This window comes from Centruroides vittatus, unplaced genomic scaffold (genome assembly GCF_030686945.1).
Source record: "Centruroides vittatus isolate TY-2023 unplaced genomic scaffold, ASM3068694v2 contig_688, whole genome shotgun sequence".
Classification (NCBI taxonomy): domain Eukaryota; kingdom Metazoa; phylum Arthropoda; class Arachnida; order Scorpiones; family Buthidae; genus Centruroides; species Centruroides vittatus.
The window spans coordinates 1-72,089 of NW_027122433.1; the positions used below are offsets into that span (position 1 = coordinate 1).

Below are 72,089 nucleotides of genomic sequence, written 5' to 3' on the forward strand. Positions count from 1 at the left end.
ATGAAAGTGGAAGATATGATGTATGTATATATTCACTAATGAATATGTTCATACACTGCACCTTCCATTTTCACTGTAACATATATAACAAGAGCACAAATTTTTTAAGACAATGAACAGACAATTTATTAATAGAGGTTTGAAATCTTCAAAAATTTTTGTGGGATAACTATTGTACAAAATGGCTTATATAAAAACTGTGTTCATAAATTCAAAAAAATGTGCTGGAAATTAATGATAGCCAAATGTATTCCTTCAGAAATGCATCAAAGGTGTTGGATGTTTTTAATTTTTTTACATTTTCTATTTGTTAAGTTTAAATCTCCGTTTATAAATTTCAAACTATAAAAGATACGTGTACGCAAAAACAGAGGAACAAGATATTTGCAAAACTTACTCGTATCACATGATCCTGGCATCAAAACTGAGTGTTTTATTTTCTCTCTAATTTTCTGAAGTAGGCCTGGCATGTATATGGTTGTTTCAAATTCTTCTATAAAAATATTTTTACATTTTTGAACAAAATCACAAAAAATCTCATATTTTATAACTTCAATGTTTAATTCATTTCATAGTTTATGAAAACTGTAATGTGCAGTTTGAAAATGTTTCTAAATTGTTCTGCCAATTCTAGTGTCTAAATTTCCCTTGCTAGCATCTGCTACAAAGTTGCACGTGTACAGATTAGGAGACAGACCATTAAATCACATAAAACTTTTTGTCACTTATACTATGGTATTGCACAGGTTCAGCAGCCTCCTTATTCCCCAGACATGGCTCTGACTGAATTTTTGTTTTTCCCAAACTTGACAAGTGACTAATGAAGATCCTGATAAATGACTGAAAAATGCTTCCAACAGTGGAAGCTTCACTGGGAGAAGTGTGTGAACTCAGAAAGGACCTTTTTTTAAAGAGACTAGTGTTTGAACCAAATAGATACATAGGTGCATTTTATCCAGATTTCAAGTCATATACTTTTTGATCAGATCTTGAACTGTACACAGGTTTTACTGCATTAAAAAACTAGAATCAGAATAAAAAATCAAATAATTAAGTGCAGAACTGAATGTTATACATAGTAAATATAATAAAAGTTTTTTTTAATTGTTTTTATATATTATAAAATAGAATTTTTATTTTTTTAACTTTTTTAATAGGACATATATAAAGAAATAGACAATTTTATTTGTCTATCTGTTACACCAGTAAAAAATTATGAATTTGAGAAACAAGAAAAAGTTAATATTGGATCAGTTACGAAAACTGCATCAAAGAAATTCAAAGTAGAAAAACCAGCTGAGAGTAGTAAAAATTTTGTAGATTCTGATGCAATCTTTAAATATGCACAAATTGAACAATCTCTTATTGATTATGAATTGGAAAGGAAAACTATGTTAAGGTATGTGAAATTATTTTTTTTAATAATATGTTAAATATATGTTAAACGATCTTTAACAAATGACATATAACATTATTCAAGATTAAACAGAAACACCTGACTATTTTGAAATAGAAATTTATGGCACTAAATGTTTGCAAAACTTGGTTCTGCATGGTACCTTATGCAGGGGTCATGCTGCGTAGTGTCAAAATCACCACTTGGCAATTCGCATTTCTCGTATACTCAAACTATAGAGGTGCTGAATTTTTACAAAATGGCTACTTTATCTGGGTCACTTGTAACTAGTAATGTAAAATTAATCATATATTACTGTCCGATATAATGATATATGCTGCTTGTAGCTGTTTATCGAGAAATTTTATAGTAGCAGAATAATTATTGCTAGCGAAATACGTCATTATGTGGTATTGAAACAAGTGAACGAGATCATTCTATACATATTTGTGCCCTTTGTGTTAAAAACATCAGCTTTGACATTGTCCTATCAGGGTTAGTGTGAGGACCGGGTTAAACCGGCCAGTCCGATTTTAAAATTTTATTGTTCAAATCCCCTCGGGAGATAGCGATCAAGATTCAAAGGATGTGCAGCCTTCCGCCGTCAAACACGCTTCCCTCCTCTCCGGATCCGACCTCTGAGTCACAGAGATCGACTCATCACCCTCCGTCGCGATTGGTGATCGCAGCGGACGAGACCTGGAGTATATAAAGGGGGGAGATATCTGAGAACGGGGTGGCTGAACGTCCGAAGACGACGAACGTCCCGGCGAATCCGAATCCGAATCGAAGGCCAAACCCGAAGACGCCGGAGCCGCCGACTACGAGCCGCCAAGCCCGATCCTTCTGCCCACCGCCAGAGCCGAAGAACGACCGACTCTCCTTTCATTGACTGATCAGTCCTACGATTGTTGTCAATACATCAGAAGACGAGGTATGATTCCCCCAACATTTGTGAACTCTCTCTCCCGCGCAATTAGGGACAGGATGCGTAGATTCTCTGTATTAGGTTCTCTATTCAAATAAATCATTATCTGTGTTATCCTGGCTCCATTATTTCAGATATTGCCTTGACTTACCGACGAACCCACACACTTCCTCCACTCGACCTGACAATTAATTACTCCATCCTGACAAGTCGGGATATCACAAAAATTTAGTTATCCTTGACAGTGGGGTGGGTCTTGCCGACCTGTTCGCCAAAAAAAAAAAGGAGGTAGGACGGAGTCGTACCTCCCGGCGTTCCCACAGTTAGATTTACAAGTAAAAAGCTATGTAAATTGTTCCTTAGGCTTCGACTTTCAAGGAGCCTCAAACATTTGTACGAAAAAAAGAAAAGAAAAAAATAATAATAATAAAATAAAGTTGAATTTTGTAATAAACATTTTTTTTACAAACCAACAAAATATACTTTACTTTTTATTTTGTGTAGTATTTCATTAATTGCTTTCTAAGAATTAACATAAGGTCTTTTTTTAAAAAAGAAATGATAAAACCAATTTTAAAAAAGATTTTTAATGGAGTGGGTATAAAAATTTAATTAAATTCAGTTATAAAACAGAAGACTAGTGAAACCTCACATCTTTTTCTTCCAATAACCGTATTGAATCAGAGAGATAGTCTGATTTAATTCTTTTCTTTTTATGATTGACTTCTAAAATTGTGAAGGGTTGGTAAGGGGGACTTGAGTTCAGCTTAGGGCTTCGAAATGCTTAAATCTGACCCTGTGTTCCACACAAAATAACTCGCATTTTAAACTTTAAGAAAATATCTTTTAAAATTGACAGCATAACTTGTTCGTGTAAAGTTTGACAATCGAGAAACCGCAATTCTTAAGTCTAATCCATCCTTTCACAATTCGGAGAAGCTCATAAATATAACGGACTGATTTCTGAATAATCGTGTGTTTTTCATTTTTCAATTACAATTTAAAATGCAACAAAAAGCTTTGCTTCTTCTATTGTTATTCATCTTTACTGCTGATAATACACAAGAATTAATCAAATGACCCAGATAGAATAGTTTTGTTTTTAAACACCAGAGGGCAAACATCCGGTGAAAAATGCGAATAGTTTTCTGCTTGCTTGTACTAACCCCATCTAGATTTTTGCTATTACTACAACTGCTATTATTGCTATTAAACAAAATAAAATTTGAAATATAGTACTTTTAATTAGATGTAGAACAAAAATAAATATAATAAACAATGACAACTTAGAAAACTCAGCAACTAATAGTTAGTCTTCATATACAAAAACAAGCTAGCAAGTCATATAGAATCAGTGTTTTAAAGGAATTTTTTAAACTTGTAAAGAGAGATGATGAATAAATAGAATACCTTTTGCCTTAAACAACATAAAATACAGAAATTGCAGAGTACCTGTATATTTGAATAAAATATTTGCAATAAAAGTATTTGTATGTAATTGGCTTTGTAATGTTACCGTTTGATCATTCCATAAAACTTCAAAATATTCAATTTTGTAATCTCCAATCTTTTTGACAAAACACAAATTCTCATACTATTTCAATTTGTGCAAGCAGATTTAAGGTGTTTATGAAATTTGATGAATTACTGCTATATTTTTATTGATTCATTACCAGCCTAAATTTACTTTTATTTTTGAGTTGTGCAAAACAAAAAAAATCAACAATAAAGACAGATGTTTATGTTAATTTTGCTTTAATAATGATCTGATTATAAGCTAATTATATAATTTTCCAGGAAACTAGTTCTCTTTCCTTTCTACTTTTTTTTTAATAATGGTGGTACATTTTATAATTTTAAAAATGTTTATAATAATCACAAAAAGAATTTGATTTTAATCATTATTTATTATTGCTAGTTTTTGCTTTGAAAATTAATTATCTTTGTTTTTCAAAACAAGGACAAATAATTTTTAAAGTGCAAAAAATAGTAACATTCTTTTCTCATAGATTGCTCTTATGTCTGGTTAGATAACAGATGAAATGTATTTAATTACTGATTCTGCATTTTCATTTTTTCTTTTTTCCATTATCAGCAAATAATTTAAAATTAATAATTTCATAATTTAGTATTGATAGTTTTTATATTTTATTTACAGGAAATCCTCATTAGTTTGAAAAATAAGGGACAAAATAATCATGACTTCAAATTATTGCATTTTGAATTATCTGAGATATCTGTACAGTACGTGAAATGCCATATAACTGATGTACTTTATTAAGTAAATAGAATATGGCTACAGAACACTATTTTTATTAAATAATAATAATATAAATAATCTGCAGGTAAACAGCACAGATAAGGTTGCCAGATAGGTTTTATAAAATGTAAAGCAGAATTCCTTAAAATGTAGCTCAAATTATTTTTAAAGTGACCCAAAATGTAATAAGACGCTTAAATGTAGTAGCCTAGAGCCCTACAAATACCTTAATCTGCTACTTGTAGCCCAATCTTGCAATCCTAAAAACCAGCCATATTTTATGAGATGAGAGAAAAAAGGGTACCCATAGACTGCCCTTTCTCTTTTATAGGTGACATCCAAAAATGAGTTACTTTAAAAGCAAAGCTGTGTTAACCAGATTAGAGTTGTTCTTAGTCTATTATATTCTTATAGGATGGAGGCACTTCTATCAAAACAAATCAGTTGACATATGCATATCACAGTTCAGACAGAATTTTCACTTCAAATTTCAATGTAGCTGTATTTCAAACTATCCAAGTTTGAATTAATGAGGATTTCCTGTAATTTGATTTTTAAAATGTACTATATTGCAATAAGATGTGTTATTACAGTTTTTTATTTATTTGTGAATGATGATTCTAATTATTTACATTAGAAACAAATAGCAGAAAGATTAGCAAGCTGGGAGAAATGCTCATTAGAGTACAGGAAAAAATTGGAAACTTGTTCTGAAGAAGTTTCAAAAGAATCAGAAAAGCATGAAAATGCAAATACAACTCAGTAAGTTGAAAAATTTAAATTTCTGTAGCATACAGTAATGAAATTTAGATCTATTAGAAATAAATCAAGTATTCAGTTAGTTATATATAGCAAAATTAAATACATTAATATAGAGGCAAATATACCAAATTGTATAATAATTTGGATATAATTATATAATGAGTTTATTAAAAATTAAAGGAATCAATTCTAGCTTTACCGTTAGGCATCGTAGGCAATTGCCTAGAGCTATGGTCGGCAAACTGCGGCTTGCAAGCCGCACGAGGCTCTTTGGCCACTTGAGTGTGGCTCTGCCACAAATATTTACTCCCTGCTAAATATTTAATGACTTATATTTAAATCATCTTACCTTATAAACAACTTACAAGGGGACCTTACGGTCTCGGAAATTCAGTTCGGGATGAGACTTCGCAGGTTTGTAGTATACCTCAAGGATGTCCACCTAAAAAAATTTTAAAGCGCACTAGCCAGAAGATTCCGAAAAAAAGGGCTCTAAAGTTTTAAGCGCAGCTCATATACCGATCGATTTTAAGTTTTCGCAGCACGGCGAAATGGCTGAGTCTGTAGCGAACCTTCTTGCCACGCGGGTGAGCTGGGATCGCGCCTACCTTTGGCTAATTTTTTTTTTTTTTTTTTTTGTTTTAAAAATTATAACAACTTTTAAATAAAGTTAATGACCTAAAAGTATTATTAATTAAATCATAAATCATTTTATTTTATTTATGAAATGACTGTTACAGATAATTAAAATGTGAATTAAAGATATTTTATTTTTAAAAAGTTTAATAATTTCAAATGCATTTTTAATGGAGGTAAATTAAACCTTTAATTACCACTATAACAAATTTTCGGGTAGGGTTTTATTTATATAAAAATTTTTACAATATCGTCTTTATTTGTCAATTTTTTTATTTTACATACAATCACCAGAATGATAATTATCATAAAAACATTGAAAACAAAAACTATTTCGACATCTTGCACAATTTATGAAGGACGATTGTTTACACGAACAACCTTTCTTTAAAAGATCTATTGGAAAACATACTTCGTTGACATTCATAAAAATTTCTCTGTCATCAGAAAGCCTGGAAGCATACCAGGCATACCGGATCATTTCATTAAAAATTGGCGATGACAGTTGATGATGCACTATTGATTGTATTTTTACACAGTCTTCACGGGAGTTTATTTCTCTATTATTCTCAATCAGATACGTGCAATTTTGTATACGTTTTATTAAATTTTTTACCTGTCTATAAAAATATACGTCGCAAGGTTGAGCAAGAGGAGTACATTTTGGTGGAATTACTTTAATTGTACAAGTCGGTGATTTTTCGTCATCCTGAAAGATTTCGTCATATAATTCAGGCTTTGTTTGGCCACCCCAAGAGTCAATAATTAATAAAAACTGTTCTTTTCCCACATAAGACTTTAAACAACGGTTGAGAAAGTCAATATAAAGTCGTGTCGTTAGTTTCCCAGATTTCGAGGACGTTATTACGACATTTTTATATTTTTGTGCATATTCATCTACTGTTTTTTGAACTCTGGGACCAAAATTACCGGTTGCTTCTTGCAAACAAACAAATACTTGAGGTAGGACTTTTCCAGACAGAGTAACAGCATATTGAGCGGTATATGTATGAGTCAGTTTATTCATGTCGTGCCTTTTAACGAAAATAGTTTTGCTTCCTTTTTCACCCAGAGTCCTGTTGTACACCGACTGATACTGACATCCTGGAAAGAGAAAACAACCGAAATTGAAGTATTTTGTCAGAGAGTCGTAAAAATAGAGAGCAAAATAAGTTAGTAAATACTCTGCAAAAATTTACCTGTCTGGTCAGTGTTGATAACAAAATCTTTGTTGAAATTCGGTATCAATTTCAACGTCTGGGTTCGAAAAATGTCTGCAGAAGCCAAGGTTTCTTCGATCGTCGCTGTTTCTTTTTTTGAAAGAAATTTTGTCACTTTTCGTTGACGAATTCCATGCTTTTTTTTGAATTTATGAACCCAGCTGTCAGAAGCTTTAAATTGAAAATCTGTAAATTGTCGTGCTGCTGCTAAAGCCCACTGTTGTAAATTCCGAGTTGTCACTTGTTGATAATTCTCTCGGGCTTCAACAAAACGATCATGTGTCCAGGAATCGATTGTTGCGTACTTATCAAATTGATTTCCTCCTTTTTTTATTTCTTTTTCCCATTGGGATAAATATTCCATCTTTTTTAACCGGCTGCATCCTTTTTTTTGCAATGTTCGTAAATTCCACGTGGGGTGAGCCTTTGCAATATTAACAACTTTAATTTTGTAATCCAAAGAAAGATGGTCTACCTCTCTTCTTTTTTTTTCTTCTGGTTCATATTCATCTGATGAGCTATGGTCTTCGACTTGTTCAAAAAGTTCCTCATCACAGTTTTCATTTTCATGAACAAGTTCTTCATCAGTCACAAGTATTTTTTCAGCCAGCATGTCCATAGTACGTTCGTAAATTTCTTCACCCATCAACATTGCTTCACGAGAAATTGAAGTTGAAGATTCTGATGTTGTCAAATTATTTTCAGCAAGCAAGCTTTCGTAATAAACGACCGCATCTTTTAACCTCAACTTTGACTTTTCACTGTATAATGAATCTTGACTGATATCATTTCCATCTTCTGATACTTTTGCGATTTCTCCATTAACAGACATTTTCAATTCACAATATTTTAAAAATTTTGATAATATTTCACAGTACAGAACGCTCCAATCCTGCGAAAGTCAAGAATGAACTGGCACGTTAGATCGAGTTTCTAGAGGAATAAGGGTGGGTAAACCTGTATATATTGTTCTGTAGCAGATAAGGACCATTGTTCGATTAGTTCCGTTAGAGTCTTGAAAATTCCTGACTATCTGCCTCTCTTTCAACGAATATTTTTAACCTCTCCACAGCTTATAATATCTTAAAATTTGTAATAACTTTTTAATGACAATAGTAATTAAAGGTTTGATTTACCTCCATTAAAAATGCATTTGAAATTATTAAACTTTTTAAAAATAAAATATCTTTAATTCACATTTTAATTATCTGTAACAGTCATTTCATAAATAAAATAAAATGATTTATGATTTAATTAATAATACTTTTAGGTCATTAACTTTATTTAAAAGTTGTTATAATTTTTAAAACCAAAAAAAAAAAAAAAAAAATTAGCCAAAGGTAGGCGCGATCCCAGCTCACCCGCGTGGCAAGAAGGTTCGCTACAGACTCAGCCATTTCGCCGTGCTGCGAAAACTTAAAATCGATCGGTATATGAGCTGCGCTTAAAACTTTAGAGCCCTTTTTTTCGGAATCTTCTGGCTAGTGCGCTTTAAAATTTTTTTAGGTGGACATCCTTGAGGTATACTACAAACCTGCGAAGTCTCATCCCGAACTGAATTTCCGAGACCGTAAGGTTCCCCTTGTTAGTTTCGTCAAATAAACAATTACAGAAATATTAAAATAAATCACTTCATTAATCACAAAACTGGATGAATATTAAAGCGAAAACTAAACACGTGCACACGCTGCTATACGTTAACAAAGAGTTGAGGTTTTGTGCTAATGTCACTAACTTCACATTCCTGGCTAACATTGTAGAATAGGGTTGAAGTCCATCAGCAGTCTCATTGTCTACAGTGGTTAGTGCTTGTCTGTTTTACTGAAAATCCTACAGATATTTTTGTCATCAATTTAAAAATTGTAATTATTTTGTGTGTGTTGCTTTATTATTATAAAACAAAACATTTTTTAGGTGCTCTATTTGATATGACTACAATGAAGAAGCAAGGAAAAACGGAAGACGAAAACCATGAATTTAAAGTTGAATGGACCAAGACTTTCGCGTTTATTTAAAACTTAAATGGTCTTTTGACCTGTCTTATTTGTCAGGAAAAATTGGTGCATAACAAGAAGTCAAATTTGGAGAGACACTTTACAACTAAACGTGTCATTTAATACTAAATATCCTGTCGGTAATGCAAGGAAGAAAGCAGTTGAGGAACTTCAGAAGAATCAAGAAAAATCAAGTTCTGTATTTAATTACTGGATGCAATCTTCCAAAACTGTTAATATTGCAAGTTTTGTGGTTAGTCAAGAGATTGCTAGGAGAGGAAAACCATATACAGATGGCAAATACATAAAAAGTTGTTTTATAAATGCATCCGAAGAGCTATTTCGGGATTTTAAGAACAAAAAGCAGATATTCTAAAAAGAATAAGAGTTACCATTGTCTGCTAAAACAGTGAAAGATAGAACAGTCAAAATGTCTTCAAATATAACTAACCAGCAAGTCACGAATCTTAAATTGGTTTCAGCTTTATCAAGAGCAGTTGACGAGTCTTGTGACATAAATGATACAGCACAAGTTTCACTTTTTGTACGATTTATTTCATCTACAGGTCCTAAAGAAGAACTTTTAGGATTATTGCCACTGAAAGGTCAAGCACGAGAGGATTTAGCAAATGCTGTAATTGAGTGCATTGAAAAACATCATATTCCACTTGATAAAATTGTCTCAATTTCAACATACGGGGCAAAAAGTATGACCAGCATAAGAAACGGGTTTGTTGCTATTTTGAAAAAAATAATAATCACGAGATACTTGCTTACCATTGCATCATTCATCAAGAAACGCTTTGTGTGCAGACATTTCCGGAAGAAATTTGCAAAGTTATGGAATTGGTGATTAAGATTATCAACTCAATTATAGCTAAAGCTCTTAATCATTGCCAATTTAAAGAATTTTTAGTTGAAATGGGGAGTGAGTACACAGATCTTCTGCTGCATAACAAGGTACATTGGTTATCAAGAGGAAACATTTTGAAACATTTTGCTTCCTTATTAACAGAAATTAAAGCATTTCTTCTTGAGAAGGGTGTTTACTATCCGAACTAACGGACGATCAGTGGATCCAAAAATTTTATTTCATAGTAGACGTTACATCTCATCTAAAATCAGCTTAATTTTAAACTACAGGGGAAAGGAAACACAATTTTTTTGATGTTAGAAAAAGTTATTTCATTTGAAAACAAATTAGCCCTTTTTGCTCAAGATTTTGAAAGAGAAATTTTGATTAACTTTCCAAGCCTCTTGAAACATCACCAAGAAAATAATTCTGATATTGACATTTGCTATTTCAAAACAACAATTTTAAATATGAGGGAAACTTTTCTCAACAGGTTTCAGGAATTCAGAAACAGCAAAGCGATGTTAGCCTTTGTTAGAAAACTTCTTAATGCTACTGGAACAGAATTAAATTTTTCTACCTTTAATATTGACATTAGCAACTTTGAAATGCAATTGCTGGATTTAAAAAACAAAGAATTATGGAGCTCTAAATTTTAACGTCTTTGTGCTGACATGGAAATATTGGAGACAAACAAATGTGAACTTAGTTCATAGCACAAGTGGTCTGCTTTGAAAGACCTAGAGAAGGAAGACATAATGATTTTTAACACCTGGAATAGTATTCCTGACTCATATGATTGGTTGAAAAAACTAGCATTTGCTGTTTTTTCCTTTTTTGGTTCTACATATTCATGCAAACAATCTTTTTCAAGCATGAACCTTATCAAGAGTAAATTGAAAGTCGTCTTATTGATGAGAACCTGGAATCGTGCCTAAAATTAAAAACAACATACAACCCTTGTAAAGTACTATTTTAGTTTAGAACGATTATCGACCCTACCATGTGCCGGAAATAACCGTTAACCTACCGGGTACTTTACACGGATTTGCGTTAGCGTGCCAGGCCTGGACTTTAAGCGTGCACCGAATAAAATAAATGAGAAGATTTGTCAACAACAAAAGCAAAAGATTTAATTAGTTGTCTAGTAATGACTATATACAATATTTAGTAAAAACCAAACAATAATTTATTCAATGAAATTCAACAAAGTCAACCCGACAATACTCAATTCAAATCTATGTCTAACTTAACTCTATTCCCCTTGGGAATTCGACAAAACCAAAAGTTTAACTTATAACAATAAGTCTTATGAACTAGAGATCCTAATTGTCACCTCAATATACTCAGAACCTATTTCCTCAAACTCTCAAGACTTTCTCTGACTGTCGATCCACAATTCGAATCACTTCAAATCACCTTGGAACTATTATCGATCCTATCGGACACTCTCTCGCTTACTGCTACGAAGCTCACCAAGCTCGTTGCTATTCGGAATTCACCTCTCCATCTTCACTTGAGACTCGGGATTTATAGTGTGAGGTGACGTCACAATTCTGAATGCGATCACTCCCCTCATTTACATACTTAATGCTAACAATAACTTGTTTCGTCGTCTGGCAGCCTCTTTTTCCGACAATTACTCACTAACCTTTTACATGATTTGTTTTTACAATTTTTCGGGACGGTTTTATTATTTAAGGTTTAGCGAGTGCCTATCTCATTCTTGTGGGGTCTCCCCCCTCTTTCTCGGTGCGGACTTATTCATTGCCGCTCGGGAAGAGCAAATGCGCGCGAGTTTCTACGGCGCTTTTTTTTTCGTTCGTGAGTTGGGTATTTTTCTTCTCTTTTTAAATGCTTAAGGTGAATGGTGAGGAAACCTTCGTCTTAACAAAACATAAGCCCCAAACAAAAATAGAATAATAAGCAAAATAAAAATAAAATAAAAATAACGCTCGGACTTGGTTCCTTACAACCTGACTTACCCAAACTTTCCAAGGAGATGCAAGGCCATTGTTCACATTAGTGTTTGTCAGTCATTATCATGATTTAATTTTATAAATATCTTACTTACAATTTAACTTTATCAATAAATAATAATATTATTAAGTATGATATCAAGTTTTCTTCAATGTACAGTACCTATCGTTTAACTAAGACTTAAAATTTTAAAGTTTATTGATTAATTAAAGATTGATTAAAGATTGTATGTATGTATTAAGTTAATAACAATGTATCTACCTATATAGTTTAAGTTTAAGAAATTTGGCTCTCAAAAGGAATCTCACTCGTAATGTTGATATTTGGCTCTTTGACTAATGAGTTTGCCGACCATGGGCCTGGAGCAATATAAAAAATAGGGCATCTGCTCATTACTACAAAATTAAAATGAACCAAGGGGTAACAAAATAAGTTTTTCTTCCTAATGGCTGCTTACAATGAACCACTATCACTATTGTTTATTTATCAAGATTACAAGATGATTTTCACTTATTTGATATCTATCCATGTTAAATTAAAACCTGCAGAGAATTTACTAAAAGTTTGCCTACATGCAAACTGATTCTAAAACTGGCATTGAAAGGAATTAATTTTAAAAAATAATCATATTGGCATTTATTGACTAATTAAATGATTAAAAGAAATAGAAAATAATTTATTTTAATGTGTGCCATTTAAATATTTTGAGAAAAAACAAAACATGTCATTTACAGATTCTTGATGTTAAATTGCTGATGTTTTAATAGGGCATTTGTATTAGACAAGTAAGATGAAAAAAGCTATAAGAATCTTATTTCAACTGAATAAAAATAGGCAAGATCCAAATAATGGAATAATGTTTTATTTACCAAGAGTAGTTACAACATTCTTTCATTAAGAGCAATAAGGCATTTTTACAATTTCATGATTATAAAAATGCAAGGGTTATAGAGGCCTACATGATACCATATGCCAAATTTAATGTAGTAACAACATTATTTAATCAAAATCTCAGTATTGACTTGTTTGATATTTACAACATTATTTGAGACTGGTTGGTTGGTTTCTTTGTTTCCTGGTACAAAAGCCATACAAACTATGCTGTACCATATTATTTGAGGTAAGGACTCAGTTATTAACTCAATACAAAGTGCAATAGATATATTTTTAGTTTTATAATTACTGTAATATGAATTGTGATTGCTAATTGGGACCGTCAATCAGATGTCATAAAAAATTGGACCAAATATTCAAATTCAGAATTTCAATTTTCAAATGTATAATTACATATTTAATGCTTAGTTATATGCTGTTGAATAATTATCTTATTTAAATTTTCAAATGTGCTGAGCAGATAGGATTCTTTGTATACATGGTGACAAAAAGGATGAAGTTTAATCACCCGAAAGTAGTCATTGACCACCTCATGGATGAGAGGATGGTCCTAAAAAGTTTTATTGCATTTGCCCAAATTATGTCAAAATGTATACAGAACAAACAAACAATGATCATCATTGTATATTAGATGTAATACAGTAGAGAGTCGTTAATCGGAACCTTGGTAATCGGAATCGCCGGTAATTGGAACGATTTTCAGTCGACTGTGTCGTGCTGAATCAAACGTTTTTGATACTAGATTTACTTCTAAAGTATAATTTTCATGTTTTTATATTCTTCAATACATTTATTTTGTTTGTACAAAATGAAGAAATAATTTTTAACGATACGATAGCCTCGATTATTATTATAAAAATTTTCATTAGGCTTAAAATTGGCGAAAATTCAACACGAAGCAACACGCAACGGACAAAAATTTGAACATCGGACAGGTTAATGTATTTTTTCGTGCATAATCGGTAATCGGAACAAATCACTAATCTGAACAACCCCAGTCCCCAATTGATTCCGATTAACGACTCTCTACTGTATTTTAAAATGATGAATTGATATACAGAATTGAACTTGTTTCAGATTGAACAAATAAAATTATTTGTTCAAATTTATATATTACTATTTCAGAAATACTTCTGAATCACAAGAAGTAACCAATAATTCATTAAATACTCAATGGATTACGAAAGAGGTAAGAAATAATTTTTTAAAATAAAATTAGTGAATAAAATAAAATATTTATTAATTTGGTAGAACAAGAGATTTGGTAATATTTTTTAAATAAAAATATCAGTAAGTTTTATCAGTTAAATTTTTTCAGTAAGTTCAGATCTCAATTTTTTACATTTATTTGATTTATCTATTGATTAGACAGTAAATTTCATGAAGAAATGCCATAGAAAAATTTTAAATACTATAGTATAATCTACTTATTGTAATCACTTTGGGACTGCCTGTACTGATGATGATAAATGACTAATAACATTAAGCAAGATAAGTAAATAAAGCTATGATTATTGGAAATTTTGGCTTTATTAACTTTGACATCAAAAGGACATTTTCAATTGTAGAATTCTGTCAGATGGCAATGATGTTTAAAGTTAAATTTGAAGATAAAGTCTGTTTAGAAAGGTCGGTCATCAAAAGTTTGTATTTCAGAACATTAAAAGTGAATAAATGGTGGTTCCTTTCTAAACAGATTTTATCTTCAAATTTAACTTTTATCAAAAGGACATGTTAAAACAAAACATCTATAACTTGAAGATTTATTAATTATAATTACTGTACTTGCTCTGTCAGAATTCCAGTAAGTTTTAACATTTTTCAAAGCATGTGTTTTTATTAAGACTGCCATTTACCAGACATTATTTATTTAACAATCTTGAAACCGTGTCGGTATTTTTTCCTTTGTTCAAACACGATGTAGTGCAATCACTCGACCACTTGGCATTTTTAATCTTAACCTTTATTCAGTTGACACTATTGCTAGAGTGTCAACTGAATAAAGGTTAAGATGAAAAATGCCAAGTGGTCGAGTGATTGCACTACATCGTGTTTGAACAAAGGCAGATTATTTATGATAAAACTGAAAATAAATATTATGAAATTCAGTATAATTTTTAAAAACTTACTTTTTATTACTGATACTTTTAATCATGTGTACAAATATAGTAGTAGTGGTAGAAATCATAAATTCATTAAATATAATATAACGTAAGCCAGTACAAAATTTTCAAAAGCAGTTTGGAAGCAATTACTGATATTTAAAAATCAAAATTTGTTAGGATGTACTATTTACTGCACAACTCTTAAAATAAGTATAATTTTAATTTGAAATTGTAATCTTTACAGAAACTACAATGAAATATACATAATTATAAATTACTACATAAAGTAAATGAATGAAAATAATTCTTACACAAATGACGTAATCTTCTCTACATGTGACCCTAGCTATCAAAATTCTTTTCAGAATTAAAAAGTAAAAATGCTTATATATAAAGCCAATGGCAACCAGCCTGAAGTTTTGTCTTTATCTTGTGTTTCTTAGTACTAAATGATCAGTTTACTTAATCACACTATTTATTTTTATGAACAAATAGCTCATTAATAATTTTCAACTGAACTTACCTTAAATTTTATTAAAATAAATATATGATCAGATGATCATTTTTCTTATATTTGTGACACAAATGTATCATGTTCAGTTTCATTAATAATTTATTAATTTGAGCTGATATGTCCAAGAGCTTTTACTAAAATAACATAAAATGTCCATCTCAATTTTTTTTTTTTTTTGATACAGTATTAGAAGTTCATATTTCACTTTCTCAAAAATGTTGTTTTACTTTTTTAAAAGGTGGGAAATTTTATGATTTCACCATTGTAAAATTAAATAAATATTGTAATTTTGCTTATGTTGTTTACATGACTGTTTTTAATTAGATTGAATACAATTTTGGTGAAAGAAAAAAAGCTATATGCATTTGCTAATTAGTAAATGATGATCAAATTATGTATAATTAACTAAATGTTTAATTATTATTTAATTCTTTTAAGGAAACTCAGCTATCAAAAGACAAAGCAAAACAACCAGAAGAAGAATTATTAATTAAAAAAGAAAGGTAAAATTTTTATTTTTATTTAGTGTTGTTTTTATAAATTCATTTTTTTTATATTTAAAAATACCCAGATAATCTTTTTAGGGAGATTAGAACAGATTTATTAATTGGATTTAATTACTTAAAACAAGGAACAAATCTCTGTATTGTTTTATCATTATATGGAACTAAAGAAAACAAAATCCATTTCTTTAAAGTAATCATTAGGCACACATTTTCAAAACTGATTTAAATATTAATTAGTACTGAACTGAAAAGGGTCACTAGTATAGTCCATTCACGAGAAGCTTTATTGAAAAGCATTAGAAAGGTAATTTACATGAAGTACATTCTACCGTCAGCGTTAACAATAGAGTAAGCGTTAGTATCGGACCATTGTGCCTTTTCGCTGTGTACAAGGTTCTTCTTAAGGATTTCGTTGAGGAATTCGCGGTTGTTTTTTCATGGAAAGTCCATGTTCATGCTGTAGTCATACCAGATAGGTTTGTAGGCGATATCGTACATTTCAACTTCAATTTTCATGTGGTATGTGATCATGACTTGGAAATAAACTTTTTCGTATCCTCCTGAGCTGGTGTGAAATTGAGTTGGTCTTACGAATATGGAGGGAGGTACTGTTGAGAATGTTGTTGGTAGACCGGTATTCATTTCTTTGTTGCCGGAGTAACTTGGTGCCCATGCTTGTTTATATTAGTTGTCTAATTCAGTGTGATCGAACTGTACTGTGTCGATGAATGATTGGTGATATTGTAAACCTGAGCCAAGAGAGTAAAGGTTAGGAAATTTTTTATTTTTTTATCATTTTCGTTATTAGTTGCGGCATTTGACATGGCGGGCATGAGAGCTGTTCTCCACATTCCTGAGTCATGAGGTTTGCTGTGCCAAGTGTAACCGTATTCTGTATTAGGTTGTATAGTACCAAAGTGTTCAGAGTTGTAAACGTTAAACCATGCGTGGTAGTCACCTGTGTAGGCGTTTTCGTCTTCTGGTTCGGTTCTGTTATGGGACATGTAATATCTGTCAAATAGGATATCCATTTCTACGGATGGTGTACGTAATGCCATTTCATGTAGTGATATGTTTCCTTCTGGTATGGCCATTATTCTGTTAGGGAGGAAAACTTCTGCTTCTTCTTTGTTTGTTATTCTGAAGCCTTGTATGGGTATTTGTCTGGCGTGGTCTTTGAAGCATTCCAAGTAGGGTAATAGATTAAATGTTGTAGCAGGCATAACGGCGATGCCTGTTGTTTTAAGTTCGTCAGTTAGGGGAATAATGTGGTTCATTTTAAATCCGCATTCTAGGATGCGCCATCTCGCTCCGAGTGTGTTAATGACCTGCCAGTCACGTGGTTTTAGCGCGGCTGAAAAGTGTGTGTAAGGAATGTAGGCCCAATTATCACTCCAGACTAGTTTATCACTTCCTGCAGGTTTTATTACACCAGCTTGATTTCCATGGTATACATAATGTTTAAATGTTCAACTAAAAACCAACTTTAAATTACTGGAAATTAGACTTAATATGAAAATTATCACCTTTAATTGTCCAGCACAAATGTTTTAACAAAAATAAAAACGTTCGATCGTTTTCAACGGTCATCTTCAGTTACAACTCAAATTAAAAAAAGAACGATAAAATAGAATTAAATACGAAAATAATATAAATGCGCATGCGCAACTATAAATATATCGCGCATGATGCCTAATATACAGAATAAATGAATAAAATTATGTAAACAAAAATACGTGGCCGCATCTCTTGTATGTTGTTATTGTTTATCTTTATAAAACGATTTCCATGTGGTTGATAAAGAATCCGCGTCTCTATGATTGATACATCCCGTTTTTCCTTGGTTCCCGTTCAACTAAAGTCGAATGTTAGTTTTTGGATCGCGTGGGAGGTTTAATTGTTTGGTGATGATTTATCCTTTGGAAGATTCATCGTCGGGAACAACTCTTTCGGAGGCAGCAGACCTCGCGGACGTTGATGCCATTTCGCGTTTGGAGCATTTGGACAGGTCAATTTTTTTTTAGATCGGGAGTTGGCGTTAGAAAATCGTCTCTTTCCAGGTCGTGGTTTGGAGGGGTTATAATAACTATCAGGTTTGGTCTTGGAATCGGGGGTTGTCTCTCTGTAAGTAAGAGTAACACATATTTAGTTGTTCACGAAGTTAATTTTCTAATTAAGTTCGAGACCATAAAATGTGAAACTTACTTACCCGGGGTGTTTGGCCGTGGTGGTGGTGGCTCTATATTGTCGAGTAAGCGTGGAGAAGGTGGTTGATGTTCTTCTGGTTGTGGTGGTGATAATGGTTCAGAGGCAGATATTCGTGGTCTTTTAGCTGGTGGTGACATGTCTAGTTCGTCAAGTGGTTCTAGGAGTTCAGGTTCCAGTTGGTTTTCTGTGTTAAAGAGTAAATTTATTAGAGGTATAGGTTATATAAATCTCTTAAAATACAGGATACAAACTTTCATAAAATAAGTTGCAAGTGGTCAAGGCAATATAATAATATAAGAAGTTGTTTAATGCAATATAATAACTTGTCTTATTACTGAGTTTTAAGTTAGAGAAATTTTTAAATACAAAACTAAAATGAAAATTTTTAGTTGATCTAAAAATATGTTCGATTTTGTGTAAAAACGCATCTAAAATGGCACAGTGGAACAATAAATTTAAATTAAATTGGAAAATAATTTAATACATATATAAATATTACAAAAATAAACAGACTACAAAAAAATTTTAACTCGAAATATCCTAAAAACCGGACTATATTTTCGAAGGAAATAAGTACAATACTCAGTTCTGTTCAAGATGGCTACTAATCGAAAGCGAGGGTAGCCATTATTTAGAACCAGTATAAACTTATCTATGGGCGCGCGTTGGACTAATACTATAAATCCTTGAAAGAATATTTTTGTTAAATATAATTTTTGGTAGACTATCGAGGACTTACCAAAGAATTCGTTACCGGAATTAAACTTTCGGGTAGACTATTGAAGACTTAACAAAGGAACACTCGTTACCGGAATTTCACTTTCGGGTAGACTATCCACTTCTTAACAAAGGGACACCCTCGTTACCGGAATTACCACCAAAGAAACAAAGAAATGCACTTTTTTGGCATCGTATTTAATATCTAACAAATTAATTTACGATCTTTTTAAAACTAATTTAAAATTACAAATAAATTATATGCATTGCTTCCGAAGTGTATCCATCTAGCATTCAATACCTAATAACCGCAACATTTTTATTGTTTCTATGCTGATAAAAATTATCGTATATGCCGTATATATCAAATGTAAAAGAAATATCATTACACTAATTACATATTTAAATTCTAAAAGCTACATATTATCGGATAAGCACTAAAACAAAATGTGAAATACTCACGAAATCTGTCAGCAAAAAAGGAAGCACTCAAAAAATAACTGAAGTAGACTGAATTCTTCTAGAAAAATGGCGATAGGACAAATATTAATCTGAACCTGACCACTTATTGTTTGAAATAGGACCTAAGTGTTGCCGACTCGACTTTAAGCAATTCCATTTTAATAAAATTTTTATCAAATTCCAGAAATAAATTTAAACTATTCTCTTACGTCTAAGTTTTGACGTAAATATAATAGTCACATATTTAAAGCACTAATTAAAAAAAAATCTTTTAATAATCCCTAAAGGATAAGAAAGATTCCTGATAAGTAAACCTTAAAAATATATTTTTTTTAATATAAACTGTACAGTACTTTGTATGAAATTATATATTACAAATTTTACGAACAAGACAAAAAATATCTATCGAAATTGAATAAATAATAGTATCTATTGAATATTTTAATTTAGATCCATAAAATAAAATGCGAAATAACTTTAATCGTTAATCTATTTTGAAGTTTTTACATCTCGTTAGTATTATCTACCTTACAATATAACAAATATGTATATAATTAAAATATTTTATCACGTAAACTCTCTTTTTAGTTTTATATTACACATCATTAAAAATATTCTCCAATTCACACTGAAATGCGACAAAGCAGACATGCACATCGCATGGCTGTTTTGTCATTTGTTTGTGCAAGTAAGTTTAATAAAAATATTTTTATAATAGATCTACCCAAATATTCGTAAATATATTTAAATTAATGTATTCGAGTTTAATATAGTTTCATATTGTTGGATTGGCATAGAAATATTTAATTGATGTCTATATCGGGACTACCCGACGGCGTCCATAAAACTATAAAAAATTTATTTAAAAATATCAAAATCTATTGTTTTTTTAAAAATTATATCCTTTTTTGAATGAATTGTATTTAGTATTTTATTTTTCTAATTATTAATTATTTTTATTAACCAACTTTTAGCTATTTTTTATTTTATGCTAAAAATGCGTACAGATGGCGCTACATCTGAAGGCAGGAAATCAGATATAAGCAAAAATTAATTGATATTTAGAAATTAAATGAATATTCTGGGCTGATATATACGACATTATGTAAGTAGAAGCGTGTTAACGTAACTATCGAGTCTCAGAGCAATTGGTCAAAGGCCTAGGAATTCATAGCAAACTAACAAACAAGCATTCTCATTTATATCACTATATAGATTTTATATATTTTTTGCTCTTAAATAAATGTAGGAAGATGACTTTTAAAAATTATAAAAGGCTATAGCATATATAATTATATGTAATATAACAATGTGTAATATATGTAGTATATAACATTGAAGGGATAAGACAGAAAAAAATTTTCTTAAAAAGGATCATATATGAAAAAGGTGTGAACCCCTGGTCTACATTAATATATTTTAGCTATAATATTGTCCTGTTTAAAATGAATTTAACCTAATACAATTCCAAACAAGCTTAAGTTGTATATCCTTGATGCAAATATGTATTAAAATCCTTAACTGACCCAAAATTTAGAAAAAGTGTTTCATTAAAAATTTTTAGACCTTGCAATTTTTATCCATTTTCAATTAGATTATTAGATTATGTGAGGCAATGATTATCAATCACATTTAATTTTGACAAATTTAAATTATTTGGAAATGTTTGTTTTCACATTTTGTTTTAGTGCTTATCCGATAATATGTAGCTTTTAGAATTTTAAATATGTAATTAGTGTAATGATATTTCTTTTACATTTGATATATACGGCATATACGATAATTTTTATCAGCATAGAAACAATAAAAATGTTGCGGTTATTAGGTATTGAATGCTAGATAGATACACTTCGGAAGCAATGCATATACTTTATTTGTAATTTTAAATTAGTTTTAAAAAGATCGTAAATTAATTTGTTAGATATTAAATACGATGCCAAAAAAGTGCATTTCTTTGTTTCTTTGGTGGTAATTCCGGTAACGAGATTGCCCCTTTGTTAAGACGTGGGTAGTCTACCCGAAAGTGAAATTTCGGTAACGAATTCTTTGGTAAGTCCTCGATAGTCTAGCAAAAATTATATTTAACAAAGATATTCTTTCAAGGATTTATAATATTAGTTCAACGCGCGCCCATAGATAAGTTTATACTGGTTCTAAATAATGGCTACCCTCGCTTTCGATTAGTAGCCATCTTGAACAGAACTGAGTATTGTACTTATTTCCTTCGAAAATATAGTCCGGTTTTTAGGATATTTCGAGTTAAAAATTTTTTGTAGTCTGTTTATTTTTGTAATATTTATAAATGTATTAAATTATTTTTTAATTTAATTTGAATTTATTGGTCCACTGTGCCATTTTAGATGCGTGTTTGCACAAAATCGAACATATTTTTAGATCAACTAAAAATTCTCTATACTTTTCCGTTAACTGGGAACCAAGCATTTTTACTATTATTTTTAGTGAAATCGATAATTTATACATCATTGTTTATATATGTTTAATGTTACAACATTTCGCTAAAAATAGCAGTAAAAATGACTGGCTTCTAGTTAACAGAAAAGACCCAAATTCTCTAATTAGTCTAGAACAGCGGTTCCGAACCAGTGGTTCGCAAGAGCTAAAATATGGTTTGCGAAAGATTTAAAACTTTTATTTATTTTAAATTATTATACCTACTTTGATACAAACTGAATTTAATTTTTACTAAAAATGTATGTTTTCTATTATAATGGTACTGTTAAAGCAAAAGTCTTGAGTTTAACGATTACTTATATTAAAAGTTTTGATTAAAGTTTATTTTTCTTAAACCTTGTGGTCTCTGCTAACAACAATGAAATCAAAGTGGTCCCTGGTCAAAAGAAGGTTGGGAACCACTGGTCTAGAAAGAGGGAGACCTAATTTTTGCACCCGGTGAAAACGTGTAAGATCGGCTATAATCTAATAATCTTAATCTTCGCTATCGTTACTTTTTGCCCGAGCGACTCCGGGCTCTTCTCCTAGCACCTCATAAGTCTTAACCATATTTATATTTTACGAATATTTATAATAAATAAATAATATCTGCTAATTCATATGCTTGCTAAGTGAGCAAATATTTTTAAGTTTCTGTCGCCTAGTTATCGTGTATCCGATTTTTCGATGACAGATTTTTGACTAGATGTTGGCTACGTTCAACAGACTTAACAGCTCGGAGCCGTTGAGTATTTTTCTGCCGAACGTTTTATACAGTAGCAGCGCCGGATTAAGCCTTTAGCGGGCTTTAGACAAAATTTAAATTGGGGCCCCATTTAAATAAGTTGCTTCTAAACAAATCTTATATAATGTGACATTAGCGTAGCTAGCATGGGTGACACCCGGTGCGGATATCGTGGTGTCACCCCAAGTTACACCGTAGTGTTACCCTTTTTAACTTTTTTATAAAACACTAGTGAATTGTAATATCTTCGCACTCGAGCAACTTGAACGCTACATCGAATATGCGATGTCGCGACGTATAAGTTTAGAAAATAAATCATAACCATACATCAGTACTACCACGAGAGGCGGCCATAGGAATATTTCTAGATGGTGCGAGAGATCTCGTGGCGCACATTACTTCTGACGCACGGATGGCTGTTGACTTTTTTTTTTGTTTTTTTTTTTTTTTGTTTAGATAATGGCTAGTCGAGCGGACCTTAGTAGGAATTGTTAAATGCAGCCTTTTCTGACCTATCTAATTTCTTAAATAATTTTTCACTCCTTTTGAAACAGAGAAATCTTAATCTTCTGCACTGAAGCCGGGCCTTTCCGAATTACGGGCCCTAGACATTTCTCTACTTTGCTTATTCGATAATCCGGCCCTGTACAGTAGTGCTGTTTCCGAACATGGGAGCGATCGTTCTGCGTCTCTCCTACCAAGGGAGTGCGCTGCTGTTTGTAGGCATTTAGGAACAATGTGAATGAAAGATGGTGGTGCCTGTACTATCGATAGTATTGTGATATTAGCGAGGTTGAGGCCGAAGTTTTAAACGCGAAAACGTGTACGTCGGACATTCAGTGCCGCTTTCCTGTAATCCTAGAAGTTTGACAATGGTGTTTGGAAAGTCAGTGGAATCGTGCTCGACATTCCAAACGCCATTGTCAAACTTCTAGGCTTACAGGAAAACAGCACTGAATGTCCGACGTACACGTTTTCGCGTTTAAAACTTCGGCCTCAACCTCGCTATTATTAGGCGCGATTATTAGAGTACTTTAGCGATACTGCTCTGTCAGCGCCATCTAGGAGCACCCAAAGGAACTAATGTCTCAATCATATCTTTAACGTATAACGGTGAATTGTAAAAACAATTGAAAGGTTTAAGTTTACAAAAACGATATTTAGCGTAACTTATCAACATTGGAAGTAAATACAGATCGTAAAATACGTATCTTAAAATATTTCTGTTGATGTTGCTTATCCTAAAACAAAAGAATAAAAAATAAATTCGAGACTCGATTATAATGATTTAGCTGGAAAATTCCAAAATGTAAATTGTGCTATTATAATTCACTAAAGGAATTACATAAAGCACTAGTGTTTTCACCTGGACAAGCTGGTTTTTACATTCATAGTCCGGATTAATTATTAATTTGTCCGGTTTTCGTAGAAATTGTGAAATTATGATGAAACAAAATAAATTTATAAAAATATTTACGAATATTTTATTTTAACGGTTAAAGACTTTAACTTCACACTCTCACCCAATCTTATCCCTAAGCTAAAAGTGACATAAAATGTACTTTTAAAATTCTAACTTGCAAATATCTCTGGCAAATATTAGGTTTGTTCAAACACAAGTCCCTAACTGGTTTAAAACTGGTATGCATATTGTTCAGTTCTTGGCTGTACAGTCACATTATGCATGCCTTGTACGGTTTCAAATTCAAACCAGTCAGGGACTTGTGTTAGAACAAACCTATTGTCTGGGTCAGCAATTTTGAAACGGTGGTAACACTGTAAAGCACATACATTCTCAGCTGCAAAAAATATGAAACACTTAAAGCCAACATGTAATAGTAATCAAATTTTACACAGGAGTGGCAGTAGAGATCTTTCTTTGCTGTTTATTAGTCTGAAATAAGGGAAATGTGTATTCTAGATGCTTGATTGATCACCCACTGGATAGTTGTTGATACTTACTGTAAAAAAATCTCTAAAGTAGAAAGTATTGGAAAGCAAACATCAGATGAAAAAGATTAATTTCTGAGAAAATATGTTGAATATCATAATGCTAAATGTTTAAAACTTCACTATTCCAGGAAAATAATGTTTTATGCCCAGACAGGAAGCTCACTTCTACATTTATTGCTCATGCCTTGTGTATTCATTATAACAACATCTGTAATTAGTGGAAAAGCATTTTTATTTAAGGTTTTAATTTTTTAAGGTTGAACTTTGATAGGTGATAAATAAAGTATGAAAATTACACATGATAAAACAAGTCTAAAGTATTCACAAACTACAAAATAAAAATGGAGTTACATTTAACTGTATATGGCAGCCATTTCTAGCATTTTCTGTCCATTGCATCAATGTCATATCTGTTAATTGAATATCATAACTGTATTGAATATTTGTTCTGAGACATCTTGCATAAATGGCAATTTATGTCTGAATTCTTGTTGGGTTTTATCTTATGCATTTTTCAATTTCTGATGATAAACTTTTGCATAATATATTGAAACAATCTACATCAAGGAATATTTTGACAGTAAAAGTCGTTCCATTATCCTAGTAATTTTTTTAGTTCTTTATCAGATTTATATTCTTTATCACCTGCTGATGTTTCTGCTTCTATCTATACTTTGAAATCTGTAGTTTTATAGTAGATGATCACAATGATTTTAATAGGTTCACAACTTCTCGTAGGTTACAGATTTTGCCAATTTTTTATTAGTTGTATTTATTTGTGTAGAAGCATATCCACAAAATTAGCTAAAGTAGCTATTTTGTAATCTTGAAAATTATTGTAGAGAATAGCTTCTTTCGTCAATATTGACCAGGATGCAAAGAGAACAGATTGTGTGATAAATCTAAGTCTAGATCACTCTGCATTACTAAAACAGGGCTCTTGAACTTTATAAATCTATCTTAACCAAGTACTGCACATTGCCCAGCCAAGATATAAGAAATGATCTATATTTTTGTTTCTAATTTTATTACAAGTTTTTTATTTGGACTATTATAAAATTCGTATAATTTATTTAAACTACAAAAATTATGCTTGGCAACCAATACATTTGCCGTTGTAAACTATCTGGTATTGCTAATAAATTTCTAAAATATGACAATATTTTTAAATGTCCAGAAAATCAATTTCACTGTCACTAATGTTTTCAGTCTTGTTTAAAAACTATCTTTAGGTGCTTAGAATCAGATTTGAAATCTTATCATATTTCTCCTTACTTACTTTGTTCTTCTCCTACTTGGTGCTAGGATGGTTACTGTTATACAGAGTCATTTAACTGCCAATCAAACATGCAAACATGATCTCTTCACACAAATTTGTTTGTAAGTTGAAAAACATACTATAATTTTGAATTTGGTTCTTAGCATCTGAAGGTGTTTAATTAGGAAAGACTGAAAACATTAGTGAGAGTGAAAGTTGATTTTCTAGACTTATCAAGGTGTATTATAGGATAATATCTAGTTTGTCACATATTGTTTGTATGGACACATTTTAATATAAATTTTGATTAGTTAGAAATTTCCACTTGTTTGTCTTATTTTAATCATTAACAAAAAGATGGAATTTTATTTAAAATCAAAGAAATGAATTGTTTTGATACTTAAGTGTTATTAGCTAATTGTTTCTCATATCTGGAGATCTTACACTAAGCTTCAACATGCTATTTTCCAGTTGCAACATTATTTAATTTTAATGCAGAGACTGTGTTGAATGTATTACCAGATGCTTAAGGTAAGGGCAGAAAAACAATTGATATTTTTTTGGGACTCTTAGAGTCGGGGCTATAGGCAAATATTTTTTCTGCCAATGGAATAATGCATTGCTAGTACTTGCATTTTAGATTTTGCATATAACTGAGAATGGAAAAAATGAATATGAAGTAATTACATTCATTAATAATTTTTATATATATATTATAATTAAAGATTTCAGTGAAAAAGTAGTATAAGTAACAAAAAGTATAACTTGAATATATTTGTGAGAAAATGTAATATTGGTTAAAAATAATGTTTTAAATAGATATGCAGTGAAACCTTGGTTTTTGAACATAATTTATTCCTAAAAGTTGTTTAAAAACAAATTGTTTTACAACCAAAACAAAGATCTACAAATGCAATATTATAATGTCTATATATACTGTATACGTTAAAAGCAAAATGTTCGGTCACCACCAACTGAAACGGAAACTCACACTTTACAAAGAAGTGTTATAAATAGTGACTCAACTTTGCCTGCATGAAATATAACCAGATTAATCAAGACAGACAAGTACTTTATTCATACTTTCTTAAATATCATGTTTCAATTGATTTTATTTCAATTTTAGTTTCAGTTTGAATGTAAAGGTCAGAATTTTAATTATTTTATTATTAATTGTAAATGTAATTATTTTTAGTTTTAATTAACTAGATATGTAGTAGTAATAAATATTAATATTATAATATATGATATTAATAAATTTATGTTATTTAACTTAAGTATATTTAAACACAAATTCTTGATTGCCATTTATATTATTTGAATGTCAATTAATGCAGTTTTTATTAATTAATTTGATATAGATTCAGTTTTGGCACATACCAAAAAAAATGGAAATAGTCTTTTTGGCATTGAAATCTAATTTAAATAGCAATGTCATCATGTGACGTCTAATGACAGAAGTCAATCTCAATGCCACTAACTTCTTAATTGATAGTCCTCTTGGTAATTGGTCAGGCCATCATCTTTCTTTAACATGGGAAGAATAGGGAGTTGACTATCTGTCTCTCTCTAATCTATGGCTGGCTCTTGCCAAGCAGCCTGTTTGGCAATCAAGTTCTCATACGGCATTTGGGGCAAATATGAGTTTGAAATTTGTTTGTGACCTGAATTGTTTGAAAACTGAGTTTTGGCTGTGTTTATTTGCATATTACTGACATTTATAATCACTGTTTCAAATGATTTTCATCTCTTAACAATAACAAAACATATGAGACTGTAACAGGAAATAACTTTTATTAAAAATATCTAAGCCAAACGCTTGCCATAATGTATCAGGCTATTTTTTCACTCCTGTTAATAATTAGATTTTATGGCAATCATTTGGCTTTGATTAATGACATCAGGTTTAGAGATGTTTGTATCTATCAAAAATATCTGGAATCTAGAATTTATAATTCATCAGTCTTGATAATTAGTGTGTCCCTGATTATAATAAATTTTTGTTCATAACAATGTATTAAAAGCACTTGATATACATTACTTGAATTAATTTTTATTAATATAAATATATATGAATGAATTAATGAAAATTTACTTATATTAATTATGAAATATTAATTTTTTGAATTATGATTTCTTGTAGGAAACTCAAAATGTTGGAGAATTTAAATATGATTTATCTCAAGTTAAAGTTTATTGCAAGTGAAATACTTGAAAAATATAATAAATTGAATTGCAAGAATCAACCAAACGATGCGATAAATTTAATATATCATTTGAAAGCTATAGTTACTCAAATGGACTCTTACTTGATTAGTGATGACCCAGACATGTATCTGGAAGCTGCTGCGTGCCATTTAGAAGAATGTAGAAGAATGCTTAAATATTTTACTGATTTAGGTAAGATTATACTAATAAATGTTTCAAAATGATTCTACTTTATTGAGAGTGTTGAAATTGTATACAGTCGATTCTGGTTATTAGCCTGGTTGGTTACTAGAATATGCTGCATATTGGGACAAAACATTCGAGAACAGAATCAAATCCTATAACGTAAGCACCCCGCCATTTTGTAGCTCCTAAAAGCTCCAATGCCGTGCTATTAAGCAGAATCGACTGTATATCAATTTGACAAATATTACATCATATGTTTCTGGCTCCATATTGTTATTTCAGGTATAAAATGCTTACTTTCAGGTAGCCAATTGTTTAAATTTTTCTTGAAGGAATGTTTTTGTCCTGTTTTAGGAAAATTTCAGCTTCTTAACGTACACAAGTTATTGTTCCAGTTCAGTTCAAACAGTGACTTGTGTAGTTCTTTTGGTGAAAAATTTAAACAATTTACTACTTGGAATTAAGCATTTTATACCTGAAATATATAAATTCATTTTTTATTTTAACATATTTTTCTGATTTAATCTCAAAAATATTAAGGAACAGAAATAAATTGGATGGTGATTGATTAAATTCCTTCATCTTTTATATATAGTACAGATCTGGAGATAGTTAATGTTCTAAATTTCAAATAGAGAATCACACCTAAATGCAAAATTTTCAGCAAAGAAACACTCAAATTCAATATTCGAACGTTTTTGGCTACTACTTTATCGGCCCTCTTCAGGAAATGTAAAACGAAAAAATTGTTCTATATATAGAATGTAACTGCATTCTAATTTTTTGTTTTACGTTTCCCGAAGAGGACTGATAAAGTAGGGCTGAAAACATTCAAATATTAAATTTGAATGTTTCTTTGCTGGAAATTTTGCATTTAGATGTGATTCTCTACATGTACAGTTCCAGTTTTCTGGTAAATTTGTTGTTTATTGTTTTAAATTTTAAGTGCATAGGTTTTTGTTAAATTACTATAATTTAAATAAATCTCTTGTGAAATCTCTAGTTACTTGTTATTTCTTTTCAATATTCTGAGAAGCTTCTGTATATAATGATATTGTCCATTCTTCCTGATTTGAAATGTTTGAATCTATTTGTAGCACTTGGTTCTGCTCACAGAGTCCACCCTATATACTTGATTAAGTACTTGAAATGTCTCTGAAAAGTTTTTAGTGAGTTGAAGCAAAATTTCACAGAAACATATATTTTGAGATCTTTCATTTTTACTTTGTCAGAAATCCAATGGACACTATGTGCATGCACTCACTCAAAAGATCATACCTTGATTGTTAATATAGACGGCATGATGCAACAAGCAGCATCACTGTTTGCATTTCACTCCATGCAAGGTTTTGCTTTATTTAGAAAGTTTGATCTTATTCTATAACTTTATTAAATTTTATAAATTAATTTATATTGTATTATGTCGAAATGCTTTTGTTTGATTGATATTTTTGAAATACAAGAGAATATAATTAAATTTTCAATTCCAAATTAAACCAAATATCTTAAGTATATTTTTTGAAGAAATATTTATAGATAAATATAGAAATGCTGTAAATTTAATTTTAAATAGTTAAAGTACTTAGATTAAAATATATTTTTTTTTTTTTTTTTAGGAAATTCAAATGAAAATGATATGAATAATAATTCTTCTGTGATTGAATGTTCTGAGGTAGATAATGTAGTTTCTCAGTCTTCCGAAACAGATATTACAATTACTCAGAATGCTGCAATGGATGTTGTTCCTCAGATTTCAATGGATCATGCGAATTGTAATACAGTAGTTAGTCAATCTCCTCCTTTAGAATTTGTTTCTTTTCCCCAAAGTAATAAATTATCGTCATTGACATCATCAGATCAAACAACAAAAAACTCTAGAATTTTTGAAGTTAAGCCTGAAATCTCAATATCTGAGTCTGCAGTTGCTATTTCTAAAGTTCCAGAAAACACAGGTACAAATGTTTTTCAAGAAGCTACTGTTTCTGAAATATCTTCAAAATCACAAATTCCAGTATTTGAAAATATGCAGTTGGATGAAAATAAAAAAGCTGATTCAAATGAATTTTCTAAAGGTAAAGATAAAAAATATTAAATCAAGAAATTTTATTATTTTAATCATTTATCATAAATTGTTATTTTTTTAGATAAAACACACTACCAACATGTTGATAAAGATGCTTTTATAGAATATACAGCACTACTTCAGTTTGCAGAAACTTGGAAAAATTTATATCAAACATTTGTAAATGACCCAAAGGTTAGTGAAATTTAATAATTATATACTGTATATAAGATGTTTCAGGATAATTTAATCAGTTTAATTAGATTTTTTTGTATATTTTAGATTTAGATTATATAATAATAAAGCAGCTGATTATTTTTAGCATTTTTACAGTAACTTTTACAATATTACATTTTCTAATATTTAATCAGCTGTTTTCAATCTGATTAGATAATCTGTCATCATTCATTGACAGAAAAATAGAAATAATTGCAGCAGAATATGCTCAAAAACATAATACATTACTATTGCTTGATCTTCACATATAAACTATTGAGTATATACTTGAGATGTTATCTTATAAATTAATAATTAATTTTCATTGTTATGAATTTCGGCTTGTATTAAATAATGCTAATATAACATTGTATATTAATATCACCATACATATTTTCTTTGGTGATGAATATGAAAACTCATTTCAAGTTTGAATCAATATCCAGGAAATAATTTTTAAGATCTTTGGCCATTTTATAAGTTTTTTATTTATTCTATTTGAAACAAAGCTGTTAAAGATTAAAATTGTTATGGTGTTTTGCTCATTTTATCATGAATTCTATATTTGTTTGTTATAACTGAGTTTGACTGTATTTAAATAAAATCTCAAGTAAAGAAGTTATTACAAACATACGTACCGTATATCTCGGCGGATAAGACGAGGTATAAATTTTCATCGAAGTTTTATAGTTTTAGCTTATATCTGTTCCGTAAGATGACCCCAAACTATCAATGGCCTATGAATTTAGTTTAGATCAGCAATCATCATCTGAATAATAATACTGTACAGTGTATACGGAATTATGTCATATCTGTAATTTTTCAAATGAACAAATTTATTTTCTTGCATCTGGCAGCACTGCCTTGCGATTGTTGCAAGCATTCGGGTAATGGCCTTGACTATTCACAAAAACATTGTATGGGCTATTCTATTTTGTGCACATACCCTACTCTCTACTAGTAAATAATTACGGTTTGTCCAGTTTTTTATAATGGTTTTAATTTATATAAATTTCAATCTAATTTTTTGTATCTGTCTTATATGACAACCCTGGATTTTGAGGGCCTTTTTTTATGATTCAACTATTGTCTTATCCACCAAGATATACAGTAATTGATTTTTCACTCTGTAGAAGTGAAAAAATTTTTTTTTTTGCCTCATTAAGGTAATTTCACAACTGTTGAGGGTTTCAAATTTTATCAGGTCAAATGAAATTTTGTCACTTTTTTTCTACCATATTAAACTGAATTTGTACAGTACAATTTCAGTTTAATATGGTAAAAAAAGTGACAAAATTTTATTTGACCTGATAAAATTTAAAACTCTCAACAGTTGATAAATTACCTTAATGAGGCAAAAAAAAGTTTAGAAAGGATAGAAATTAAATATTAAATTGTTTTTCTCTCAAGAGATTGTTGAGGTACATGTCTTGATTTTTGTTATTTTTGATGTTTGCAACTTTTGGATCATTGTTAAATATTGGTTTTGAAGTTTCTTCGTGGAAAAATGATACAAGAAATATTTTAAATATTAGTATTGTTTAAAACTTTCAAATAATTTCTAGAAACTAAACACATTAAAAATTTAATAGATATTGATGAATAACTTTTATAATATATTATTATTAAAAATTTTTTTTAATTAATTTTATTTCAAAAAATTTCAGTGGAAGAAAGCAAAGGGTGATTTGCAAAAGGCTGTAAATACACCAATAAATAGTACATCTGATGTATCTGCTAAACATTTGCATGATAAAATGAAGCGTTTGGAAACATTTTTGTCTGGACATAACATTGTGGTTACTGGCAAGACAGTTTGTATAAATGTCTGTTCTGAAGGAAAATATTTTTGTTTGGATTTCATTGCAAAAAAAATAGTTGTAAGTGTTCTTAAAATATTTATATGTAATTTTTGTATAATAATATTTGAATTAATAAATTTACATTCTTTACATTATTCTAGGGTCAGGGTGAAAGTCAAATATCCTCAAGACCAGAAGCAGCATTTCCACTTGCAGCATTAACAGTATTTTTATGTCAAAAGTATCCTGATCTACTAAAATTATTTCTTGCCCACCTTTATAAGAGTTGTCCTTATTTAGTTCCGTATTATATACCCTATCAAGGACAGAATGAAGACGACTACTTAAAGTAAGTTGAAAGTTATAGTTCAATTTCTGTACTTAATAACATGTGTTTTAGTTCTTTTCTTCTGTTTTAAGATGATTCTATTTATAATCTAACAAATCAATGCAAAAAATTAATAAGTTTACTATATTACATAAAATATAATAGCATCTTACAGATGTAGTGCTTTTTTTGAACTTCAAAAATATATAGATATTTGAAATATAAGAATGTAATCATCTATTCTTAACTGAACCTTATCTAGCAAAACTGAAAGAATCAGGTTCCATTCTACTTGAACACTAAAATCTTTTAAAATAATAATTATCAAATTTTAAAAATCTTTCTTTAAACTTAGAACTTAAAATTCAGACAATTGGGTCACTTTGGAAAATTTTAAAAAATCACGAACCGCATTTTGCCAGTTTTAATTTTTTTTTTTGCCATTTCGAATTTGAGTTGGGGCATGTGCGACATTTTTTTGAGAAAGTTTAAGGTTAAACTTTCTCTCTCTAGGGAAACTTGTGCATTTTTTGCATGTTATACACGAGACTCCATTTCCTTCTTCTGTATAAATAGCATTGTGAGTGCAAATTTTGATTTCAAAAGTTCTCTTTTGCCTGTTTTTTCCTCTTCTCACATCTGCATGAATGCAGCCTAAGTCTACTAAAAAGTGAAAAAATGTCACCTTAAAAAATTTTTTAAATTATGTCAGTCAATAAAAAATCCCCAATCTGGAAATGCTGGGTGGAATTGCATGAAAACTGCATTTGGTTCTTGACATTACTTCCTGCTTTCCTGTCTAAACTTGCCATGTGATGTCATGATGTTGCTAGATGTATGATGCATGCAACTTTTATTACTCAGGAGCCTAACATTCTTCTGTTTTTCTTAAAGTATGCTTTGTGATTCAATTTCACATAGAATGTTCAAATAAGCAGACTAGGATTCTTATCACCCACTTCAATAAAAATATCGTCAAGCTGAAATTTTCGCACTGCAGCACGACCCCTGGACAATGTTCAGTTTAAATGGATAGTTGTGAATTTTAACTTTTTTAATATTTTAATTATTTTCACACACACAGAAAAGCCATATTTAACAATACATCTAAATATATTTTTAAATTCACAATACTGTTAACAAGTTATTTTTACAAACTTTGACTTTGAAAAGAATCAAAGAACTGAAATTTCTATAATTACAATTTAATTTAATTTTTTCTAGGCAACTGGGATACGTTTACTATGAAGGTGTTGTTGAAACGCAAGCTATGTTTTTGAAGAGAATGAGTGGAATAGTTTGCCTTTATGCTGCTGTCATTGTAACTCTTCCCATTTTGAACAATCCACATCCACATGGAATGAAACATGCATGGATTTGGTTGGCTAGACTCTTAAATTTGCAACCACGATCGGATATCACTGCTACAATTCTAGTGGATTTTCTCGAAGTTGCCGGCTACGCAATGCAAAAAACTTACGGAAAGCAGTTTCAAAAACTCATGGAAGCATTAGCTATTGAATTCCTTCCAAAAGTAAAAAAGGCTACATTACCTGGATCTGGTGGACCTCTTCAAAGATTAGAATACTTTCTAGAAGAATACTTTAAGGAAGGTACAATTCCTAAACCATCGGGTATCCTTGATTCTACTTTTTGGAAGATATCATAAGACTTTTGTTAATGAGAATTCCCCTCGATGTGGGTTCCTGTCCGTGGTGAGGGGACCTCCCAGAGTTGGTTTAGTAACCCTTCTTTACCATCCCTGGGATCTGAACGCCCACCTACGTGTTTGCCGTGCGTGGTGACCCGTATGCCGGAAAAGGGGATCCTGGTAGTTGAGGGGCAACCTAACGTCTCCAACACACTGCTTTGGCCTGTGCTTCGGATGAACGGGAGGCTCAAATCAGGCTCCGTTTGAGTCAATCGGCTGGTCGTTGAGTCATTCTTGACCTCGGCCTGGAGTCAACCGATCGATGCAGACCGGGCGGACACGTCAGACAAGGTGTGCTCTTCTCGATTGCATTGTGAGGGTATAGCTCCTGGGAAACCCTGGTGTGACGGTCTATGGGAGTCTCCCATGTGACGGCATCCCCTTGTTGGACCCCATGGTGGGTGGGGTCACTAGGAGCTGAATAGTTATTATTAAACATGGATTCAATAAAACTAAAAACTACAAGCACTGATGCATCACGACCAAAGGAGGTCAGTTCCTCCAACCAACCAACTTATCTCATAGTACATAGTACAACTGAAAAACCCATGTCTAAATGTTCCCCTTTCCTAATTCAAAAGTTGTTTCAATCAACTATTGGACATTTAAAGAAAATACAAAAATTGAGGTCAGGGGACCTACTGATAGAAGCAGCCTCCTCTCAACAGTCAGCAAAGCTGTTGAAAATGACATCTCTAGGAGACATAACAGTCACCATCACACCACACACAAGTTTGAACTCATCACGTGGTGTGATATCTGAGGTCGATCTGATGTCTGAAGATGAAGCAGACATCCAGATCGGTCTTGCAGATCAAGGTGTCACTGCTGTTCGACGCATCTCCATTCGTCGTGATGGCAAGCTGATACCGACTAAACATCTTATTCTCACTTTTGGAAAGCCAACATTGCCATCATTCGTTACTGCGGGATATCTTCGATGCCCAGTTCGACCATACGTTCCAAATCCGCTGCGTTGTTTCAAATGCCAGCGATTTGGACATTCCCAGACCTCCTGCCGAGGCAAAAGCTTATGTGCACAGTGTGGAACTGAAGGCCACAACAGTACTGAATGTAAAAGTACTCCACACTGTGTGAACTGCCAGGATGCCCATCCTGCCTATTCTCGGAAATGCCCTGCATGGCAAAGAGAAAAAGAAATTCAACGCCTAAAAACAGTTAACAACATACCTTACCCAGAGGCTCGGCGCATGGTCACTCAAAGTGCATCATTACAACAAAAGACATTTGCTTCTGTTTTGAAGTCCACAAAGACATGTGCGGTTCAGACAGAAATTTCCGTTTCACCAAATGAATCTTTCACTCGCCATGCTAGATGCTTGTTAACTCAATCTACAGATACAGAAGTAAAGGAGAATATAAAGAAAAAAACACCCCTACCTAAAGCAGGGATAGTAACCAGAAATGTGGGTTCTAAAAAAGCTAATAAGAACCCACTGAACAAACAAAAATTAAAATCAGCCCTCTCTAAATCTAAAAGATCAGAGACTCAGTCTATGAGTGAGTTCTCTGACTTCTCAGATGAGGAGACTAATAAGGTGGTTACACCACCAAACTCGCCTCCAAAAGGCAAATCGGCTGTAAAACTAAAGAGGGATACTTTTATAAAGAATGCTGCCTCAACCACATAATGGATTATAAAATAATCCAATGGAACTGTCGTGGTTTCCGCAACAACTTTTCTGACGTTAAACACATGACATCACCTACCACATCTCTCTGCATGGCACTCCAGGAAACACATCTAAAACCTGGAGAAAAAATTACTTTAAAAGGATTTAATCTTTACCGTAAGGATGATGATAGCCACACTCGCGCCAGTGGAGGTGTGGCTATACTGGTTTCAAACTGCATCCCGTCCTTACCGGTACAAATAACAACAGAGCTGCAAGCGGTGGCAGTCAAAATCTCTATTGGAGTAACTGTCACAGTTTGTTCCATATACTTGCCACCAGATGTCAGAGTCGATGAAGATGAATTGGATGCCTTGGTTGAACAACTGCCGACTCCATTCCTTTTACTTGGTGATTTCAATGGCCACAACCCAATGTGGGGCAGTCCTGACATAAACCGTCAAGGCAGGGCCATTGAGAGATTTATAGGCAATCACCAACTGTATTTATTTAATACTGGAGAAGTGACATACTTTCACGCCCCAACAAGAACATTTACTGCCATTGATTTGACATTAGCTAGTCCAAATCTGTTTTCAGCGTTTACATGGGAGGTTGGATCTAATCCACTTTCCAGTGACCACTTCCCAATATTTTTAGAATATCGAGGCAGAGAAAGCTGTGAAACAGCCCGTCCACCACGCTGGAAATTTGAAATGGCAGATTGGCCTGCATTTTCCTCTTTGGCTAACATCACTGAGGAAATGGTCAATACTGCCGATATCAATGATGCAGTAGAAGTTGTCACTTCCAGTATTATTCAGGCAGCCGAAAAAACAATGGGGAAAACGTCAACCAGATATCCAAAACATCCGAAACCATGGTGGGATCAGAATTGTGAGGCAGCATTTAAAAAACAAAAGAAAGCATGGGGGATTTTCAGAAGATACCCCACTGCTGAGAATTTGATAGCTTTTAAAAAAGCAAAGGCAAATGCCAGAAAAATAAGGAGGCAAAGCCAAAGGGATTCCTGGAGGAAGTATGTTTCTAGCATAACATCTTCCACCAGCTCAAAAGCAGTCTGGGATAAAATCCATAAAATTAATGGGAAATATGCTTCTCACTCTCTGTCCATGCTGGAAAATAATGGCACAATAATCAGTGACATAAAAGGTATTGCTGATTTGTTGGGTGAAACATTTTCGTCTTCATCCAGCAATATTATGTATACAACAAATTTCCAGGCTTATAAAGTCCAAAGTGAAAAACAATATCTAAACTTCCACTCTCCATCTAATGAGGAATATAATGTGCCATTCAGCAGAATAGAACTATGTACAGCAATCTCTCGCTCGGGGAATACTGCTGTAGGGCCGGATAAAATCCATTACAGCATGATTAAAAATCTGTCAGACAATTCCCTTAGTAACCTTCTGAATCTGTTCAACAGAATATGGACAGAACATACTTTTCCTGACTCTTGGAGGCTATCTATCATAATTCCCATTCCCAAGCCAGGTAAAGACTGCAAGAATCCCTCTAATTATAGACCAATTTCTCTGACTAGTTGTCTCTGCAAACTTTTCGAGAGAATGGTAAACAGACGCCTGATGTTCCTCCTAGAGGAAAAGAACTACTTTTCACCACATCAGAGTGGATTCCGTAGGAACAGAAGTACCACAGACAATTTAGTAATTCTTGAAACATCTATACGCGAAGCGTTTGTAAGACGACAGCACTTAGTGTCTGTGTTTTTCGACATAGAGAAGGCTTATGATCGCTGCTGGCGATCCATGATCTGCATGAATTTGGACTGCGGGGTAATCTGCCAATTTTTATAAAAAACTTCTTGCAGAATTGAAGATTCCAAGTTAGGATGGGCAACACTTTGTCTAGGCCTTTCACTCAAGAAGAGGGTGTTCCTCAAGGTTCTATTTTGAGTGTGACTCTTTTCCTAATAAAAATTAATAGCATAGCTAAGTGTCTTCCTCCCAGTGTGAAACACTCCTTGTATGTGGATGACTTTCAGATCTCCTGTCAGTCTACTAACATGAGTTTTATTGAAAGACAACTGCAAACCTCCCTAAATCGCATAGACAATTGGTCCAAGATCAATGGTTTTACTTTTAATGCAGAGAAGACCTCGTGCATCCACTTTTGCCGAAGGCGTGGTTTGCACCTGGACTCTGAAATTCACCTAAATGGGGTTAAAATCCCAATGGTCAATGAAGCAAAATTTTTGGGTGTTGTGTTTGACCATAAATTGATGTTCTTACCACACTTGCACAATTTGTAGAGTAGATGTTTAAAATCTCTGAACCTTTTAAAGGTATTATGCTGCTTATCCTGGGGAGCAGACAAATGTTCGATGCTCAGGATATATAGAGTCCTCGTTCGCTCTAAGCTGGATTATGGATGTGTTGTTTATGGCTCTGCGCGAGAATCTACTCTTCGGATGCTGGATCCAATCCACCATCAAGCATTGTGTTTGTGCACTGGTGCATTTCGAACTTCTCCTGTTCAAAGTTTGTACGTGGATGCTTATGAGCCTCCACTATCTCTCAGGAGAGAGCAGTTGTCTTTGTTCTATTACATTAAACAGAAATCTCTGGCTAAACCTTCAGTTTATTGTAGAGTATCAGATACTCAGCTGAAAAGATTATTTACAGCTCGCCCAAGTTGTGTCCCTACATTTGACATTAGAATGGAGAATGTAAGCAGCACGATTGACTTGGACACAAGCAACATTTCACAGGCCGAGGTCGATAATATATCACCTTGGTCAACTCCTGTGATTAATGTTGACTTTAGCTTAAAGCAGTTTCCTAAGGAATCCACCCCGGACTACATCTATAGGCAGCACTTTGCAGAAATTCAACACCACGACAGGAATTTAATTCCTATTTATACTGATGGATCGAAATCGGTTGATTACGTTGGCTCAGCCTTTGTCTGCCAGGATGAGATCGTGGCAGAACAAATTGCATCGAATTCTTCCATCTTTACTGCAGAGTTGCAGGCTATTTACCTAGCCTTAAAATATATAATTAGTAAAGGTCATCGTCGCTGTGTTATTTACACTGACTCAGTTAGTGCACTTCAGGCTTTGATCTCACATGAACCTAGTTCTCACTCTATAGTGATTAAAATTCGCAAACTGTTCTTGCCATCTTATTGCGAGTAATATTCTTGTAAAATTTTGTTGGGTCCCAGGCCATGTAGGTATAAGAGGGAATGAAGAAGCTGACGCAGCTGCAAAGTCAGCAAGTCCTTCTCAGCATAGAATGTTTATTGAAGGAGGTGACTTGAAGCTGGTCGTTAAAAAACGAGTAGCTGAGAGATGGCAAAATGTGTGGAACGAACAAGTCCACAATAAACTTTACGAGATCAAACCTATAATAGAAAATTGGACACACAACAAACAGTATGATAGGAGATCTGAAGTAATTCTTACTCGTCTGAGGATTGGACATACTCGGCTTACTCATCAATACCTTTTAAAGGGTGATGACCAGCCAGTATGCCAGTATTGCATTTGTATTTTAAGTGTCAAACACATACTTTGCAACTGTGTTGCTTTTGACCAGAGTCGCAGACAGCATTTCGGAAATGCAAATTTGAGAGAGATTTTGGGCCAGAGGCCAAATCTTGATAAGATACTGAACTTTTTGAAAGTTATAAATATTAATAAAGAGATTTAACTAATTTATTTATTTATTTATTTAGTATATATTTATATTTGTGTTGTACTGTTTGTTTGCACTTGTTTGTGTTTTTGTGATATATATATTTAGCTTTAAAAACAATAATCTCTAAAAATTGTAAAATTTTTAAAAATAAACGAGTTTTAAAAAATTAACTCTTTTTTATCCGATTTCGAATGAGCTAAGAACTGAGATGGACACTGAGAATTAACAAATATTCCTTACTTTATTGTTCTTTATCCATACGTTATTATCTGAATTATCCAAATGCATTTCACAAATTTCTTTGCCTCTTCAGTGGATATTACACTTTTTCAACACTGTTACATTTATACTCTATCAAGTTTTCCCAGCATGCATCTACAGATAAACCCGTATTCAGATTGATGGTATTTGCATAACTTTTGATACAATAATGTTCTGCGATGCGTCTTGTTACAATATTATCTATTTTATACAATATTTTAATATTACTTCTATTTATGATACAATTATTATTTTTACAATGTTGATACCATGGGGATTCGGTTCTTTTCAGACGAATTGCCGCCTCATGCTCTTTAACACGTTGTTCAAGTTGTCTTCCTGTTTCACCAACATAGATCTTACTTCTTGGACATGTGCATATTAGTTTGTAGACGACTCCTGCTTTTTTCAAAAAATCGGATAAAAAAGAGTTAATTTTTTAAAACTCGTTTATTTTTAAAAATTTTACAATTTTTAAAGATTATTGTTTTTAGTACGTATATATAACCGATCCCATTGCTTGTATTATTTATTATATTATATTTAGCTTTGTTTAATTTTACCATTTGTCATGGCGCAGTATAGCCTGTATGGCTCTTGTGCCAAAAAACTAGAACTAACCAACCAACTAACCAACCGTTAATGAGAATTGTCAACAAATCAGTTTAAACTCGGAGTTCGGCTCACAAATTGGCATAAAGATATGATTAAATTTTAATGATTTACTACTAAAATTTTACCATTTTTATTATGTTAAGTTGCTGTAAATTTAATAATAATTAATAATGATATGTAAATTCTAAAAATTTCAAAAATTTTTGATTCTGAATAATTGAATTACTGTTAGGATTGTATATGAAGAATAATGTATTAAAATATCTTTGATGTGTACATATTTTACTGTATATTTGTAAAAAATATAATAATAATAATATACAGAAAAGAAGATTTTAATAACTTAATAAATTTTAGAAATAATAATTGGTTTGTTGTTTATTTTGCATAAATAACACATTTTCACTGAGTATCTAAAAGTTGGTAAAAATAATGTAGTGTAAGATTCGCAGACTTTAAAGGGAGATACGATTAATCCCGTTTCACTGACACCAGTGTAAGATTTGGACTGGTGTATACTGGGCTTAAATATCCCGCGTCAGGATGAGCTTAACCCTTTTCATGCGGAAAACCTTTAGCATTAAGTAAATACGTGGAATTCGTTATGCGGCGCATTTTTGCGTTTTTCGGGTAATTTTTTGAATTGCGATATTTCGCTTCAATATCGCGCTATATTCAATCTGATTTTTGTGTTTGATTAAAAACATATTACAGTTTACGATTGTATAATGTTTAGTTTTATACATATTGAAAATAATATGAAGTTTACGAACAAATTTAAAGGTTACGAAAAAAAAAAATTAATTTACAGAGAATCGCTGAACTTTGCACCTCTGTTAGATAGAAACATCTGTCCTCTATTAAACAAAACAAACCGCAGCTTTCTACCTAAAGCGGGGGAGAAGTTATTGCCATTATTCACACTATGTCTCTAATTACTTGCTGAGAGTAGTCGATTTTTATCGTGAAGCGACACCGATTAGTCAGCTGTACGACTGTGTCAGTACAGCTGACACAGTCGTAAAGCTGTAATTTTGAATACATTTAATTATTTTACTTTTGTAAAATAATTAAATGTATTCAAAATATATATGAATTCATTTGACAAAAATTTTAAAGCCAAATTAACAGCGCGAACACCTTCCATAGACTTACTATAGGAAGGTGGAGTTTCCCGGGAATATTTATCGCTAGATAGTTTTAAAAACATATTTACTCCCCTAAATATTGTCGAATTAGCTAATTTAATGTCTAAGTGCATTAAATTAGTTAATTAGAATTAAAAATCGATTTAAAAAGCGAATTTACAGTGATTGTTTACATTTTACTCCGAAGATTGGAGGCGGAACTTTTCGCGGCAATTTTTTCGTTTCATAAGTCTGTGATTAGTTAAAGTAACGTCAACAAAGACAGAAGAGACTCAATAACACTCAGGAAGGAGTTTCCCTTTGATTGTTTTTAGCCAACTGTGTAAACTGCGAAGATTTACTGTAGAATAGTAGGGGATGTATTTACCAAAATATTTATGGCCCAGGGTGGTAACAAAACGTTTATTGGCTTAAACAAAGTCAATCGACATACAGAAGAGCGAATCAAAGCTAAGATCTCTGGAAAACTCGAATATAGCGCAAATTAATCGAATTTTTTATTTGTTACGATCAGTAAGTTTCGCATCACCGATAAACGAAGAAGTCACGTGATACACACCGATCGGTAGCTAACCGCATTGTAAGGGAATCCGTGTATGTGGGCGGTTGCGAAAGAGGCAAATGATGACAAGTGTTTACATGCGGAAAATTGTTTATTTGGACGAATTCATGCTTACATCGGTTTGATTTGTTCCAAATCTTAGCGATCTTCAGTAACGTGCACGAGTTCAGTTGGTCGATCTATCCAGTCCCGGGAGGACGAGAAAGGCCGTTCGACGATGGTGACGGGCGGTGACACACTTAAAGTTCCGAGTGACGACACTACACACACTGTCTTAATCCACAAGAGGCATGTCCGTCATTCCGGAAAAACTCCTCTTTGACCTTGAAGTCCCAGTTTTTATACGTTTTTCTCGTGTACTATCCACCTTGCGGATTGGTCCCTCGTCCCCTTCCTCGCTTCCCGATTGGTCTCCCCTTTGTTTTCAAGCGCAAAACGAGACCATGTCGGGTCGCGGGAAAGGTCCGATTCGAGGTGTCTATTTGACACCCTTTGTCGACTATGCTCCAAGATTGTTGATAGAACCACAACACCTGCACTCAAGGGCGTCGCCAGAGGGGCAGTTGCCCCTCCCTAGACATGCGAAAAAACTTATTTAAATGCTAAGTCATTTATTGCCCGATTTATAATTCCCGCGCAAAAAACCCAAGAAGATTATGTTTTAATTAAAATAATCTTCTTAAGCTTTTTAAAATTTATGAATCGTTTTTATTTTAACTACATACAATTCATATCCTCTATCAATTTATATCATCTTGCCCCTCCTGGCCCATTGGCTGGCGATGCCCTTGCCTGCACTTATAATTTAATCCGTTGTTTGCAATTGATGTCATTTTGGAATTCTAACGATCACGCGTTATTTTTCTATCTCTCCAATTTTTCTTTTTTTCTGAAATTGTTTTCCAAAGTTCAAATTTTTTTCTTTGAATAGTTGTGTTGTGTCAAACTTATACCTTTTTATGAGTGCGTGTGTCAGAGTTCTACCTTTGGATTAAACATTAACAGGTCGTTTAACACGCGTTGACGTCATCCCGAGACTCGTTGTTTACATTTTTCGTTAAGTTGTTTTGATCAAGAGTTTTTTTTCTCTCTCTATTATATAATTTATCGTTATTTTTTCACAACAGGATTCTGCATTTTTTTGCGATTTCGGACCTCGTCTGGGTCCTCACAGTAGTTAATGTGAATTATTGGTTTAATTTAATTTTGGTTTTGTGATAGAACTATAAAAAATAATTTAACAAATAATTTAGTTAAAATACTGAAAAATCAAAAAAGAATCATAAAAATATTGTATTATGTAAGAATACATTAATAAAATTTATACTTAAAAAAAAATGAAAATTATTTTTGGAAATTGATTTGAAAGTGTATTTTCCTTAACAAATTTATCAATATTATAATCATCTCAATGCCAACTTGTACTGATTTACAGGATGAGATGGTTAACTTTTGGGTTAATTAAATGTATTTAACGTAACCATCAGTAATCTGGCATCCTACAGGTCTCAGTAGGTCAAACTATTAGAGCTGAAGAATGGAAAAATACAGGCATTACTTTAAAAACAGACTTTTTTTTAATGCAAAAATTTCATTCTTTATTGAGATTTACGTGTTTCTGATCCATGACAGGCTTAATTTTAGAACAAGTTTTTATTTATATTCTGCATTGTTAATTAATAAAATGAGACTTTCGGTGCCTAAATCCCCAACTGCATGGGCTCAATGAAAGCGATATGTTTGAGATAAATAAATATCGCGATATTTATTTTTCGGGCGGGAAATATCTCAATTAAAAAACGTTACTAAACTCAGGAATGAACGGATCCAGCATTTCTGTGTAGTTTATTTAACCATTCGGTTAAGACTTCCAAGGTTCTAGACAGCTCCGAAAGGTTTGGCACAACGATTGTACGTAATAAGATCTAAGGAAATATCGTATGGATGTATGGTAAGTTTATTATGGTTACCGATAAACAGAAGCACTAAATCTTGATTTTTACCGAACCTGTATTCGATAGAGGTAGTTGTGTGCTAAGTATTAATAAATTTTCCATCTTTATATTAAAATTAATATAATAATTTTGGCTTAAATGCATTATTTCCCTTCATCGCAATACCAGGAAATTTGAATGATAATTAACAAATGATATCAAAAGACAAATAATAGGATTATGGGAATTAATAAATTCTCATCGAGAATAACGAGGAAATTCTGCATTCATGAAAAACTTCCAAATTGGATACGTCCACGGAGCTATAATATTTAACTGGATGCAGGAGCGTTCTGTTGCTAGTAGCGGTCGTAAGTGGCTTCACTGTGGGACAAACCGCCATTTCGTGAGGGGAAGAAAGTTTGTTGTTCTTTTGAACTTGACATTTGAAAAGAGAAAGAAATAAAGTAAACATTCGGTTATGTTTGTTTATCATATGCAGTGCAATTGTATTTCTTATATGCTTCATCTATGTATCTCTCACTTTTGGGAAAATCTTCAATCTCATTTTTCTCAAGCTCTACTTAGCCAATATTGATTAGAAAAATTTTTATAAGAAAAACTGACGGACGACATACTGTAACTAGAAAAAAAAAACCCAATGACTATTGAAAAATTTCTAAAATCAAAACTAACGAATTTTTGCTGTACTTTTCGATATAGTACTCGGTATATTTATCCGGTATTCTAGCCAGGACTCTCCTAGGAGTACTTTTTGATGCTCTGTGTGATTTTCCAACCCGAAAGTTTCTATCTTACGCAGATGTTGAGTTACACTTTATTAAAAATCTCAAATTTTTTTAGATTTGATGTGAATTCAGCCTAAGTATATCATATCGAAAAATATCCTTGAAATTATCCTTTCCAAGGATACAGTTCGTCCCAAAAATATAGATAATCTATATGTTTTTATTATTATTTTTTTAATATTAAGTATTTCTCAACAATGCGAGTGGGTATTATATTATTGTTTATTTATAGCATTATACAACGTTATATAATTGTTTTTACAATATTTGATAGTTACTTAAAGCGTTAAACATAAAATACTTAGGTACTTATGGGTTAACAGAGCGCAAGTCGGAATCAGAAGACAGGAAACAGTGGTGACGCACGTTTTCTAAACCTAACCTATTCTAATAATTTGGTTGCTAATAATTATGGTAATTTATTGAAATAGGTTTAGAAAACGTGCGTCCCCACTGTAACCTTTCTTCTATATGCTGGAATCAGAGACGAGCCGCCATCTTGGATACCTACAGTAACGTTAACCGTAAGGTGTAAGTAGTTTTGGAAATTTGTTAAATATTAAAACTATGCCTTTTGTAAATCATTAATTTATTGTTTGATTTAACAATTGTCTTAAATTTGAAAAATAAAAACATTATTCGGAAAAATTGCGACTTCCGACTGGCGTCCCGTTAAATTTGGTTGTAAAATATGATGCTGCCAAAGTAACAGTTAATTTTTTAACACTGTACTAGAATTGTACACGTTTTTTTCTGCATTCCCCTTACAGATGGGACATACTAAATCGTAATATCACCGGTTTAACATTGAAATCCGTAAGTAATATAAGATGGGAGAGCGGAATAAACGCAGAATAAATATATCAAATATTTTAATGGATTTTTTTTTAAACTCCTGTCAACTATACGGAATTATCATAAAAACATGCCAGTAAATTCCTATCGGTTGGGTTAAGTTATAAATCTAGTCTAGGATGGGCAACCTTTTTTATAACATGGGCCAGAATAAATTTTACGTTTTTTCCGCTGGCCGTAGTAGTTAATTGACGCCTTCTTGTGACTCGTAATTTTTTTAGTCTGCAAATATGAAATAAATAAATAAAAAGTTAATTACTACATTTATTTCTCTTATCGTTTTCGAAAATTACAAAGAATTGGAAAAATAACTATTAATTAGTTATTTTTCCAATTTAATAATCTATTAAATATCTCGCGGGCCGGATAGAAACTTTTCGCGAGCCGTAGCTGGCTCGCGGGCCGGAGGTTGTCCGCCGTTGATCTAGTCTACTCGTGATTCACATAATCGGGCGAGGGCGGCCGAACATCTAGCAGGCAGGCGGCTAACAGCCCACAACCGGTCCGGGATATAAAATTTGAAGCTTTACGTGTGTGTTGCTTCTACCAGCTAAACCGGGTGAGGTTGGTGCTCTGTAAACCGCATGTGCCAATGCCTATATAATCTGGCTGATTGGAAACTGAGCCGGTTTCGACATTCCTTCCGCCACTGAATTATTCGAATATACAATAGCAATCTTATCGTTTTTTTCACATGTAGTATAGAAATTTGAAAAAGATACATAATGCAGTTATAATAAAAAATTAATTTTAATTAATGCTGTACGTTAAAATATGAAAATTTATATTTTATAAAATACAAGGGAAGGTCATTGGAAGGTGGAATCGGCGCTTCCATCGCTTCCAATGACGGCACGCCACTGTCAAAATCTTTTATTCCAATCACATTTGACACTACAAAATAAAACTAAGAGCATGTAGAACCATTGCTATTTTTCGAGGCGCAACCTCCTCCACAGTTTTTCTTTTAAGTTTAGTTGAGGGAAATGCTCCTGTAATATTGTAGACTGCTTTGAAAATCTTCCTGCATTTATACACTAGTGACCACCGAGAACACTTTTTCTTCTAGCTACTTCAGTTGATTCGACTTTCATTTTCTACCATTTAAATTACTTTTTTTTGAAGTGACAATGCTGTAGCTGCAACAGAATATTTACCAAATGTATGGAGAGCATCATCATTTTTATTAACATAATAGATATTAGTATGTTCCGCTAGGCATAGCCGGATTACAAAGTACAGAAAGTAATATAGTTAACAATAATTATTTAAGTCAACACAGTAATATAAATATACAATAAATTGAGAGTGGAAGGAAGAGCAGTAAGCAATGCAGATTTTGTTTTCATAGAATTTGTCTTTAAAAATGTCTCAATTGCATTCAGGTCCGGCACAAGAATTTTTACGCTCTAGGCACATGCTCAATTTTTGGCTCAATTTAACTGATATTGGTTGTGGCGTCCCTAAAAATTTTTGGTCCAAGTGCGCCTATAGTTCGGGACGGCCCTAATTTCACTGTAAAATTTTACTCGTTCATCAACAATCCTTTAATGAACAAGTAAATGTAATTCATCAAATAAAACGCCCCACATCTCGTGCGTGTGTCCGCAGCTTTGAAAGTGAGTTCCGCGAGTTTGATCACAAAGTAAACGAATGCCAATTGTGGTTACTTCTAAGAACCTAACATAAAATATCCAGCGGCCGGATGGCCGAGCGGTCAAGGTTAGCAGCCTGCCGCCCTGGGGGACCCGGGATCGAATTCGGACGGGTCGAGAAATCCCCAGAAATTTTTCGGGGGGTGGTCCGTCTGGATATGTCGGTCCCCGTCCCTCACCACCCGGCCGCCTGATTGTGGGCCTGGCCGGACCCATAATGGGCTTACTATAAGAGGCCCTCTTAGTGCCCACTGGGTGGAAAGAGTTACAAAAAAAAAAAAAACCTAAAATATCCACGTTTATTTTTTAACAACACTATTGTTGTTCGGGTATTAAAATTCTACAGTTAAGCTACTAAATATTTTCGAATGTCATAAAGTCATTACTTTTTGAATAGAAAAAAATATTAATTATCTTATCTTTCAAAAAAAAAAAAAATGCTCATCTATAATTCCGAGTGGAGATTCATTGGCTGTAATAAAATTTTCCTAAAAAAAATTGAATATAAATATTGACTTAATGGCAATAATTTTCTATGATTGAGCGTCTTCGATAAGAAGATTTTGGATCGAACTTGGCAGATGTGTTCACGCAGTCTAGTCTAACAACAAAACCAATTCATCTATGGCTACTGAATAATAGTGATCATTAGTTTCTACCATTGAAAACTGGTAGTTGGTCGTGGGTTCGCACTTCACCAAAGAGCTGGCTACGTGGAATTTTTCCGATTTTCATCACGTAACTAACTAATACCTGAAGACGGTCAGATTCCCAGGAATCAGTTCCATGTGGATTTTTCCGAGTTTTCTTCAAGTGTCTAAAATCTAAATATGGACCATACGGGAGACACCTCCCTTTTCAGATCTCCCAAATGTTGCGTTGCTTTATTCCATCATTTCAATCCAGCTCACGTGTTTCTATCTCCGCGCTTCGAAGAACACTGCAGTAGGATAACATATTTATCAATCGTACATTGAATATTAATTGTTGAAATAATAGTCCAACAATTAATTCTCAATATGTGAACAGAGGGCTGTATTTAAGTGTTTATTCGCGATTATGTCAAATAATTAAATGCAACAAAACCGCTAATACACCTAAATAGAATAATTTATTCTAGGTGTTTAGGGATTATCTATTGTTTTATAACGAAAACCGTTATTCTCTTAACATATCCTAAACCGACGGCCGGATAGCTGAGCGGTCAAGGTGACAGTCTACCGTTCTGGGAGACCCGGAATCGAATTCGAACGGGTCGAATAATCCCCAGGAATTTTTCGGAGGGTGGTCCGTTCGGATATGTCGGGCCCCGTCCCTCACCACCCGGTCGTCCCATTGTGGGCCTGGCCGAACCCATAATGGGCTTACTAAAAAAGGCCCTCTTAGTGCCCACAGGGCGGAAAGAGTTAAAAAATATATATATATCCTAAACCCGAAATAAAATATAATTTTTTATATTATTTAAATATTAAATTAATTATATAATTAATATGTAATTAATTTTTGACAGTTTACAGTACTTAATTATTTAATAATTACTCTTCATGAAAATAATAAGATAATTTATTTTAAATAATATCCAGTATTTATTTTTCATGTGGCAACGTGATAATAAACCCGGTCATTATAATTTTCGTTCGAAGTGTATGATACTTGGTATTTTTTTGTAAATAATAATGTTTAAAATATATATTATTTATGAAGAAAGTGTTTACCAAGTAGGACAGAGCCATATATATTTATCAGGTTACTTAAGCGATTAATTCTTGAATATAACATGGCAAATACAGTTAACGAATTAAGGAAAACTTCTAAAGGACGACTCTCGTATCAGCGTAAAAGAACGTTAGAGGTAATTCTAGATAATGAATCGTACCCAAAGAGGTGCGTACTAATTTGAAATGAAACTTTACCGAAATCGCCGGAATACTACCTTCTTTTTTTTTTTTTTTTTTTGTATTGATCGAATGTGAGAATGAATGAATGAATGCTTCATGATAGGGCTCGAAGTGAATTCAACATTTTACAAATATCTTCAGGTGAAATAAAACATATTTAGAATAAGAACAAAATTTAAGTGGATATGCCAATGACTTCTTAAGCAAAATTTGTATTTTCTTAACAATTTTCAAATAGATATTTTTCAAATAGATATTTGAAAATGTGCATTATTACTTATACAAATTTGGTGTCAAGTGTGCTTGTCAGTTTTATTAACATGTGTAAGGATTGTATCTCATCACATTCAAAACACAATTCTAGTGTATTAGAAAGTTTTATTATGAATAATTCACCATGCATTATTTTATCAGATATGTATATCTAATAAAAGGATGCATGATGCCTTTCATTGGCCTAGAAATATGAGTGCTATACTAATAATATCTTCTAAGTGGATGTTATACACAAATAAATACACATAAAATCCAGAATTGTTGAAAACATTTGTTTTCAGCAATTTTAAAATTGTCATCTTCAGCTTGATAAAATATAATGTGGAAAATAGAACAAGATATTTTAAAAATGAATGTAGATGAATTCTATTGGATTTAACTTTCATTACTTGCATTAAACTTCATTTTGGCTGGTTTTTGTGTGTACTTATTCATAAGTTTGATATGTGTGCCACACAGAGCTGGTTCTAGAGGTATTTTCATCTGAAGCAGGAGGATAAATTTTTATACCTATGTATATAGTTTTTTATTTCTAATAAGTATTGAATAAAAACGTTTCAGAATGCAGCAATAGTACAATAGTAGTAGGAACATAAAATTACACATACAGTGGTGCCTCATATAACGTGCTTAATCTGTTTCGGGTGCACGTCCATTATACGAAACGCATTTTTCCATAGAAATACATGTTGAAACATCTAATTCGTTCCTCAGCATAAAATAACCGTACTGTACCATTAAAAAAAAGTGTAAATGGAGCAGTCACCAATTATGCCGGGTAGTCAGATGTGAGGAGGAGGTAGAGGAACACTTTCTTCACACATTCATACAGACACACACTTTTTACACATTGCAGCAGGTCTCTTTTTATTGCTTTTTAATCAGAGTCAGATTCAGGAGAGGCTACTGGGGCTTGCAGGGTCAACTCCTCTTGTTCCATCCTTTGTATTTTGGCAGCTGGCTTCTTGAAAAACATGTCCAAGGTGGTCTGTTTCTCTCTCTTCTTCAACACCTGTCAGAAATGATGGGCAAGGATGTATTGTAGAGATCATTGATCCTGTTGGCCTCAGCTGTGTTTGGATAGTGTGTGTTGGTAAACTCCTGAACCTCTCCCCATTTGACAAGGAAGTCCCTGATGGCAGCAGTTGAAATTGGTTGATTGGATTGCTTCGCCTCGTCGTCACATGAAGCTTCCCTTTGAGCTTCATCATGTTTCTGGGCCAGAAGTGCTTGGAGCACTTCAGTTGTCAGCTTTTCTTGGTGTTCTTCAATGAGCTCCTCCACATCTTCCACCTCCAATTCCAACTCTTGGGCTGTCAAGATGATCTTTTGCACCCCTTCTGTATCCTCAGCTGAACCAGCTGGTCCATTTGAGGATTCCTAGGTCCATTCAGGAACAAGCCTCTTCCAGGCTGAATTGAGGGTCTTCTGCATGACTTCTCCCCAGGCATTCTGGATGAGTCTGATTGCCACAAGAACATCAAATTTCCAGAACTTTCGGACAGTCATATCTCCACAAAGCTGACATTCTTCAAACACCTTCATGAAGAGAGCTCTAGTGTACAGTTTTTTGAAGTTGGCAATGACTTGCTGATCTATTTGCTGAAGGATGGCAGTGGTGTTTGCTGGCAGATACTGCACCTTGATGAAAGGATAGCTTTCTTCCAGGATCTCCTCCAGGTCTTTTGGGTGACCAGGAGCTTTGTCCAGTATCACCAGGGCTTTGAGCGGCAGCTCTTTGTCCATCAGGTATTTCTTTACAGCAGGAGCAAAGGTTTCCAGGATCCATTCCTTGAAGACAACCTGGATCACCCAGGCTTTTTGGTTAGACTTTCAATGGACAGGCAGGTTGGACTTGACAATGCTGTTCTTCTTGGAAACCCTGAGATTTTCAGAATGGTAAACCAGCAGGGATTTGATCTTCAGGTCTTTGTTGGGATTGGCTGCAAACAGGAGTGTCAGCCTGTCCTTCATGGGCTTGTGTCAGGCAAAGTCTTTTCCTCTTTGGTAATGAAGGTCCTGTTGGGCATCTTCCAGAGAAGACCAGTTTCGTCAGCATTAAAAACTTTTTGCGGGCGGTATCCTTTATTCTTGAAAAATTGTTGAAAATCAACAGAGAACTTCTCTGCTTCTTCCTTGTCAATACTGCCAGCCTCACCATGCATGGTGATGCTGTGGATTCCACACCTTTTCTTGAACCTAAAAAATCACCCCTCTGCTGGCTTTAAACTCCTCTTCTTCATTGCCACTGCTGTAGCTTATTGCAGGAGTGTTTTTCTTCAACTCGTCATAGATGAGTTTGGCTTTTTGACAGATAACTTTTTGGTTAGAGATATCACCTCTCACCTGTCTATCATTGATCTAAACCAGGGCTTCTTAAACTATGGGTTGTGACCCCATTTGGGGTCGCTTAGCGAAATCTTGGGGTCACGCGATTTTAATGCAAAATATTGAAAATAATTTGTGAGAGTTTGAAAATGTTCTTCTGCCATTCAACACCACATATTTATGTGAAATTACTTTATCAGCTTTAACACATCAAATCCCAATATCGTTCATTGCTAAAAAATGTTGAAGAGATTTTACGTGCAGCAGTGTCAAACATTGCACCAAGATTTAGTTTGCTATGCAGTAAAAAGCAAGCACATCCGTCTTATTAAAAACAATTTTTCTTTAATTTTTTGTATACTCAACCATTTAACGCAGCGTTTCTCAAAGTGGGTCGATAACGCCCCCTTGTGGGCGGTGAGTAAATCTAGGGGGGCGCTGGAGGCAGGGTACTGAACGGTGATCAAAGGTAAAAGTTCCCTTTCCTCTGTCAAACGGATAAGAGGAAACATTGCATTTAATGGTTTCCAGATGTCGAGAACAATGTACGGTAAGGGCACAAAGCGTGAGATTCATAGGAAAGTTTTCCTAAGAATATTTCCAATCCTTTCTCACACGGGGGGCGTTGGGTATAACTTTATGGAACAAAGGGGGCGGTGGGTCGAAAAAGTTTGAGAATCACTGATTTAACGGCTGCGCTTGAATATATTTGAAGTAAGAGGGCCAAAATGCCCGGGATCATATATACTAGCAACAATATATTTTGCCCAATATTCTCTTTTATTTATGTTATTGCAAGAAATGCAGTTTTGATGAAAAATAGGGTATATAATTTTTGTAACTATAATAAATACAATTTTACAACTTTTTGTGCAATTTTTAATTTTATATTTTTGTATGTTTTTAAACAAATTCTAAAACTATATTTTTTCATATGTATATATATTGTTATCTAATCAATAAATCACCACAAAATATTTATATATCTTTATTTTATATTTTCTTCTTTTTTGGGTTGCGAAAAAAATCGCAATCATAAATGAGGTCATGAATAAAAAAAGTTTAAGAAGCCCTGATCTAAACCATCAACAGCCTTTCCATTTCGTCATGGAGTGAAGACCTACGCTTCACATGGAAGATCTTGGAGACTCCCTTGGTAACTTTGGCTGACTTGATGGCGTCTTTCTTGCTTAAAATGGTGTTGATGATGGTCTTGCTGAGACCACCTCTTTGACAAGGTTTACTCCACTTTCACTCCTGATGATTTCTTGCTTTGTTTCAATTGAAATCACCTTTCTGTTATTTTTTTAGAAGCCATGATTTGCACAACACTTGAATAAATGTAAATACCCTGCACTGAGGTGATGTACGTAATAAACAAGGGAGTCAGTCGAATCCCAAGTACTTCGGGTGGTGAAGCAGCTCGACAGTCGGGGCTACTTGTGAAGAAGACAAAAGAAAAACAGCTTACTCTTCTGCAGCCAAAGAGCAACTGTTTTCAAAGGCTCCTAAAATACCTACATCAAGAAGCTATTCTGGGAAGCCAAGAAAACATTTAAAAATAGGAGATTGTCATTGGCAATGGCAAAAGAGTAGAAACATCATTCGCACTTGTTTGCAGAAAGTCCATTGTTCACCTCACGTAACTGCTGAACGGAAAGTTTGTTGTTTGCAGTCAGTCCGTTGCTCGAGTCACGTAACGGTCAAACAGAAAGTCCATTGTTCGCAACGTCTGTTATGTGAGGCGTACGTTATACGAGGCACCGCTGTATTAAAAACAATATAACAGAAACCTTAACAGAAGAAAAACAAAATAAATATTACATGAAATGAATTAGAATATTACAAATTTTTCAGTAATTTTAATAATAGAGACAAAATTATATCAATAATACTTATGTAAATAAATGCCCAACATAAAATCTTTTTTTAAAGTTTTACTTTTCTTGCTTTTATGAAGCAAATTCATCAATTATTTTATCAAAATTAATTTGTTTTGTAAATTCTTGTTTGATTGATAAAATTGCTGTACTTAACAATTTTTCCTGAGCAAGTGACAGTTGTAAATTTGTTTTGATAATTTTTAGTTTACTAAAGCCTCTTTCACCAGAAGGTACAGTAACAGGTAGTGAGTGCTAAGAGTATTCTTACTGTAACTTTCAAATTTGGATAGGACTAACTAAACTATATTCATGAATCGTTTTCGAAAGATCTGAACTTGTAGCTACTTTCAGGTTGGAATTAATGTCAATGCCTGATTTTTGAAACTGATTATTTCTGATAATAATTCTACAGAATTTATATTGTCTAGATATTTAAGGAATAAATCACAAGCTGTTTTTTAAAATTTTTGTATCCATTGACTTTAATTTTTCATCTGTTAAAAATTTGAACTCAGATGCAATCACATATAGTTTTTCATATCTCCATCTAAGTTGTGTTATTAAAATATATATTAATCTTTTCATTTCTACTGTAAATAAATATTTAACATTATAAGGAACTGATTGCTGAGATTGTTCATCTAATTTAATATTTTTGCTTTGTTTGTTTTCAAAATCTGTGGACAATTCCATTTCTGAAGCCAAATTTTCACTCTGAGAAAAAATATTTTTCTAAATGGTGTCTCTCATTTACTGCAAGGAATTAGATAATCCTTTTGTTAAATGTGAAGCTTTAATTATAGTTATTGTTTTTGATTGCAAAGCTTTGTTTATTTTATCAACTTCTTGCAATATTAAATTCCATGTAGATATAGTAGAGCGTCGTTTATCCGAAAGCCAATCAACCGAAACATCGGTTAACTGAAAGCTTTCCAGTCGGACTGTGTTGTGCTGAATCGAACATGTTTGATACTAGATTAACTTCTAAAGTATAATTTTTTTGTTTTTATATTTTTCAATATTTTATTTGTACAAAATAAAGAAATAATTTTTAACGATACAGTAGCCACGATTATTATTATAAAAATTTTCGTTGGGCTTAAAATTGACGAAAATTCAACGTGAAGTGACACGCAACGGAGAAAAATTGCAACACGGTATAGGTTAATATATTTTTTCGTACATAATCGGTTAACCGAAAAATAAGTTATCCGAACGACCCCAGTCTCCAAATGATTCGGATAAATGACGCTCTACTGTAAATAAATTTTAAATTCTTATGTACATTATTTCAATATGCTTTTAATTTCAGCATATTGCACACAATGATTACTCATTTTTCAAATTAATTAATATCTTATACACTTGGGCTATTTGCTGGTGCAATTCTTTGATGGCATTTGCTCTTGAGGCTCATTGTGTGTCTGTATGACCTTTTAAAGTTGTTTTTAATACAGACAGTAATTTATCCCATCTAGTCATTGAATTCACATAAACATATAAAGTCTAAACAATTCCAAAAAATGTGGTCATATTAGCATTTGAAGAGGCAGCATTTTGATGAACCAAATTAAGGCTGTGAGCTGCACAAGAAATGTACAGTTTGTAGCTTGCTCATTTTTTTGAGAAATCATGGCCTGTACTCCATTATACACACCTGCCATGTTTGCTCTATTGTCATATCCTTGACCTCTAACATTTAAAGTATAGTCTATCTTTTTCTAATTTATTGACAATTTCATAGGCTAAACTGCTACCTGTTTTTTTCTTTTATCACTATAAAGTCTAGAAAGCTTTCTCAATCATAATAGAATTGTTTATAATAAATATATATCAAATAATTTGGCACATTTGTTCATGATGCAATACATCAGGTGTACAGTCAAACCTCAAGGAAAAGTATTTTGATTCTTTAATTGTCATCTAGAAAGACTTTCAGTTCAAACATGGTTCTCTAAGAGTAAAAGAAATTTGTCTTGAATCTTATTAGATAAGTATGAAACAGACCCCTTCTTATGATTAGCAAAATGTTCCACAATGGTCATATTGTATTGACTTATTAATTATTTCTTGTGTATCTCTAAGAGGTAAATTATTCTTTGCATAAAATAAAATTACATCCAACACAATACACAAAATATTTTGCAATCTTTTCTTTTCTGTCTGTATTGCTTTTTGCAATAAATTGTTTATAAAACCACCAGTTTTAAGTTTCTTTTCAAAGCATTTTCAATGGAGTTATGTGTCACAATAAAATACAGAATTTCTGTGATCAGAAATTCAATTTTAGATTTTTTCAATCTTTAAATTATTGGCTTAGTAGATGACAGAATCCATTTTACTTCTTTTACCAAAGAGTTTATATGGAAAACAAAATATCGAGAGATATTTTTAAAAAGATGAGCCAGTTACGATGTACTCTCTCTCCATTGGAACATTTTTAAAAAACTATTCCTTTGAAAATTTTCTGCTATCTTCTGAAGCAGATTTCCTAAAGTCTGCATCTTCTCCTTGTTCTTGTCTCTGTTCAATTATGACACATCTAATTTTATTTGTAATACAGAGCCATGAAGGAAGATCATTGAAATTAATAGAATTAAATATCTCTTTTTCTCATTCTGTTGAATTTTCTCATATTTCAATTTTTTCTTCTTCAACTTCAGCTTCCTTTCTTGATCTTCAATGGCAGTGTTTTCTTTAAATTCAATTGTCTTTTCTTGAGCCTTGACCAGTATCGTCTTGAGTGAACTGCTTGTATTTGAAGTATTTAGTTTTTCTAGCCAATTTTCAGCTGTCTTACACAATGTTGATTTGTTTCATTTCTCAATTTTCTTCTTTTCCTATATTTGGCCCTACTGGGTCATCTTGATACCATTAGTTCATCTGAAAAAGAAAAATTATATATTTAATTTTTATCACTTTTGATTACGTTACAAATAAAAATGGAAAATAATATTGCAGTCATAATATAATATAACATACAATGAAACACTTTTATAAATTTAGATAATGGAGAACTTACCTTAAGTTTATTGTATTTAAAGTAAGACTTTCTTTTCAGTGTCATACTAGCGCACTGCACAAATAATGCACATTAATGTACGAGGGGTGTTCAAAAAGTATCGGACCTTAATTTTTTCCAAGTAAACCAATGACATGCGGGAGGCCTCCTTTGGTGGAGATGTGGAGGGGACAGTTGTGTGCAGTCTTGAATTTTTTTCAGCTCACAGGAAGCGTCAGTCACTGGCAGTCGGCCTATGAATGATGATGTGTAGTGAGCGCTCATGTAGTGGATTTCATTAAGTTGGAAAATGACTGAACAATACGAGCAGCAATATTGCATCAAATTTTGCCAAAAACTTGGTGATACCCAAGCGGAAACCATTTGCAAGATTCAACAGGCTTTCGGGGGCAATGCCATGAGCAACACATGGATAAAGAAATTGTACAACCACTTCAAAGATGGCTGTACATCAGTTGACAGTGAACTACGTTCGGGCAGTCCCTCAACAAGCCAAAATGAGACTGTCATTGAGCAGAGTTTGGTCATGGTGGACTGTTGTATCACAGTCTTGCGAATGAGACAGGAGCACATCAGTGGACAGTGATCCGCGCTCAGGCGGTTTGCTGTCCACTGATGTGCGGCCATCTTTGAAGCACTTGTACTATTCCTTTATCCATGTGTTGCTCATGGCATCGCTTTCCAAAAGCCTGTTGAATGTTGTGAAAGGTTTCTGCTTGGGTATCGCCAAGCTTTTGGCAAAATTTGATGCAATTCTTTAGAAGTGTTGAACACAAGATCATGTTATTAATTAATCACATGGCTTCTTTTCCACCTTTATTTAGTATAAGGTGGAAAAAAAGCCATGTTATTGGTTAATAACACTATCTCATGTTCGACACTACTAAAGAAAATCTAGTACAACATGGTTTCACAACAAATGAGCAAAATTTGATGCAATATCACTGCTCATGTTGTTCAGTCATTTTCCAACTTAACCCTTTCCATGCGGAAACCTTTAGCATTAAGTAAATAGGTGGAATTCGTTATGCGGCGCATTTTTGCGTTTTTTGGGTAATCTTTTAAATCGCGATATTTTGCTTCAATATCGCGCTATATTCAATTTGTTTTTTGTGTTTGATTAAAAACATATTACAGTTTACGATTGTATAATTTTTAGTTTTATACATATTTAAAATAATGTGAAGTTTACGAACAAATTTGAAGGTTACGAAAAAAAAAAAAAATTAATTTTCAGAGAATCGCTGAACTTTGTACATCTGTTAGATAGAAACATCTGTCCTCTATTAAATAAAACAAACCGCATCTTTCTACCTAGAGCGGGGGAGAAGTTATTGTTATTATTCACACTATGTCTCTAATTACTTAGCTGGGAGAGTAGTCGATTGCTATCGTGAAGCGACACCGATTAGTCAGCTGTACGACTGTGTCAGTCGTAGAGCTTTGCTCTTACTTTTGTAAAATAATTAAATGTATTCAAAATATATATGAATTCATTTGACAAAAATTTTAAAGCCAAATTAACAGCGCGAACACTTTCCATAGACTTACTATAGGAAGGTGGAGTTTCCTGGGAATATTTATCGCTAGATAGTTTTAAAAACATATTTACTCCCCTAAATATTGTCGAATTAGCTAATTTAATGTCTAAGTGCATTAAATTAGTTAATTAGAATTAAAAATCGATTTAAAACGAATTTACAGTGATTGTTTACATTTTACTTTGAAGGTGGAAGGCGGGGCTTTTCGCGGTAATTTTTTCGTTTCATAAGTCTGTGATTAGTTAAAGTAACGTCAATAAAGACAGAAGAGACTCAATAAAACTGTAGAAGGAGTTTTTCTTTGATTGTTTTTAGCCAACTGTGTAGTTAACTGCAAAGATTTACTGTAGAATAGTAGGGGATGTATTTACCAAAATATTTATGGCCCAGGGGTGGTAACAAAACGTTTATTGGCTTAAACAAAGTCAATCGACATACAGAAAAGCGAATCAAAGCTAAGATCTGTGAAAAACTCGAATATAACGCAAATTAATCAAAGTTTTTGATTAATTTTTTAATTTGGACCGATCGGTCCGTTTTGCATCACCGAACGATAAACGAAGAAGTCACGTGATACGGATTGATTGGTACCTAACCACATGGAAAGGGTTAATGGAATCTGATGAGCACTCACTACACGTCCTCACTCATAGGCCAACTGCCAGTGACTGATGCTACCTGCGGGTGGGAAAAAATTCAGGACTGCACATGACTGTTTTCTCCACATCTCCACTAAAGGAGGCCATCAGCGTGTTATTGGTTTACATGGGAAAAATAACAGTCTGATACTTTTTGAACATCCCTCGTACAATGAACATGTTTAAACTCATGTAGTTGCTTTGGTGCTCTTACTTGATACTACAGATTGAGTGCACACAAGTGGTATGCAAGTTTAGACATATTACTAAGACAATATTATATAAGGAAACGAATTATTGAGTGAGAGCATCTGACACAAATTGTTAGTGTGCTTAAAGTATTTGACGAACATTGCAAGATACATTTGGCTTTTTATTTTGCAATTTATTTATTTTCATTTTTCACCAGTTTGACACCCTTTCCCAGTGTTCAACTAAGGCAAATGCCTTATTTGCCTCACCCTTGTCCCAGCTCTGTTACCATGTATCCACCTTTTCATCTGAGTTGAGTTTATGGATTATGCATATATAAGTTGTCTAAAAAGAAACAAAACTGTTGCTCTAGGAAGAAAAAAACTACAAAAAATATTTTTATAAATACAGAGATACCTTGACTTTAGAGTGTCCCAACTTACGAGTTTTTCAAAGTATGAGCTCTCTCTCAGCCAATTTTTTACTTTGAGTTGAGAGCTAAAATTTGTGTTATGAGCCAGCTTTGGATACCTCATTGCCAAAAAAAAGTTCATTTCCAAAAATCAAGTCAAGATCTGATTTTTGGAAATGAACTTTTTTTTGGCATGGGCTTGTCTGATGACTTTCACATGGAACTTTGATGTTTTGTCAGTTGGTTATATTGGTAGCACCACATCTCATCACCTGTTGTAAAGTACTATTTTTAGTATCTTTGGAAACCGACACTAATTGCGGTCGGTAAAACTTCCGTTAACCTAATGGGTACTTTATGCGGATTCGAGATTAGTTTGCCAGGCCTGGGCTTTTAAGCGTGCACCGAATAATTAGTAATAATAACGATAAATATCAAGTCAAATCAAAAAGTTCAAGTATATTTAATTAGTAACTAGAATGTACTACGTACAAATGTCAATAATCCAAACGAAATTTATTAACGAAAATCAACAAGTCAACCCGACAATAAACTCAGCTACTTAGCTTAACTTAATATTAATTCCCCTTTGAAAATTCGACAAATCAAATACTTAGAAACTATGAACAAAATCTCTTACTAATTAAACGTCTATCTGTCACCTCACTATACGAAGAACCTATTTCCTCAATCTTTTCGATATCGTCAATCGAATTCCTCTTAAACACCTTGGATCGTCTAATTATCAATCTGGATGTTCATCAGAAAATACTTCGCTTTCAAATTCACCTTGCTTTCAAAGTCGCCTCAATTTGGAAATCACCTCTCTAAAAATTCACCTCGATTTGGAAATCACCTCTCTGTCTGGAAATTCACCTCTCTCTCCTTCGGTTAACGTACGGGTTTTATACTGTGAGGTGACGTCACACTTTAGCTGAGTTACTCCCCTTATTTACATACTTAGTTGCTAACATTAATTTTCTTTTCTGGCAGCTCTAAGTTTCCGACAAAGCTTATAAACCGTTTACAAAGTATTTATCATAATTTTCTGGGATGTTAAGACGGTTTATCAAGTATTTCTTTACTAGTGAGTGTGGGGACTCCCCCCTCCATTTTTTTTCTGCGGATCGTTTACTTCCACTGGGCAGCGCAAATGCACAAGATTTTTCCTACGGTGCTTATTTTTTCTGTGAGTTGTTTCATCTTCTTATTTTCGTTACTAACAAGAGAGTGGTGGGGAACCTTCGTCCTAAATAAACATAAGCCCCAAACAAAATATAATAAAATGGAAAAATAATAATAAAATAAAAATAACGCTCGGACTCAGTTCCTTACACTGTGACAATATTTTTGAGAAAATTTGAATTGCAGCAAGTCATTTTGATGATGTCCTTAGCATGATGAATGCATGTCTGTTTTTGTTCTTTAGTGAGTGTATGTGGAAAAAGCAGGGACAGATTTTATGTTTGTTCAAATGATTATGTAAAATTATGTGGACAGAGTGCTTTGACACTTCAATTCCTCTGACAACATTCTACAGGTCACATTCAGATCCTTTCCTAATATTTGTTGCACTTTGTCAATATTAATGTCTGTAGTTGACATGTTTGGATGGCCATTTTTGGATCATTTTTAATTGACAACTTTGAATCAACTAAACCAGTCGTAAACTTGTGTTTGGCATAGGCAATCATCCCTATATACTTGTTTCTGTAACTTAAATGTTTTGTTAAAAGTTTTTTAGTTTTATGCAGAACTTAATGTTGGCACATTGTTCCATTGCAATTTTCTGACAAGGTCATGAAATAACCCTTACTTTTATGCCACACAAAGGGTTGTTACGAACCAGTTGAAATGCTATTGCACACAATTGATAATATAATGTTCAAAATTTTGAATTTGACCATTAAGGGCTGTTTCACACTATGACTGACTGGTCCGACTCCAAGACTTGTTGCCATGGCAACAGCAGTCGGCCGACTGACTGGTCGTTCCAGTCGGGCAGATTTAAAAAGTTAAATATTCGTAGTTGGGTCGGAGCAGTTAGTGAGCTACAGCCAATGAAAGCTTCGAAACTACAACCAATCAGACTTTGGATATATGAAAACTATCGAATCAATCAAACATAACTTTACTATATATATATTTCTGATTTCATAACTGCTTAAATTTTATATGGGAACACACATGATTTTAAAATATATAATAAAAAAACATTATTGACATAATGAGGAAAGCTTTGTAATCTACCTGATTACAAAGCTTTACTACTATCTACTAGCTAATCTACCTGATCTACTTTTGTAATCTACTGATTAAACTTTCAGATCATATCTGCAAAGTTTAATCAGGTAGATTACAAAAAATTTTAAAAAATTAGAAAAACTTAAAACAATTTCTAACACCCATTTTAATTGGTCCTTACAAATCAGCTACCAACATATAATTGTACTCAATGGGTGCGTTTACTTTTTGCTCCAATCGCACCCCTAGCGTGCTCAGCCTGTATACTTTTTGTTAGCTATCAATGAGCACGGCGTATACTTTTCGCACCAGTGACATCATTGCTAGCATTTCTAGTGCGCTCAGTGTGCTCAGAGAATTTACAACGAGCTTGGCGTTTGTTCAAAGATGGGGGCGTCCATGTACGATGTTACTGTTTCTTTACCGGACGGAAAAGAAGTAAAACTTCATGCTAATGAAGATGTTTGTCGTCAGATGATGGAAGGTAAGTAAAAACAGATTCCTAAAAGTGTATAATTTTATATCATAAATCCTATTTTGATAACAGAGGACTTCATTACAGATGTAAATTATGTGGGAGAATTGGCTTTGGAAACCATTTCAACTGCTTCAGTTGGACCGAATATCCCTACTGGTAAGTCAAATTTTGATTTTGAATAAAATTGTTGAAAGGATAAACTAAGATCACAATGTAATTAGTGCCGATTGTTAAAAAAATCTTAGAATTTTTAATCTGTTATAATAAGGGCTCCATATTTAAATATTTTCTATTTTTTATTATAGAGGAACCCTGTGGCTTCCAGTGGCTCAAAGCCAGGACCATTGAATTAATTTTGTTATACAACGAACATAGGGAGAAATTTGAATTACCTCAATATACAAATATTCAGGTTGTACTGCTTGCCAAATTGACATTGTACGTATGAACCTTTCATAAATAATTTCTAACAACCTTCTTTAGTATTATAGATAAGGAGGATAATTGCAAATAAATTAAATGAAGAGGGGTTTTCAGTCACTCCAGCTCAGGTTGACACCAAATGGCGAGGACTGAAAAAAACATTTAAAAAAATAAAACTGCACAATTCCCAATCTGGTAACAACTGGAAACATTGGGAATTTTATTCTTTAATGGACGATGCCATTGGGAGACAGCCGGAAATATCCCCTGTTGCTACTTGTAGCAATACAGATGGAGTGAGAGTGAATCCTCACTCAAGTTCCACTTCCACATCATCCCAGTCTCCTGTTACCTCCATGTCATCCCCATCTCCTGTAGTGTGCGCATCATTATTCCCATCTTCTGTGCTTGCTTCATCTGCAACTAATATCACTTCTCATAAGAGAAAAAGAGAGAGCAACGAGTTGATCAAAGTTTTAAATGACATAAGAAGAGAAGTACAGGAGAGGAGGGAGGAAAGAAAGAAAGAGCGTGAAAAGCTCCATGAAATTCTGAATAAAATTTTAGAAAATTTTATAAATAAAATTCTGTTTTTTATTGAAAACAAAAAGTTTTTATTTTATATAAAGTAAACAAAAACTCTTTTTTAATATTTTTGATGTAATCTTTATTTCATAAACTTTTGGATGTACTATACCTTAATTACTTAATATATAATATATATACATACAAAAAGTTACATTACAGAAAGTTATATAATACATTTTTAGCATTTCTTTTTTATGTGTATGTCATTAATGCTGTATTCACCTTGCAAAAAGAATGTTTGCCAAATCACTATGCTTATTTTGTGCATCTCTTTTTGCTTGGACATTTTCAATTACTTTTGGCACTCCAACTAACCTTTTTTTTTTTTCAATATTGGTTTCATCTCCTTTTAAGATAGAAAAGTTGTGGAGAATGCATCCTGCCATAATTAGCATCACCATTAAGTCCAATTGATGCATATCAAGAAGTTTGAAGTGTCTAAACCGACCAACAAACAACCCAAATGCTCTTTCAGTTGAGCTTCTATATTTCGAAAGCTTGGTGTTGAAATATGATTGAATTTCAATTAAATGGCCATTGTCTCGGTATGGTGTTTAAAGGATAGGCTGCATCACCGAGGAAGTGAGTGTCTACCAGAAATCCTACACCTTCATCAATTCTCTCAGATAATGTGGATCAACGATAGACACAGGCATCGTAAATGGATACTGCCTCTTCTACGTAACAATCTGTGAATAGCAACTTCTCGTTGCATACAGCCTGGAGAATAATTGAATAAAATTGTTTCCTATTATAATAGGATGAATGGTCATTCCTGGGGGTTTTAATAGCCATATGTTTACCATCCACAACTCTAATCACTCCAGGAAAACCAAACTTTTTCATATAATAGTCACTTGTTTTAAATGCCTGTTCTTGATTTGGCCAAGAAAGTATGCCTTCTCTTTTATTTAAGTCCAAAAGTGCTGAGGAAAAGTCATGCAGTATTTTCCAAGCTGTTTGTCTGCATACGTTAAATCGATTTCCAGCTAACCTGAAAATGAAAATGCAGGTTAAGTTGTTACATAGTATTGTATATACATAGTGTATTGCATTATATACAAATTATATAACAGCATTATACAGCCTGTTAATTAATTATAGTCACACTTAGGTTAGGAATTTAAGAGATGATTTCATTTGTATATGCAAATTATTTTACTCTGATTTTTGAAAATTTCAAAATTAATCATTATATTAATAATTTAACAACAAAAATATATTTTTTTGGCTCCCAAAAGTATAGATAATAAAACAAAATTGCAAAATTTGAAGCAGAAGAAACTTGTAATTATAAAAATAAATGACATCACATAACACTTTTACTTTGTTGTCAAGTAGTAATTTAAATACTAAATCTGAACTTTCCAAAATTCCACATGGAAAAGAGTTTAGTATGGAAGAAATTACATGAATATGGAAATTAAAAGCAGAAGGCTGTAGTGTCAAGGAAATTGCAGTTTTAATGAACAGATCTACTCCTGGAATTTATAAAATTTTGGAAAAATCATCACTAATACCTTCTAAACATTGATCAGGAAGGCCCAAAATCACGTGTCAAAGTGGTAGTGATAGAACTGTGCATCTTGCATCACAACAGAATAAATTAGCTTGTCAAATTTTCTGTGAAAGTGGATTAAAAATATCAAAAAGCACTGTTTGTCAAAGAATTTCAGCAGCTCCACATGTGAAATTTGATGCCTTGATAAAAAAAATCATCAGTAACAAAATTTGCATGAATGCAGTAGACTAAACATCACATGCTGTGGAATGATTGATAGCTCTCAGTCCTTTACAGTAATGAAAAGAAATTTAATTTGTATGGCCTAATTACTGGCATGGTATTAGGAAAGAGAAGTGCAGTTTTTCAGCAGTCAAGAAGACGGTGGTTCTGTTATGGTGGGGGCTGCTTTGGATTTAATGTACTCTATTTTAATACAGGGCAGCACGAGTCATCCATGCTTCGTACTATTAAATTAATATATTTTATTGCATATAATAAAATAATATCAATATATCAAATATGATGTTTGTAGGATAATGTTATCAAAAACATATGCATCCCCCACGGAAAAACAAGCAATTATGTCTGTAGCCCTAACTAGACATGTCCATACGAGTCACATGTGCCTTATAACGCCGTGAATGTGTTAATGGTTTATCAAATTTAGGGATTTTAACTGATAGACAAACATCTAAAAATTATCAAGAAGTCCTAAAATACTAATTTATTACCTATTGGAGAAGAAATTAAGAGGGACCAACTGTTATTTTTATGCAAACAGAGTATTTAATCTTAGTTGTACCATTTTTAGCTTCTGTATGTATTAATTTACCTTTAAAATATAAAATTTTGGTGTGGTTATATTTAATTGACACAAAAAGATCAAGAATTTACCAAATTTGTGATGATGTTAAAAGTTGTTAAATTCTGCTTTACAGTAAACTTTCAAAGTACCAAAGTTTCATTTAAAAATTCCTTATAGTTTTCTTTTAATTCAAAAAAATATATACATTTTGTTAATTTTAACCACAATTCATATTATTAACATGAATCTCAATTAATGATATAGATCTGTACTTTACCTGAATGGAGCTTGATTCGATAACAAGTAGAGACTGCGCAATATTTTTTTCTCCACTGTCAATGGACATCGTGCTCTTGAATTCTGTTTTTTATTAAATAAGGGTGCTAATTTTGACATTAAAATGTCCACAGTTGTCCTATTTAATCGAAAATGTTATTGAAAATCCTTCGATCGGTATCTTGGCACGGTGTACTCAACATACCCTTTTACTTTCTCAACTGACTTGCTGTTCTCACCACTAGATGAATTTGCCTCAGCTTCTACTGCAGATATTGCACATTCTAGCAACAGATCGTCGTCTTCAGACTCCGAATCTAGAGACTGTAGTTGTGAAATTATCGCTACAGCCGCTGACACTAATCCGGAAGCTGCCATTACTGTGTATACTTTTACGAGCGTGCTATTATGACGTCAGGCAGAGCTAGGTGTCAGCTCGACGAGCTTGGAAGCTAGCAAAAAGTAAACGCACCCAATGTGAATGCTTCTACTACTAGTCGGTCTGATTATAGGATCGGTCGGGTCGGTCCAGTTGGTCATAGTGTGAAATAGCCCTAATACTAGTTGTACCATCTAGTTATATTTCTAGAGCAAAAGATTGGTTTCTTTTTAGACAACCTGTGTATAATTGATAGATTTAGGTTATTTTTATACATTCTTATAGGCTATATATGGACCATTTATTTTGAAAGTGGTGTAAGTCCAGTTTTGGAAAAAATTGAGAAATTACATAATATACATACAATTTAGTGTAAACTTTTTATTTATAAACAATTCACACTTAGCATTTTAAAATAACCATATGCTTTGGTCAATTAAAAATTCATTGGTAAATGACATTGCATAATCATTGATTATGAAAGTGGTGTAAGTCCATTTTCTGCAGTGTAATTAAGCACTTGGGCTGTCCATAAATTACATCTGCATTTTCCTTGAACTTTTACTTTCCCCTCTTGTCCCAGTTTGTCCAAGTTTTTGTAACCCTTCCCCTGTTTGGGTCCAACATAATGCAACCCCCATTAAAACCTTCATCACTTTATGAATGATAGCTACCATAAGTGGAAATGAAACATACAAGAAACTTTGAAATAAATATAATAAAATGCATAAACTGTATAAAATTTAATGAAATAAATGGATGTCCATTAATGCTCAACCCCCGTTGTTCGACTTGTCTTAAGGGAGAGGGTTAACCTTTTATTAAAACAAGTCGCTTTCAGTGTGGACATCATTTGTGGACAGCCCTTTACAACAGAGGAATAAAACTATGAATTTTACCAACAAATGTACAATTTGATGGAATGGAAAAAAAATCCATGTAATGAACCTAAATGAAAAGCAGTGTCTAATGGTAAGCTCATAATAATGATAAACTTATAAAATAGTTTAACGATAAGTAAATATTTTTAATATTCAGAATAAACAACAATATTTTATTTCTTGTTATTATATATAAACAAAATCAGAATAAAACATAATGTGTTTGAAGTGAAATTGAGTTTTACATAATAAAAATTTAATAAATTTTACAGTTCAATAATTACGAAAATGGTGTAAATCCATTTATGGCCCAGAAAGAATATATTAGTTTAGTTAAATTCACATAGAAGTCTTTATGCAATCAACTTACATATTTCTAAAGTCATAGAAACATTGTCAAACTTAGTACACTTTATTTATATTTTTGAATCAACTAAAACGCAAATGTTTGAATATCTCGAAAGAAGAAAAAATGGACTTACACCCCTTTCAAAATAAACGGTCCATATATTAAATTGATTTTCAATCTATGTTTAGTTATTTTAAAAAATATGATTTTATAATGTAAAGAGTGAAATTCTTTAGTTTTATATTGTGAAACAACAAAGTAAAAAGTATTTTTATAAAAGAGTTTTATATATGAAAATATTCTATGCTATTTACAGGATTGCTAAAGTTGTTTGCATTAACAGATTGTTGTGTATATATGTGAAATATGTCCCCCTTGGTGTCTCATTATTGTCTACAAGTAGCAACTTTGCCTGAGGTGGAAAACTAACTAGACAATGAAAGATTCATTCTTTGTTATACTGGCAAACAAGAAAGATGTTACACTACACTGGAGAACATCGGGATGTGTAAAATTCTAAGAGAGTAAAATATGTGTAAAATTCTAAATTATTCTAAGAGTGCAGTAAGAAAGATGTTTCTTAGGTGTGTTACACCACGTTGTAAAGATGTTATCTTTATATATTTCTTCAGATATATATAAAGATATATAATCAAACAGGAGTTTCTTAAGAGATATATATCTCATATACTTCCTGTTAAACATTTCCAGTCAAGAGTTTCTTCAGATATACAGTATATATCTGAAGAAACTCTTGACTGGAAATGTTTAACAGGAAGTATAGAGATTATTATGAATTGAGGTTTGAATCTCATTTCAGGTAATGTAGTTTTTCAGATTCAGATATGTTAAAATTTAATTGAAATTTATTAATGTTAAAAGAAATAACAAGTTTTATTTCATTTCAAATTCAGAGAGAATTAATTTAATTAGTTCAATCTTAATGTAGAGACCCAATAATAATCAATATTAGATTAGTATAAGTGTTTTACTATCCTAACTCTTTCCTTTGTGAATTTTGTTTGAAACATTACTCTGTTCAGTGCACATTGAGCTTGAGCACTGAACAGAATTAATACTTTCTGACTAATGCAATAGTTTGTTTAGCTTGTTTGAATGTAATCTATCCATAATTTTGTTATTTATTTATGTGCAATTCATATTGTGAAAGTTATAATTTCAATAAGATGTTCAAAATGTACCAAAATGTTTATAATTCTTACACAACTTCAGGTACAGTACATATAACGTAGAACTAAACAAACAACTTAAAATCAAATGTTTGATAAGAGGACTGACGATTAATTGAAGAACTTTAAAATACAGTAGCATAATTGCACTCTTTCTGTATTTTCTTCCTATACTATGTGTTTTTGATTAATGCAATTCAAACAAAAACATTTGATATGTAAAAAAATTACACCAAATAAAAAATGACGACAATTTAGATGACAAATTTTTTTCTTGGATTTTTTAATCTTTGTTAATGATAAGCTTGGTGCTTCAAAGCAAAATGTAGAAAAAAAAAACAATAAAAATTTTGTGTACTGCTTTGAAGCACCAAACTTATCTTTATCAAAGAAAAATGCCCAAGAAAAAATTTGAATGTCATCTAAATTGTCATAATATTTTACTTGGTACAATTTTTTTACATCTTAGATGTTTCTGTTTGGTGATCAATTGTCTTTTTATTAATAATTGTGTTATTACATCAAGATCAAAGACAATGATGTAAAATTCAGTTGGTGCTCAGCGATGGCTGCCGACTGAATGTTTTCAATATACCTTTTTAGTGAAATCATTATAAAAGGTTTTAATTTGTATAGATTTGAGCTTTTGTCATTTTTGATAATGTTTTGAATAAAAATCATTTGTTTCAATGTAATTTTATCGTTACAAGCATAAAATTAAGCAATAAAAATAATAGCTGTGTGGAGAATCTCCATGAACTTTGACCTGAAAGTTTCATAAACATGTCACTGATAATGAGAGAAGCTTAAGTTTAAATTTGAGCTTTCTAGACCCAGTAATTTTTTCTCAAGGAGCATCTGCTTTACTGGATGAAGAAGAAAAAATACAGCTCTGAATATATAACTGGTCAAAACACCTTAATTTTCTAGGAATTATCACATTCACAGACATCATAATTACTAATCAATCAACAACTTTATTTTATTCAGATACATTTTGGAAATTACAATATTTCCCTCTTCAGTGGGTTTCCTTCCATACAAGCTAAACAAAGCACTAACACTTTTTCAATACACTTCCAGTTTTTCAATATTTCAACCATTTTAACTATTATTAAAACATTGAAAAATTGGAAGTATATAATCACTATTGGTGTTTGAGTGTGGAGAAATCAATTCCTGAAAATCAACAACTCCAATTGCTGTATATATAGTCAGTCAGTGACTTTTTACTTGATGCAGAGTAACTACTGAGATTTTCAATGATAAGGGGTCATATGGACGGTGTCTTTGCTAGAATTAATCATGAACAAAATTGAATCCTTTAAAGATTTTGATTTTACTACAAAATAATGAACATAGGCTGTGTGACATTTATCTTGTATAGTTTAGATTTTAAAAAAAGAAAAAAAATTACCGAAATCTTCCAAAACAGAAAAAATAATTTGTTAGCATGCAAATCTGGTTCGAGGTCTGATGAAAAAGTACCCACTCTTATTTTTATTTTTTTCTTTGTTTTGCATGTATTTGAAAGCTGGGGAGAAGACTGTCATCATGCGACTTTGGATACTAATTTATATGTTTGAATTTTGGCAAGCTGTCCTACACTGTAGTTGCTATCAGGTAGTCTTGATAGTTGCATATTTACACTGTTATTGTTGCATTAGTGATTAAGTGAAAATGACAGGACATACTGAACAAAGAATTTGCATTCAATTTCATTAGAAACTTGGTGACATGCAATCAGAGATAATTGAGAAAATAGAGAGAACTTCTGTAAGGATGCTATGAGTCCTATGCATATTAAAGAGTTGTATTGTCATTTCAAAGAAGGCTGAATATCAGTTCAAAGCAACGATTGTCCTGGTAGACTTCTAACCAGCAAAAGTCCAAAAACAATTGAGAAAGTGCTGTGGTTAGGGATGTCCTGAAACAGCTGATATTGATACTTTCCTTCAATACTGAGTACTTTTTGTGCTCAATACTTTCGGTCCATACTAAGGTACATGTAGCAGCTTTGGCAGTGTACCAGTTCTGGCCAGAAAACAAATTTAACTTTAAAATATAATCACCACATATTCAAATATGTCCAATGAAACAAACTCTTATTGTTAACTGTTCACACAGTTAACAATAAAAGTTTGTTTCATTTGTGATCATATTTTTAAGTTAAATTTGTTTTCTGACCAGAACTGGTACTACACTGACCAGAACTGGTACTACACTGGCCAAAACTGGTACATCTACCCTAATACCAGTATTGCTACTTTTCTTTGGGTATTGGATCTGGTATAATTATATTTTTTACAAACAGGTAAGATCTGACCAAAATTGGATTTTGCAGTGAGAACCAAAACTTGATTTGGGTTTTAAAGTCAGTTTTGGCCAAAATCAAGACAAAATGTTACACTCACTTTGGTTAATGACCAAAAATCAATAAATTTATTACATCAAATTTTATTTACAAATGTATATACAGTATATTTAGTTCAGATTACTGTTTATAAATAGCTCTCCAATTATTTGAAAAACTTGAAAATATGTTAAAATCTCAAATCAACTGAAACAGTATTAGTAACATTTAGTTTATATTAGAAACCAGTTTTAATACCATATTTTTGCAGAATGACTGGCTTGCTGCATATAAATGGGGACACTTGCTTGCCAGAAACCCAGGGTTATTGGCATGCTAATTAAACTGCAACTACAATATAAAATTAATCAGATCTAATTAAACTTGTTGTTAAACATTAAAGAAAACATTCTTTTGCATGCAATAAAATAATAACATTGTAATTTGTCTGACTTAAAATCAGGAAGAGAGTTTTTGTTTACAAGACAATAAAACAATTAATGACTTATTGGTGGTGGTGGTGGTGGGTAAGTCACTGTGGGCTATATTGACCATCTACCCTGACTTTAAAAATAACACCTTCCTCTCAAATTTCACACAAAGCCCATGTTAATAGGTGTAAGAAGATAATTTACAGCAAGTTTCTTATATTTGATATGTTCGTTTTTGCATTTTTGAATCAAATAACAATAAAATACACACAAAGCATTTTTGGAATTTTGAGAGTATTTTATGTCGTTAAAAAGAAGAGAAAATGAAGAAATTAAACATATAATTGTAGTTTTTGATGTAATGCTGACAGTTTCAGTTTTAGAATAAAAACTCGTTCATTTTTATGTGACCTAACTTTTTCATTTTTTTTTTAATGTGCCTTCTAGGGAGGGATATGTAACTTCACTTAAACTGGCATGC

General features: G+C 32.5%; 3 protein-coding genes and 1 long non-coding RNA gene across 4 annotated transcripts in view; all 4 read left to right on the forward strand.

Annotated features, from left to right (window-relative positions):
- Positions 1-1,161: 1,161 nt before the first annotated feature.
- On the forward strand, positions 1,162-34,313 carry LOC136980285 (mRNA export factor GLE1-like). The gene is made up of 10 exons (XM_067276374.1): positions 1,162-1,399; positions 5,222-5,346; positions 14,049-14,112; positions 15,981-16,045; positions 27,986-28,242; positions 29,853-30,308; positions 30,381-30,493; positions 32,182-32,394; positions 32,478-32,665; positions 33,869-34,313. Exons 5-10 carry the CDS (start codon positions 27,996-27,998, stop codon positions 34,311-34,313), a joined length of 1,662 nt encoding a protein of 553 aa, XP_067132475.1. The 5' UTR covers positions 1,162-1,399; positions 5,222-5,346; positions 14,049-14,112; positions 15,981-16,045; positions 27,986-27,995.
- On the forward strand, positions 9,627-10,258 carry LOC136980283 (protein FAM200C-like). Its single transcript, XM_067276372.1, has 2 exons — positions 9,627-9,903; positions 10,074-10,258. Exons 1-2 carry the CDS (start codon positions 9,627-9,629, stop codon positions 10,256-10,258), a joined length of 462 nt encoding a protein of 153 aa, XP_067132473.1.
- Positions 34,314-49,141: 14,828 nt separating the features above from the next.
- The window catches only part of LOC136980284 (uncharacterized), a 28,864-nt gene continuing 5,916 nt past the window's right edge, over positions 49,142-72,089 (forward strand). The window contains exon 1 of the mRNA XM_067276373.1: positions 49,142-49,369. Coding sequence (XP_067132474.1) covers positions 49,295-49,369 — 75 coding nt within the window. The 5' untranslated portion in view covers positions 49,142-49,294. The remainder of the gene's footprint in view (positions 49,370-72,089) is intronic.
- On the forward strand, positions 62,503-63,113 carry LOC136980282 (uncharacterized). The gene is made up of 3 exons (XR_010881530.1): positions 62,503-62,585; positions 62,735-62,841; positions 62,921-63,113. It is a non-coding gene; the product is annotated as an uncharacterized lncRNA (long non-coding RNA).

What these genes read in the sequence shown, in the direction of transcription:
- LOC136980283 (XM_067276372.1), top strand. Translation starts at nt 9,627, where the DNA reads ATGTCTTCAAATATAACTAACCAGCAAGTCACGAATCTTAAATTGGTT. An exon ending in TTCAACATACGGGGCAAAAA is followed by an intron (nt 9,904 to 10,073) that starts GTATGACCAGCA and finishes ACTCAATTATAG; the next exon opens with CTAAAGCTCTTAATCATTGC.
- LOC136980285 (XM_067276374.1), top strand. Translation starts at nt 27,996, where the DNA reads ATGTTGGAGAATTTAAATATGATTTATCTCAAGTTAAAGTTTATTGCA. An exon ending in CATTTGTAAATGACCCAAAG is followed by an intron (nt 30,494 to 32,181) that starts GTTAGTGAAATT and finishes AAAAAATTTCAG; the next exon opens with TGGAAGAAAGCAAAGGGTGA. An exon ending in AATGAAGACGACTACTTAAA is followed by an intron (nt 32,666 to 33,868) that starts GTAAGTTGAAAG and finishes AATTTTTTCTAG; the next exon opens with GCAACTGGGATACGTTTACT.